At 41.9% G+C, this 71736-nt stretch overlaps 3 protein-coding genes across 10 annotated transcripts; 1 reads left to right on the forward strand and 2 right to left on the reverse strand.

Annotated features, from left to right (window-relative positions):
* The first annotated feature begins 6917 nt into the window (after nucleotides 1-6917).
* On the forward strand, nucleotides 6918-15927 carry LOC110496527 (selenide, water dikinase 1). 2 transcript variants are annotated; one of them, XM_021572486.2, is made up of 10 exons: nucleotides 6918-7070; nucleotides 11353-11481; nucleotides 11794-11890; nucleotides 11969-12072; nucleotides 12286-12393; nucleotides 12780-12934; nucleotides 13115-13205; nucleotides 13404-13503; nucleotides 13639-13851; nucleotides 13971-15927. In XM_021572486.2, the coding sequence occupies exons 2-10, from the start codon at nucleotides 11386-11388 to the stop codon at nucleotides 14183-14185; spliced, it is 1179 nt and encodes a 392-aa protein (XP_021428161.1). In that variant the 5' UTR covers nucleotides 6918-7070; nucleotides 11353-11385; the 3' UTR covers nucleotides 14186-15927. The 2 variants fall into 2 exon arrangements, with proteins under 2 accessions (XP_021428161.1, XP_021428167.1); XM_021572492.2 differs by having other exon boundaries at nucleotides 6941-7084.
* Nucleotides 15928-17608: 1681 nt separating this feature from the next.
* Nucleotides 17609-28104, reverse strand: LOC100329197 (carnitine palmitoyltransferase I-like). The gene is made up of 19 exons (NM_001171855.1): nucleotides 27963-28104; nucleotides 26933-27092; nucleotides 26550-26689; nucleotides 26223-26394; nucleotides 25955-26056; nucleotides 25658-25795; nucleotides 25450-25527; nucleotides 25242-25349; nucleotides 22774-22858; nucleotides 22385-22580; nucleotides 22106-22291; nucleotides 20929-21034; nucleotides 20130-20246; nucleotides 19811-19975; nucleotides 19580-19714; nucleotides 18827-18979; nucleotides 18534-18647; nucleotides 18274-18366; nucleotides 17609-18155 (listed from the first exon to the last, which is right to left on the reverse strand). Exons 2-19 carry the CDS (start codon nucleotides 27071-27073, stop codon nucleotides 18069-18071), a joined length of 2316 nt encoding a protein of 771 aa, NP_001165326.1. The 5' UTR covers nucleotides 27074-27092; nucleotides 27963-28104; the 3' UTR covers nucleotides 17609-18068.
* A 5486-nt stretch (nucleotides 28105-33590) lies between these two features.
* On the reverse strand, nucleotides 33591-52043 carry chkb (choline kinase beta). Of its 7 annotated transcripts, none has more exons than XM_021572542.2 (12): nucleotides 51881-52043; nucleotides 51196-51560; nucleotides 50866-50974; nucleotides 46736-46849; nucleotides 45478-45611; nucleotides 45201-45305; nucleotides 41713-41771; nucleotides 41247-41334; nucleotides 39089-39197; nucleotides 36450-36556; nucleotides 36006-36087; nucleotides 33591-35751 (listed from the first exon to the last, which is right to left on the reverse strand). In XM_021572542.2, exons 2-12 carry the CDS (start codon nucleotides 51543-51545, stop codon nucleotides 35695-35697), a joined length of 1314 nt encoding a protein of 437 aa, XP_021428217.2. In that variant the 5' UTR covers nucleotides 51546-51560; nucleotides 51881-52043; the 3' UTR covers nucleotides 33591-35694. The 7 variants fall into 7 exon arrangements, with proteins under 7 accessions (XP_021428217.2, XP_036811793.1, XP_021428208.2 ...); XM_036955898.1 differs by having other exon boundaries at nucleotides 51196-51596; XM_021572533.2 differs by having other exon boundaries at nucleotides 51821-52043.
* Between the last annotated feature and the right edge of the window lie 19693 nt (nucleotides 52044-71736).

A 71736-nucleotide genomic window follows, 5' to 3' on the forward strand; every position in this document is an offset into this window, starting at 1 on the left:
AACCACTATATGAAGAAGTTTAAGGAAAACATCAACTCAAATGGCTCCTTTTGTAATGACCACCCAGAAACAGTGTTGCATCTTTTTTGGCATTGTATTAATTTTGGGCATTGTAATAAGTGTATTTATGTCCCTTAAGGTCCTTGTGTAATGTGATATTGTACCCCCTAGCCCAATTGTCCATTGTATATTATTCATATATACTTGTGTTCCCACATGTACTTCCTGCATTGATTTGTTGTTAATAAAAATAAAATAGAAAAATAAATACATTTTAAAAAAGGACTACGGGTGGGAAATTAGAAGTAATGGCTGTCTTTGGAAGACATAGGCTACACTAGATTGTTATTCTTATATGTGAACGATGAAGTAGCTACATTGTAAAAAATAATAAAAACTATTTACAAAAGCATTCAGACTCTTTGCTATGAGACTTGAAATTGAGCTCAGGTGCATCCTGTTTCCATTGATCATCCTTGAGATGTTTCTAAAACTTAATTGGAGTCCACCTGTGGTAAATTCAATTGATTGTACATGATTTGTAAAGACACACACCTGTCTATATAAGGTCCCACAGTTGACAGTGCATGTCAGAGAACAAAATCAAGCCATGGGGCCGAAGGAATTTAATCAAATGTATTTTTTTTTTTATATACATCAGCCGATGTCACAAAGTGCTGTACAGAAACCCAGCCTAAAACCCCAAACAATGCAGATGTGGAAGCACAGTGGCTAGGAAAAAACTCAGTAGAAAGGCCAGAACCTAGGAATAAATCTAAAGAGGAACCAAGCCAGTCCTCTTCTGGCTTTTCCGGGTGGAGATTATAACAGAACATGGCCAAGATGTTCAAACATTCATAGATGACCAGCAGGATCAGATAATAATAATCACAGTGGTTGTAGAGGGTGCAACAGGTCAGCACCTCAGGAGAAAATGTCAGGTGGCTTTTCATAGCCAATTATTCAGAGTTAGAGACAGCAGGTGCGGTAGAGAGAGAGTCCAAAACAGCAGGTCCGGGACAAGGTAGTACGTCCAGTAAACAGGTCAGGGTTCCATAGCCGCTATCAGAACATTTGAAACTGGAGCAGCAGCATGCCCAGGTGGACTGGGGACAGCAAGGAGTCATTGGTCCATTATCCGTAGAGCTCCAAGACAGGATTGTATCGAGGCACAGATCTGGGGAAGGGTACCAAAACATTTCTGCAGCATTGAAGTTCCCTAAGAACACAGTGGCCTCCATCATTCTTAAATGGAAGAAGTTTGTAACCACCAAGACTCTTCCGAGAGCTGCCCACCCGGCCAAACTGAGCAATCGGGGGAGAAGGGCCTTGGTCAGGAAGGTGACCTAGAACCCAATGGTCACTCTGACAGAGCTCAAGAGTTCCTCTGTGGAGATGGGAGAACCTTCCAGAAGGACAACCATCTCTGCACCACTCCACCAATCAGAGTAGCTAGACGGAAGCCACTCCTCAGTAAAAGTCACATAACACTTAGAGTTTGCCAAAAGGCACCTAAAGAACTCTCAGACGCTTCACGTCTGGAGGAAACCTGGCACCATCCTTACGGTGAAGCATGGTGGTGGCAGCATCATGCTGTGGGGATATTTTTCAGCGGCAGGGACTGGGAGACTAGTCAGTATCAAGGGAAAGATGAACGGAGCAAAGTACAGAAAGATCCTTGATGAAAACCTGCTGCCGAGCGCTCAGGACCTCAAACTGGGGCAAAGGTTCACCTTCAAACAGGACAACGACCTTAAGCCCACAGCCAAGACTAGTGGCTAGTAAATATATCACTAGCCACTTTAAACAATGCTACCTTATATAATGTTACTTACCCTACATTATTAATCTCATATGCATACGTATAGACTGTACTCTATATCATCAACTGTATTCTTATGTAATACATGTATCACTAGCCACTTTAACTATGCCACTTTGTTTACATACTCATCTCATATGTATATACTGTACTCGATACCATCTACTGTATCTTGCCTATGCTGCTCTGTACCATCACTCATTCATATATCCTTATGTACATATTCTTTATCCCCTTACACTGTGTACAAGAGAGTAGTTTTGGAATTGTTAGTTAGATTACTTGTTATTACTGCATTGTCGGAACTAGAAGCACAAGCATTTCGCTACACTCGCATTAACATCTGCTAACCATGTGTATGTGACAAATAAAATTTGATTTGATTTGATTTGAAGACAATGCAGGAGAGACCTCGAAATAGCTGTGCAGTGACACTCCCCATACAATCTGTCAGAGCTTGAGAGGATCTGCAGAGAAGAATGGGAGAAACTCCACAAAAACTGGTGTGCCAAGGTTGTAGTGTCATACCCAAGAATACTTAAGGCTGTAATCACTGCAAAAGGTGCTTCAACAAAGTACTGAGTAAAGAGTCTGAATACTGTGATATTTCTGTTTTTTTTAATTTTTATAAATTAGCTAAAAAATGTAAAACCTGTTTTGGATTCGTCATTATGGGGTATTGTGTGTAGATTGATGAGGGGGACAAAACTATTTAATCCATTTTAGAATAAGGCTGCAACGTGACAAAATGTGGAAAAAGTCAAGGGGTCTTGAATGCACTTACATTTTAATTAGGTTTTAGAGTCATAAAGCAACAAATGCTATTTTTTGTCAACTCTGTAAAACATCAACTCTGTCAGATTTTTGTCTAACATCAGCTCCGTCAGAGTGTTCTATCTGATACCATGGTTATGGTTTTATTGGGGATTATCAAATTAATAATTTTCTGTATTTTACAAATGTTTGTATTGAACTTTTATTTTTAGAAGCAAAAATATGTCTGTTTTGAGTATTTGTTGTCAACTGATTGCTAACTCCCTTTTTTTTAAATAATAATGGTGGTTGTAGAGGGTGCAACAGGTCAGCACCTCAGGAGTAAATGTCAGTTGGCTTTTCATAACTGAGGATTCTGAGGTCGAGATAGCAGGTGCGGTAGAGAGAGAGACAGAGAGAGTCGAAAAAGCAGCACATATTCTTCCCATCACTCTCTTGATCTCTGCCTACTCACAGGAATCCTCTCAGGATCCCTCACCCCGTACCCATCTTCCTCTACCACTCTCTTCACTGCTTCGGCATACAACACTTTCTGTACTACTGTACTCTAACCCTGGCAACCTCAACCTGCCTTTCTTTCACCGGACACCTCCGATCTCCAGCCCCATGATCACCCCCACAACTAACACACACAACTTTCTCCACCGATACCACACTCTTGTAATCTGGAGCGCCCGCACCCTCTGGGTGGAGGAAACGCAACAAATAATCACGAGTCCAATTTACCTTCACCAACTCAACAGTCCCCAACCTTTCCTTTACCCAAACTGACACCACATATGGATCAACCAAAAAGCAAGGATCCATTCTCTCTGCAAATCTCACTCCCACTGTGGTAAAATCATCATTATCATTCTTGGGAAAAGTCCCGAATTTGGTGGTCCTCGCCGCAGGTGCTTCACCCTCACTCTCAACAAGTTCCATCTCCGAACTACTGGAGCAGGTATTGCTGTTTTTACACTTGACACCCACCTTCCTCACATGACTACTTCACTCTACACTCAACTTCTTCTCAGCAGTCACCACTGCACCTGCCACCACATTTAATTCATCTTCACTCTCATCAGGTTCCATTTCCTCCTCAAGCTCTTCCAAAAGTTCTGAGCGATCCAGCGTTCCATATTCACTCAAAGCATAATCCATGTCTCTCCTTTTTTCTTGTCCATCATATTCTTCACCAGATCTTTCAGAAGGCCTCTGTAATCCCCCACTCCGTGTTTATTCAGAATATCCTCCTCTTTCTTCCTTATTTCCTTTTCCGCCATCTCCCCACCCTTGACAGCAGTGTCACGACCGGTAATAAATATTACCATCATGAGATTTTTAAACCCAGCCCTTTGCCACTCTCAGCCCATCTCACCTACCTCCATAGATCACCCCCTTTTGATTTCCAAACGCCATATATTTCTTTACTGTGCTGTGATGTCTCACATGAATCATGAACTTCTCTAATCGCATAGTACCACAGATTGTACGTTAAAGATTAACATTTTTCCTAAGAGCATTATTATATTGTTGATTGATTGACTATGGCTTTCCAAATCACCCAACACTGCTATTTGTAGGGTTCATTTAAATTAATGTTTTGATTTTTTTGCCATTCCTGAACCTGTGACCAGAAACAAGCTACATGCGGACAATACCTGAATAAATTATCTAATGATTCTGTTTCTTCACAGCAAAATCTGCAGAGCTGAGATCTTTGCCAGGGGTCCAACACCTTTTTGGTTATGTTGGAACATGTCAAAAGCCTTCTCCCCTTTACTATTCACAGGGGAAAACATTTTGAAATTAGGAATTGTCTACTGTAAATTATGGTTTATGTTCTCGTGGTTTAACCCTCATATTCAATGTGGTCTCAGAGCATGTCGTATTATTCTGTACGTAAATCCAAGACACTCCATTTAGTATAATATTGTAGCGACCTTAACACAACACCTAGTGACTGCGTCAAGCAGTTCATACCTCTTGGCGTAACAGTTACGGTGTTGGCTTGACAGTCGCTGGACCGGGTTCGAATCCCGGTTGGAGCTACCCCAAACATTTGCTACAGTGGCGTCAAAAGTGGGATGGCGGCCGTGGGGCCATTGGAAAGGCGTGTCCATGTGAGGGACTTAGTATATAGAAGCATGGGGACACACTCTCCCAGAGGAAGGGGATTATGTAGTGACCTTACACAACACCTAGCGACTTCATCAAGAGGTTTGGGACTCTTGGCATAACGGATAAGGCGTTGGTTTGACAATCACTGGACCCGGGTTCGAGTTCCGGTTGGAGCTACCCACCCAAATTTGCTACAATATATGTTACATTTCGTATGGTATGTATTAATTTGTGGATGCCCATCATCCATTTCACATGATATGTTACGAATGTAAGTCGAACAATATTGTAACGACCCTGGGTTTCATTATATTGGTGTCAGAAGTGACCTTGCATCCACGAACGTGCTTGTGCTTGGCCATTGAGCATGTTCCTATGAGACGTTGAGTTGTAAGTGTGGGAGCAAGATGTACATATAGGGAGAAACATAATACTGTACCACAAGAGAAGGATACACTTAGAGTGCATTTGCCATTCTGGTAAAATGCATTGTCTATTGTATAGGACAGGAAACCAAAGTAAGGCCATGAGAGCATAGGACAGCTGGACATACCAAGGTCAGAGGGATACACAAAGGAGAGGGTCAGCCAAATGACCAACGGATGGACTATAGACATAGGGCATATATTTTTAGGACATGAAGAGAAGAGAAACATAGTCTACTAGTCCTAATAAGGACAGACAAACCAAAGAACGAACCAAGCTAAACTAAAGGGGCCCATAGGATAAGATGGGCATGTATTATTTTTGGGACATGAAGAGGTCCTGTCACCATTATAACTTGACTGAAAGCAGATATGGGCGCTATTGGGCGTGAACAAGCAGGATGCACAGATTGGGATATAATGGTGGCAGATGGACTGAGGGAAGTAACTTCATTTGCATGTGGGGTGGACTCATATGTTGTATGTGTATAAAAACAGAGCCAGTACTCTGGAAAAGTGTGTGTTCCGCGGACCATCTAGGCTTCTGATATGTTTGTATTAAAAGCCTATATTGAATTCACAAGTTCTTGTAAGTGTTATATTTTGTAACGATCCTCCACGACATAAGCTAACACGAAGACGCGCACTTTGAAAGGAGGGAGTTGTGTAACGACCCTGGGTTTATAAGCGCGGATATCGACTCTGCCACTCGAGCATGCTTTTGGGGCACAGACGATGGCGCACTGGATTTTGTGCCAGAAGGTTGAGGGTTCGAGACCTGCTCCCTGCCTGTTTCATTACAAAATGTTATGAATTACATTTGTACGCTATGTAACAAATTTGCAATTCGAATGACATGTTACGAATTTGCAAATGTAGGAAGTTACAAATTTGCTAAACGTACAATATGTTACGAATTCCAATTTGTTATGGCTAACGTTAGCTAGAGGTGGCTAACACTAAAGTTAGCTAGCTGGCTAATGTAAGCTAGGCTTAGGAGTTTAGTTAAAGGGTTAGGGTTAGCTAACATGGTAAGTAGTTGCAAAGTTGCTAATTAGCTCAAATACTAAAGTTTTCTGTGATGAGATTCGAACACAACCTTTGGGTTGGCTAGACGTTCACATTATATGCCTACCCATCCAACCCTGCCAACCACTGTCCTTTTGTTTGTACCTCATTAAGTAACATGCTTCCTTATATAACCACACCAAACGTAACATATACCAATTTGAACGTCCCAGATTTACGTTTACTATGTTACGTCTAGTCTATGAGACCAGTCTGTCATATCAGGTCTATCCAGTTATTATCAGATGCATCAATGCTATGGTACCCCCTCATTTTATCAGTGTCTTAGTCCTGACATATAAGGTGTATAATTGTATGAGCTGATTAGAATTACATTTAGCAAGTCGGCTAATGCAAACCTTTAATTCAGGCATTCATTTAAAAGGAAAATGATCAGTCTCTTTCCACATGGTTAAAACCACACATTCAGAGTTCAGAGTTAATTTCACAATGACTTGATTAGAACTTGATTAGAACATTTGTGATTGCATACTGATCTATATCATATTGGAGGGAAGACTAAATTAAAGGTACAATCCATTGTTGACTTTTTATTGCCAGACTCTGCGGTTCTTTAAAGGGGAGTTAAAGGCGCCAGTCTCCATGCGAAGGACCCTTTGTGATCTCGTGCTTTTACCTCAAGATTTCCCCCGTTGTGATGACGGTCCTCGCCTTGTGATATTATCTGATGCATGTACATCTATTTATTTTATGCATTTCCCAACGCGATAAAATGAAATACATTCTGTTGTAAAACAAAAAATAAAAGTTAATAGATTTTTCGTCAGGCTATCTTCAAGGACACCCGATTTACTCCAAATGCATTCTGGTACTGTCCCTTCCCTTGTTTCTGGAGACCCGCCGCTAAAGCAAAACCGGTAAGGATAAACTGGTGAGAGCAATTAAAGGGGAAATGTTATACGAATATAACTCTGGTTCAGCCCAATAAATGCAAAGGGGGGGTATTTTACATATATGTAATGCAGCATATGATTACAAACTGTGTGCAAATTGCATGTATGGCGTTATTTTATTGTTACAAAGTCTGTTGTAGCACGTCTCGCATGGCGCTGTACAGGAAGGGGTTAATTTTTTCCACCGCCGACATTTTTATGCACTGCTTTCCCGGTTACTTCGAAACATAAACTGCTATTTTTCGTTCTGTTTTCGCTAATTTAAATGATTAATAATACAGTTTTTTTGTTTTATCCGCATTTGAACTATTGTATAAAGCTCGATTAGTCACACAAACGATGTCCCACTTGATTCATAGTTAGCACATCAGCTAGCTAAACTCATTGATTAGCAAACAGGCTATTACTTAGCCAATGTTAGCTCCCTGGCTGGCTACAAGCATGCAGCTGCAAGACAGGAAAAACTCTCACAATTATTGATAACAGATTATTTTAATGTCTGTAGTTAGCTAATTGATTAATATTGGTAACTTTTGACTGCCGAAATTGATTTGGCTGAAAATATCTGGTGCATGATTTAATTTGAGCCGGCGCACACCAGCCCAACTTCATATCCTCCTCGCACTGTTTCAGAAGCCAAACTCTGACTAGGACCCCAAGCGCAACAATTTATCCGGAGCCATGATAAAATACAGGATCACACAGTGAAGCCTGGGATTGTGTTTAATATTTAATGTATTCTATTTTTGTTTTATTTAGCCATCAAATTGCCCGAGACCAGATCGACTAGTTAGGTCTGATTCTATGTCCAACGTCCACGCTTCTCATCAATGGTATATTCTAGATGACTGACAGGAGGCGCTGTTTTGAATCCACCATCTTGGCACTCCCCCAAAGTTAAAAAATAAATATATATTTTGGAAGCTATAGAAATGCATTTATGAATGTCTAGATTTGTTTATTCTATTTAGACACCTTCATGCATAGTTTAATGTGTGCTAAACATAAAATAAACAAATATATACAAAAACATTTGTCATTTACAGCTACCTTTTTTGAAAGTTTCAATGTTACTGTCTGCACTACAACAACAAAATACTTAAATACATGTAATTTTGTCCCTGAAACATTTCATTGAAATACTGTAGAATTCCATTCATTCCTATGGAGGGACTGCTTATTCTGGTGAGTGCCATTATGGCTAACTTGTGGCTTCAAAGCCTCTTATTGGCTAATACATAGAATCAGCAAATCAAGGTTTATATATAAATCATTGCTTTTAATATGTCACAGCAAAGTGAAACAGATATGTGAATAAATAAATGGAAACTGGTCTCTGGTTGTTATGTCAGTGAGTGGTCAACAAAAGCAGTTTTTATACTCTGCAGAACTAGAGGAAAACATAACTCAATGTGAAACCATGTTTAGTCTAGGTTTTTTCTCGGCTGTACTTGTCACTGTAAACAGGTGTTTATGTTAAAGGGTATAAATGGAAGACTTGTGAATTTGGCCAAAACTACAGGTAACTGCCAAAATAAAGAAAACACCAACATAGTGTCTTAAAGGGTGTTGGGCCACCTCGAGCCACTAGAACGGCTTCAATGTGCCTTGGCATAGATTCTACAAGTGTCTGAAACTGTTGGGATGCGACATCTTTCTGTTTAGAAAAATTCCATAATTTTGTGTCTTGTTGATGGTGGCGTAAAACGCTGTCTCTGGTACCACTCTAGAATCTCCCATAAGTGTTCAATTGTGTTTAGATAGATCTGGTGACTGAGACACACAACCTTTAAACCCCCTATGCTACTTTGAGACCTCTCTTTCAAAGTGACTGAGACCTTTTCTTGCTGTGGTAGCCAAAATAATGGGCAACTGGGCATTTTTACACATGGCCCAAAGCATGATGGGATATTAATTGATTATCTCAGAAAACCACACCTGTGCTCACTAGAACAATCAAATACTAGCTCTCGTTTCTTAGATGATCTTTGGAACAATCTGTGTGGATGGACTTATCCCGCATATAAAAAAATCTAATGCACACATTCTCACATATGTATACGCTTTCCCTGCTGCTAATTTCAATCTATCCGATGCCTATTCACTTTACCCCTGTCTACATGTACATATCTACCTTAATTGCCATGTATCCCTGCACATTGATATGGTATTGGTAATCCTTGTATATGGCTTCATTCTTGTTTTATTTCTTGTTATTTTTTCTTATTTAACTGCATCGTTGGTAAAGAGCTTGTAAGTAAGCATTTCACTGTAATGTCTACAACTTCTATTTGGCGCATTTGACAAATACAATTTAATTTGATCTAAGAAATTAACTTTTCTCTTTTTTTGAGTGATTCATTTATGATTTATTGGATTTTGCAACAAGTTCAAGCCATTGATCAACTGATTCAGCTTTAAAGATAGTGGCTTGCGAAAGTATTCATCCCCCATGGCATTTTTCCTATTTTGTTGCCATACAACCTGGAATTAAAATTGATTTTTGGGGGGGTTGTATCATTTGATTTACACAACATGTCTAACACTTTGAAGATGCAAAATATTTTTTTGTTAAACAAACAAGGAATAAGACAAAAAAAAAATGGAAAACTTGAGCATGCATAACTATTCACACCTCCAAAGTCAATACTTTGTAGAGCCACCTTTAGCAGCAAACTACATCTGCAAGTCTCTTGGGGTATGTCTCTATAAGCTTGGCACATCTAGCAACTGGGATTTTTGCCCATTCTTCAAGTTGGATGGGTTCTGCTGGTGTACAGCAATCTTTAAGTCACACCACAGATTCTCAATTGGATTGAAGTCTGGGCTTTGACTAGGCCATTCCAAGACATTTAAATGTTTCCCTTTAAACCACTTGAGTGTTGCTTTAGCAGTATGCTTAGGGTCATTGTCCTTCTGGAAGGTGAACCTCCGTCCCAGTCTAAAATCTCTGGAAGACAAACAGGTTTCCTTCAAGAATTTCCTTGTATTTAGTGCCATCCATCATTCTGGCCAGATTCCCAGTCCCTGCAGACGAAAAAAATTATGCTGCCACCACCATGCTTCACTGTGGGGATGATTTTCTCGGGGTGATGAGGTGTTGGGTTTGCGCCAGACATAGTGTTTTCCTTGATGGCCAAAAAGCTACATTTTAGTCTCATCTGACCAGAGGACCTTCTTCCATATGTTTGGGGAGTCTCCGCTGTGGAGCTTTGCAGCTCCGTCAGGGTTATCTTTGGTCTCTTTGTTGCCTCTCTGATTAATGTCCTCCTTGCCTGGTCTGTGAGTTTTGGTGGGTGGCCCTCTCTTGGCAGGTTTGTTGTGGTGCCATTTTCCTTCAATTTTTGAACAATGGATTTAATGCTGCTTATATTTTTTTTAGAACTCAACCCTGATCTGTACTTCTCCACAACTTTGTCCCTGACCTGTTTGGAGAGCTCCTTGGTCTTCATAGTGGTGCTTGCTTGGTGTTGCAGACTCTGGGGCCTTTCAGAACAGGTGTATATATATACTGAGATCATGTGAGACTTAGATTGCACACAGGTGGACTTTGTTTAACTAACGATGTGACTTCTGAAGGTAATTGGTTGCACCAGGTCTTATTTAGGGGCTTCATAACAAAGGGGGTGAATACAAATACACACACCACTTTTCTTTTTTCTTTTTTAAATGTTTTTTGAAACAAGTTATTTGTTTCATTTCACTTCACCAATTTGGACTATTTTGTGTATGTCCATTACATTAAACCCAAATAAAAAATCCATTAAAATGACAGGTTGTAATGCAACAAAATAGGAAAAAATGCCAAGGGGGGTGAATATTTTTGCAAGGCACTGTACATACATGCACAGGTAATTTTAGTTAGATTCGTTTTTTGTAAGTTTACTTACTTTGGACATTTTTGAGATATAACCTAATCTTCATTAATAGCACTTTGAGGTACAAAATTATTCTTCAACACTATTGATACCCGAGGGTAAATTGTTCTCATCAAATGTCTGCATAAGCATCCACTATGCCTTTACCTTTTCAGTTTACTAGTAGTTACACCAAAACAGAATATTTCAAGTTTCACAACCTCTTTCCTTTACTCATCCCTCGGTCCTTCTCTCCTTATTTGCTGTATCCTGATCCTGGATGCTAATTGGTTGAACAGAGAAGAGATGTAGTCAGGGGTGACTGTCCAGTGTTACTCCAGCCATGTTTCTCATCCCTGTCTCCCCTTCTCCCTATCTTCTGTCCTCAGGATATTGACTGAGGTCCCAAAGTGTCTCCAGCCATGTCTGTCAGAGAGTCGTTTAACCCAGAGAGCTATGAGCTAGACAAGAGCTTCAGACTCACACGCTTCACTGAGCTCAAAGGAACGGGCTGCAAGGTGGGTTTTTCTACACCCCTGGCACTGTGAACAGAGTTATTAGGGTACATCGAAGACCGGCTACTGGTATAATGGCAGTGAATAGAATGTTATTGGCCACTTAGTCTTTGCTGCTTTCAAAAGTTTCCTTGCTGTGTCTCTAGCGTTAACAGTAAGTCATGTTTGGGAGCAATGAGCAGACATGTACTTTATTTTCATAACTATACAATGTAAAGTTTGGTGAGTTTGAGAAAAGCACTACAAATGCAACACATTAGGATGATGATTAAGCTTGACTTGTAGTTCTGAGGTAATCTGCTTGTTATTCCTTAGGTACCCCAGGATGTGCTACAGAAGCTTCTAGAAGCCCTGCAGGAGAACCACTATCAGGAGGATGAACAATTCCTTGGAGCTGTCATGCCCAGACTTGGTATGAACACACACACACTTTATTCACATCCATTCTTCAGATAACTTTTACAGTTTTAATAATAACTGTTCTTTGCAGGCATTGGTATGGACACCTGTGTAATCCCCCTCAGGCACGGGGGCCTTTCTCTAGTCCAGACGACAGACTACATCTACCCCATAGTGGACGACCCCTATATGATGGTAGGTTCTCATTCTCTACCCCTCTTTGTGTTAATGTTTTCAGGCATACCTTACATGCTTTAGGTCCTGTGAGTATCGTATAGATTGAGTAGTTACTGAGAGCTTTGGACTGGAGTCGTTTCTTTCACCTTGAGCAGAGTATGTGTTATCTTCATTCATATCTACAGTAAATCATGTCAATAATGCCTTCTTTATTCCTGTCTGTGTCTATAGGGGCGAATTGCGTGTGCCAATGTTCTAAGTGACCTGTACGCAATGGGAGTGACGGAATGTGACAACATGTTGATGCTGCTGGGGATCAGTAACAAACTGTCAGAAAAGGTGCATGGCCACACACACATACACACGTGTGTATATACAGTGCCTTGCGAAAGTATTCGGCCCCCTTGAACTTTGCGACCTTTTGCCACATTTCAGGCTTCAAACATAAAGATATAAAACTGTATTTTTTTGTGAAGAATCAACAACAAGTGGGACACAATCATGAAGTGGAATGACATTTATTGGATATTTCAAACTTTTTTAACAAATCAAAAACTGAAAAATTGGGCGTGCAAAATTATTCAGCCTCTTTACTTTCAAGGCACTATATATATATATATATATATATATATATATATATATATATATATATATATATATATATATACCAATGTGTAGCACCCAGCCACTAAATAGTCCCTCCCCTGTCTCTGAGTCCCTGTCAGGAGCGGGACAAGGTGATGCCTCTGATCATCCAGGGGTTCAAAGATGCGTCGGAGGAAGCAGGCACGTCTGTTACGGGGGGACAGACGGTTCTTAACCCCTGGGTGGTCCTGGGTGGGGTGGCCACCACGGTCTGTCAACCCAATGAGTTCATCATGTAAGAACCCTCTCCTCACAGACAGATGCCCTCCTGTCTTTCACTCTTTTGGGGATTTCACTATCATTCAGATCTCTCTCTGAGCCTCTAAACTCTAATTGCTTTGATCATTTGAGCTGTGTTCTGTGTTGTGATAGTAATGATAGCTATGGTGATGATGTGATGTCTTCTGTCTTCCAGGCCAGACAACGCAGTGCCAGGAGATGTGTTGATTCTCACCAAACCTCTTGGGACTCAGGTGGCTGTGGCGGTACACCAGTGGCTGGACATTGTAAGTCTCAACACACGAACCTCTCCTTTGATTTACTGTATTGTAACTTAAACACTAAAATGTCAATGTAATGAACGAGACGTCTGTATCCCTCAAAAAATATCAATGGGAGGGACAGCTGGACCCAATCAGCGATTTATCAGTCATTGCCGTGCCTCAAAAGTGGTCTAAAATCGTGTGTATATGTCTGTCCCTCAGCCTGACAAGTGGAATAAGATCAAGCTGGTGGTGACTCAGGAGGATGTAGAGCTGGCCTATCAGGAAGCTATGATGAACATGGCCCGGCTCAACAGGACAGGTACACACCGCCCGACTCAACAGAACAAGTTCCTGTCCTCAAGTTGTTCTCCCCCTTCTCTCCTGTCTAACTTCTACCATTGTTTGGATGAATGTAATGTGAATATTGATGTAGTTGTTGTTTTTATCTCTCCAGCTGCAGGTCTGATGCACACCTTCAACGCTCACGCCGCCACTGACATCACTGGCTTCGGGATTCTGGGCCACGCCCAGACATTGGCACGGCAACAGCGTAGCGAGGTCTCATTCGTCATTCACAACCTCCCTGTGCTCGCCAAGATGGCCGCTGTGTCCAAGGCCTGCGGGAACATGTTCGGACTCATGCACGGCACCTGCCCCGAGACATCAGGTATGTGTGAATGTTTGTGTCTCTGGCCGTGCATGTGTTTTTGTCGGCCTGTTGTCTGTCTAGGTTCTCTCACCTCTTTCACACACATACTCATCAGCCATCTCTGTCTCTATCTATAGGGGGTCTGTTGATCTGTCTTCCCAGGGAGCAGGCAGCTCGTTTCTGTGCTGAGATCAAATCTCCTAAATACGGCGAGGGCCACCAGGCCTGGATCATCGGCATTGTGGAGAAGGGCAACCGCACCGCCCGCATCATCGACAAACCACGAATCATCGAGGTCGCTCCTCAGCTCTCCACACAGAATGTCAACCCCACACCCGGCGCAACCTCATAATACCTTTCCTCTCCCCTGCAATGCAGACCGGAACCACAGAGCTTGGCCGAGTTTTTTTTAGACTCATAGAAAACCATCCTAGAGTGTGTCAAATGTATACACGTATATATATATATACAATTAACTGGGTTGAGGTGTATGTACACCTGCCTCAGACCGACAGAAGCCTTAGGGGCAGGTCATCACACAATGGACGCACTATCAACAAAAAACAAAAAAATCTCTAAAAAGAAAACAAGTAAAAATCCATTTGCCTTTTGTCTGTTGTAATCTGTTATGTTTGACTGAAGAGGCAGGCAGCTTCTGGGTTTAAGAATAGATTATGATTATCCGATTCTGTTGATTCATTTAGAATCTTTAGGAGACTCGGGTGTCCGTTGCCTCCAGGGCTCTTTTTAAAGGGTGCTTGTTCTCGACAAGTATGTGTAAGAGTTTTTTTTTTAAAGCGATGGGTAGTGATATAGCGTTTTTGTTTGTCCATTCACTTTGTGTACAGTTGAAAAACTTAGTTGTAGTTTAAAGCTGTAACAGATGCCTGGAAAGATTGAAACATGACTTTCAAGAGAAAAGAGAAAAGAGTGAACATAAGGGTTGCTTTTTTACTTTCACTTTTTGTATCCCCCCCAAAAACAAATAAATCAAATAGATTTTTATTTTCTTGACAGTTTTACAAGAGCACTATCAAATTGATGGATCTAAAGGAATGCATTATCAAATAGGACTCCCTCTGTTCATATTGCTGTTTTGTACTTCTAATCAGTGATATAATCAGTTACAAGGACATTAAATCCATTCTGTCATCTTACAGGCAATAAACAGAACGTCCTGGTATAGTTTGGTATACTTGCCTATGGAGATGTGATCATACTGAGTAGGATTTGGGAAGAAGTCTGAGCATGGTGTCTCAACTCTGTTGCATTGCACACACCTACCTTTTTAAGGAAGCCGGTATCGTAAGAGGCAGATGAAATGGTGAGTGTTCAAGTCTTGGTTGACACTTTGCTCCATGAAAATAGTACCAGTGCATCCATCTGCAGCAGAGCTTACACTAGCTGGTTTTCTATAGAATCTTCCAGTACCTAGAGGTTCCATACAATTTGTATACTGGTAAAGTACTTTGCTCAGATTTGCCAACACTAGATTTGCCACACTATCCCAATAAATGTACAATCTGCGTCTAATCATCCTGGTTGGGATAAGTGTAGTCTTAGATTCAAATCAGATGGAGCATTAACCAGCATTGACCGACATCCGCACAGCAGATGTTTTAGAGTTGTAACTGCGGTATGAGATATTCTATCGGTGAGTGGCTGCTTCTGTATGCCACAAACCACTCCCTTAATCCTACCGGGTTAGAAGTTCAAAACGGCTCTAGAAAATGTAGGCTATCGGTGTTAAGAAATAATTAATCAAATGTCAAACCATTGATGTTAGGCTAAAGCATGTTTTCATGTTAATTTGAATGGGGAATTTATAGCGTATCAGTCTAATTCAAGTGTTTGAACTTCTAACGTGGCTGCATGGGATGTTGCATTATAGTCGGGTGTGGTTTCAGTGTATCCAACGGCAGTGTCCACAATAAGGTAACACAATGAGACGCTTGTGGATTTGACAGCTCTATGCAGTTCCAACATCTAGCCCTCAGTACTCTCCAGTTATCTGATGTAAGGCCTTTTCTCATGTCTGGTACCATAAAGGGTTGTCTGCTTACAAACTGAAATAACACTGGATCCTCTCTTACACTGAAGGACTGTGTTTGTTCTCTCCTATTGTTTCTTAAAGCAGGATGTTGTCATTATGCCATGTAGTAGCTAAGCACTTTGCACACCAGAATGTAATTCCTCTGCTATACATGGCAACTGGAAATGTATGTGGTGTAGTTGGCCAAACAGTTCAGGTTTGAGAGTATACATTTTTATGTGTCCAAGTCCAAAGAAGAGGTAAAACAAACAATCAACATATCCTTTATTATAATACTCTAAACACATACAGTTGAATTCTTAAGTTTACATACACCTTAGCCAAATACATTTAAACTCAGTTTTTCACAATTCCTGACATTTAATCCTAATAAAAATTCCCTGTCTTAGGTCAGTTAGGATCACCACTTTATTTTAAGAATGTGAAATGTCAGAATAATAGTAGAGAATTATTATTTCAGCTTTTATTTCTTTCATCACATTCCCAGTGGGTCAAAAGTTTACACTCAATTAGTATTTGGTAGCATTGCCTTTAAATTGTTTAACTTGGGTCAAAAGTTTCAGGTAGCCTTCCACAAGCTTCCCACAATAAGTTGGGTGGCTTAAGGACTTTGTTGTCCTTAAACCATTTTACCACAACTTTGGAAGTATGCTTGGGGTCATTGTCCATTTGGAAGACCCATTTGTGACTAAGCTTTAACTTCCTGACTGATGTCTTGAGATGTTGCATCAATATATACACATAATTTTCTACCTCATGATGCCATCTATTTTGTGAAGTGCACCAGTCCCTCCTGCAGCAAAGCACCCCCACAACATGATGCTGCCACCCCTGTGCTTCACGGTTGAGATGGTGTTCTTCGGCTTGCAAGCCTCCCCCTTTTTCCTCCAAGCATAACGATGGTCATTATGGCCTAACAGTTCTATTTTTGTTTCATCAGACCAGAGGACATTTCTGCAAAAAATACAATCTTTGTCCCCATGTGCAGTTGCAAACCATAGTCTGGCTCTTTATGGCGGTTTTGGAGCAGTAGCTTCTTCCTTGCTGAGCGGCCTTTCAGGTTATGTCGATATAGGACTAGTTTTACTGTGGATATAGATAATTTTGTACCTGTTTCCTCCAGAATTTTCACAAGGTCCTTTGCTGTTGTTTTGGGATTGATTTGCACTTTTCGCACCAACAAATGTTCATCTCTAGGAGACAGAATGCGTCTCCTTCCTGAGCGGGTATGATGGCTGGGTGGTCCCATGGTGTTTATACTTGCTTACTATTGTTTGTACAGATGAACGTGGTACCTTCAGGCGTTTGGACATTTTTTGTCTTGGCTGATTTCATTTGATTTTCCCATGATGTCAAGCAAAGAGGCACTGAGTTTGAAGGTAGGCCTTGAAATACATCCACAAGTACACCTCCAATTGACTCAAATGATGTCAATTATCCTATCACAAGCTTCTAAAGCCATGACATAATTTTCTGGAATTTTCCAAGCTGTTTAAAGGCCCATTCAACATAGTGTATGTAAACTTCTGACCCACTGGAATTGTGATACAGTGAGTTATAAGTGAAATAATCTGTAAACAATTGTTGGAAAAATTACTTGCCAAAACTATAGTTTGTTAACAAGAAATTTGTGGAGTGGGTAAAAAACGAGTTTTAATGACTCCAACAGAAGTGTATGTAAACTTTCGACTTCAACTGTACATACGATTCAGATAACAGATTCAGATATACTACCTTATATATTACAACACTTAAATACTCAAAACAGTGCTATTTACAAGTGTACACATATTACAATCAGATGCAAATTCAACTGCCTTTGAACTAAACAGATGCCTTGCCTATCCTTAACCTACATTACTATATCATATGAATCAATGTTCTTTAAGGCTACACTACACCAAGGCATTTTGTGCTTCATTGCTCTTGCCAAAATTGGTTCAATACTATGCTAAAAATTCACAGCCATTTTATAGAAGGGATAGTCATAATGCTTTATTAAATATTTATTTCTACAAAACAATTCCCTCCTGCTAACTTAGTAAATATCCAAAAGATCTATAACTTGACCCATTCTAAAGGCGTTACCCAGAAGAGACTAGCCGTTTTGGAAATAATGTAATGTCACAGAGCATGAAAATGTGGTATGAAGTCTATAAAGACCTTTCAGTCTGTCTACTCATCACATCTCTTTCTTGTCGTTTTGGTCGAATAGCGCACGAATGTCCAGCATGGCCTGTCGAATGTTCTGTCCAAAGCGATACGAGTCCTACAGAGAAAGAGACAGTTGTTTGACCTGATAAAGATCCAGCTAGATTGTCATTAAGGTAGTATGTAAGTGCTATATACTCTATGGTTCATCATGTAGTGTGACACAATGGTCTCACCGTCTCAGGGCTGGAGAACTTGCTGGAGATGTGGAATGTGATGAGGTTCTCTCCTACAATGATGTAAGAGACGCCATAGCCGTCATCAGCCACCTGGGGGCGCAGGAGAGACAGTACCAATCACCCCTAACACTGACTACTTCATAGAAGTAAGAAGCAGACATAGAAGAAGTAACAGAGGACACAATGGCAGTAGGACTTGAGAATCTGGTCCCAGCTAATTTCTTAATGTGTGTGTTGTGTGCGTGCGGTAGACTCACAGGGCCAAACCCCCCTCCTGCACCCACGTATCTTGGAAACTTGTTGATGTCGACCATGTTGAGCTGCTGTTGAGGAGTCTGACTAGTGGACAACCTCCAGGGCTCTGACAACACCTACACAGGGGGGGGGAGAAGGGGAAGGGAATGGGGGGGGGGGGGGGGGGGGGGGGGGGGGGGGGTCAATTGAGAAGATGGGTAAGTGTATATCTCTGATATCATATCACTTGGCTGCCAAAGTATAATTTAAGACATATAATGGTGTTGACTACACAAACACTCAGAAGCGAGCTGACCTGTTTGAGGAATGGTGAGTCGATGTTGAGGTACTTGGACATGATGTAAAGACAGAAGAGGTGTCTGTCGATACCAGAGCCTGTCATGGCCAGACGATACATATTCTGGTGTTTGTCTGCAGCCTTCCGGAAGAGGTCCAACCTCTGGGCACTCTGCTCATAGAGACAACAGATGATATTCAATCAAAACCTAAAAAACACAACAGAGCAGTGGTGCAGTGGTGGCCAGTCCTCCACCTGCAGAGCTACTGGGTTTGCAGGGTTTTGCTCCAGCCCTACTCAGACACACATGATTGTACTAATCAACTGTTTATCAGCACTTTGAATAGCTAAATCAGGTATGTTAGTGCAGGGCTGGAACAAAAGCAAAACGTGCATAGCCAGTAGCTCTCCAGAAGGAGGGTTGGTCATGCTTGCTCTAGAGGACACCCATCTCTGGCTAGATAGGTACAAGATACAGACATTTGGGTCCTGGTCACCTAGTTCTCAGTCAGAATGACCTGAGCCTCACTGGCAGAGTTACATCATGTCACTGTCTATCAGTAACTCCCACAGACAAGGCTACTCACCTGCAGTGCTGCACCCACACTGTGTTAAACCACAGATATAGTCAAACATCTGATGATCTATATCTAGCATGCATAGTATGTATGTGGAAGGGGACTGTTACTGCTCCTGTGCTGTCATTAGTGCATTCTATATTGCCTCAGGTATACAGTAAGAGAGGTGTGTGTTTAAGGTGTGTGTCCTCACCTTAGTGTTCTTGTCTTGCATGGCTCTGACGAAGGCTGTGGACTCTATGGTGCAGGAGCGAACCGTCTCTGTCCTACCCTCACGGAACATCCGGGTCATCGAGGCCTCATACGTCAGACAGAACTCCCCCTTATCCTACAATACATAGACAACAAATACATTCAGTTTATTCGAGACATGATATTGTTTGTCTGTTGTCTATTCATCACACACACACACACACACACACACCCTGAATTGAGCCAGCTGCAGTGCTAGCTGTATGAAGGCATCAGGACTGGTCCTACTCTTCTTTATCAGGCCTTTCCCAAACTCATCAAACAGACAGCCATGGAAGTCCACGTCATCAGCTATCTCCTTGGCAACCATGTAGGAATCCTCAATGACCTCCTGGCACTGAGGGATGAGGAGAGACCAGAGAACAGAAAGGCTCAGACAAGACACAAGACAGCCTGTAGAAACTACTGACTGGTCTACTGAAAACACTAAACTAGCTTTTCCTCTTTACTAAAGCTACAACTTTTGATCCCAAACACATTAGAAGCCATACCTCCAATGGAATGTCCCATTGTAGTTTGGCGGTGGGAGGCAGGCCCTTGTTGATGTCTCCTTTGCAGTGTCCCTCCTCTGTGTAACCCAGATGGAAGCAGTCTGTTGCTAGGACGTACTACACAGAGACAGCAGCACAGCAACCATTAGATTCACACAACACACTTCCCAATGAATCACACCATGTCATATATTGTGTTTTAGAATAACATGTTTGTAATACATCATTAATACACCATCAACAGGGGGCCCCCAGACATAAGCGGTCGCTAGGGGACCCCCGACCCCCAAAAAAGGAACTCAGTCAGGGTCTCAACTAACTGTTCAGAGTAAGAATAGTAGAAAACACCAGGTGCAATTAGCTGACAAAGCCATGCGCATTTTTTTATTTGTAGTTAGTCTAGCCATCTTGTAGTAATCATGGCCGAATACCGACCGGGCATGTGCCCAGGGGCCCTGACCTCCTGGGGGCCCACATAGATTATGTTAGTCATTCTCACTCAGATGTCATATTAATATGGGGCCGCGGCTTTTGTGGAGCGATGGGTAATGATGCTTCGTGGGTGACTGTTGTTGATGTGTGCAGAGGGTCCCTGGTTCGCGCCGGGTATGGGCGAGGGGACGGTCTAAAGTTATACTGTTACAATAAGTCATGGCAAATTATGTAGAATTTGTGGAAATTAGCTTTAAAATTGCAGAAATGTCTCTCCACCACATGCAAAATGGGTAGAATTGCAGGAAATTAGATATAAATTGTACATTTTTCACCTTTTTCTCCACTTTTACCACAATAACATTACCTCCCACATGTGTCCTACAATGGGAGCGTCTGCCCACGAGTGTTCTGCATTGACTCCTAGTTTACCATTCTTATAAGCGATCAGGGTAAAGGATTTGTCAAACCACCTGAGAGAGAGAGAAGGCATATCAGGTTAAACACTGAAACACACATCATAAAGGCAGTGCACAGAAAAGCAATATAGCACTAAACTATCCTCACTGAAATAGGCCTACTTTACAACGCATCTTTTTTTATTTTCTGTCCCGTCTCACCTGTCATAGAACTTCCCATTTGTCTCACCTGTCATAACACTTCCCATTTGTCTCACCTGTCATAGAACTTCCCATTTGTCTCACCTGTCATAACACTTCCCATTTGTCTCACCTGTCATAGAACTTCCCATTTGTCTCACCTGTCATAACACTTCCCATTTGTCTCACCTGTCATAGAACTTCCCATTTGTCTCACCTGTCATAGAACTTCCCATTTGTCTCACCTGTCATAGAACTTCCCATTTGTCTCACCTGTCATAGAACTTCCCATTTGTCTCACCTGTCATAGAACTTCCCATTTGTCTCACCTGTCATAGAACTTCCCATTTGTCTCACCTGTCATAGAACTTCCCATTTGTCTCACCTGTCATAGAACTTCCCATTTGTCTCACCTGTCATAGAACTTCCCATTTGTCTCACCTGTCATAGAACTTCCCATTTGTCTCACCTGTCATAGAACTTCCCATTTGTCTCACCTGTCATAACACTTCCCATTTGTCTCACCTGTCATAGAACTTCCCATTTGTCTCACCTGTCATAACACTTCCCATTTGTCTCACCTGTCATAGAACTTCCCATTTGTCTCACCTGTCATAACACTTCCCATTTGTCTCACCTGTCATAGAACTTCCCATTTGTTTCACCTGTCATAACACTTCCCATTTGTCTCACCTGTCATAGAACTTCCCATTTGTCTCACCTGTCATAGAACTTCCCATTTGTCTCACCTGTCATAACACTTCCCATTTGTCTCACCTGTCATAACACTTCCCATTTGTCTCACCTGTCATAACACTTCCCATTTGTCTCACCTGTCATAACACTTCCCATTTGTCTCACCTGTCATAACACTTCCCATTTGTCTCACCTGTCATAACACTTCCCATTTGTCTCACTTGTCATAGAACTTCCCATTTGTCTCACCTGTCATAACACTTCCCGTGCAGCAGGGACTTGGCGTACAGGTCCAATGATCTCAGCTTGTCAGGATCGTAACCGTGTGCCTCGTCGTCAAGGGTGAGGAAGAAGGCTGACGTCTCGATGGCCTCCAGAGAGGCTTTGTTAACACCCTGGCTGAAGTACTTCAGACGAGACCGCGCCCAAGGAACTCTGGGAGAGGATAAGAGGTGGACATTTTATTTCTGATGTGTGTGTGTGAGGAAGGAGGGGAGGTTGCGCTTTCGTGCCTATATGTGTGTATACCTGTTGCCGGCTGTGAGGGCAGCCAGTTTGAGTTCCCCAGGCTGTGGCTCCGTGGTGTCGTCAAGGATCCTCTGGAACTGAGTCTCCAGCTCAGAGGGCCAGAGGTGACGCCCCCCGTAGTACAGCCACACCTTAAAGAAGCGTCCCTTATGGTACACCACCAGGTGCTTCCGGTCACTCAGGTGCTGAACAAAGTCTGGACCAAGGAGTAGGAGAGGGGGTGAGGAGATAGAACATTATAAGGGGTTGGGGAATGCACACTTCTCTTGGATGAAAGTTTTTGTTTAAGATGGTCAGAAGATGTGTCTGACACAAACTCATGTTCATATTGATTCTACCCAGCGATAGTTTGATAGTGTTATGCCCCCAGAAGGCAGCAGTGTGCTCACCTGTCTCTATGCCAGGGATACGTGTGGTGTTGAACATCCTCTCCATCTGATAGGAACACATGGGCACCACCCCCAGAGCCCTCAACTAGAGAGAGAGTATGCCAAACAAAAAACATTGACTGCAAAGATAAACAAACCATACAACTCTATGCACAAGGACTACATTTAAAAGTCCAAAGCAGCCATTTTTATCACCACAACAAATAATTTCTGGGTAACAATTAAGTACCTTAATCTAACCACTAGGTGGGGGGTAGTCTAGTGGTTAGAGCATTGGGCCAGTAATTGAAAGGTTGCTGGATCGAATCCCCGAGCTGACAAGGTAAAAATCTGTTGTTCTGCCTGTGAACAAGGCAGTTAACCCACTGTTCCCCGGTAGGCTGTCATTGTAAACAAGAATTTGTTCTTAACTGACTTGACTAGTTAAATAAAAATAAAAAATGTACAAACCTTACTACTATGCAAGGTCAAAAATGCACAGAAAAAGCTTTTTAGCAAAGAGCAATTTCTCAAGCAGGAATTTCACTAGGACTGTCTGGGAGTGGTCTGAGTGGGGAGGGGAAAACTGAAAACTAGCTGTTAATGGAATCCCACCAAAATATGCTGACAAAAACTCTTAAATATCTACTCCGAATTATGATTCAAAGATCTTTGCAGAAAGAATTGGGTGACAGCTATGATATGACCACTTGATTTTGAAAAACATGTATTTTGGTTAGTGAAGTGGAATAACAGCCGGTGGTAACATAACATAATGGGTCCATTTCATGACACGTTTTAATCACGTAATATATCATCAACAAAATTGTTATCAGTAAAAACACTATAACTATTTGGTAGGTCTACCTTTACTTTTTACCTCTGTGAACTTTCATTATCCTCCCTCCTCATAAGAGATATATTTATTTTTATCTCAAAGATATGTGGGTATTTGGTCACAGAAATACAATATATATGAATTAACCTCTTGAAACTAGGGGGCACTATTTTCATTTTTGGAAAAATAAAGTTCCCAAAGTAAATCGCCTTTTTCTCAGGACCAGATGCTAGAATATGCATATAATTGACAGCTTAGGTTAGAAAACACTCTAAAGTTTCCAAAACTGTCAAAATATTGTCTGTGAGTATAAAATAACTGATATTGCAGGTGAAAGCCTAAGAAAAATCCAATCAGGAAGTGACTCATGTTTTGAAACCGTTGTCTTCCTATGCACCCCCATTGGCCACTGAAAGGGATATCAACCAGATTCCTTTTTCTACGTATTCCCTAAAGTGTCTACAGCATTGTGACGTAGTTTCAGGCCTTTATGTTGAAGAATGAGCGTAAACGACTACATTGCTTAAGTGGCCAGCTGAGGGCTCTCAGAGTGATTATTGCGTAAAAGACAGAGGTAGTCATTCTTCTTCTCACTCCTACTGAAAAGCCAATTGTCCCGGTTGATATATTATCGAATAGATGTTTGAAAAACACCTTGAGGATGGATTTGCCAACGTTTGCCATGTTTCTGTCGATATTATACGCTATTTCCGGTGGATTTCTCAACATAAAGTGACAAACAAACAAAGGAATTTTGGGTATAAAAATAATCTTTATGGAACAAAAGGAACATTTGCTGTCTAACTGGGAGTCTCGTCAGTGAAAACATCTGAAGATCATCAAAGGTAAACGGTTAATTTGATTGCTTTTCTGATTTTCGTGACCAAGCTTCCTGCTGCTAGCTGGACATAATGCTATGCTAGGCTATCGATAAACTTACACAAACGCTTGTCTTGCTTTGGCTGTAAAGCATCATTTCAAAATCTGAGATGACAGGGTGATTAACAAAAGGCTAAGCTGTGTTTCACTATATTTCACTTGTGATTTCATGAATATGAATATGTTCTGGTAATATTTTTTGACCGTTGCATATGCTAATTAGTGTAGTTGATGACAATTTTCCCGGATCCGGGAAGGGTAGTTCTAAGAGTTAAACTTACAGAAGGCAAATCATTTCCGCAAAACAAAATATAAGTGTTGATATTTGTTATTGTGTTTTTATGTATTTCTGTTACCTTAAATACTTTTTCTGCTAGATGTTTTCTAGGACCTCTTTTCCATGAGTTTGACCAAAGATCTAAGCCTTTGCTTATTCCTAATTTTTAGCAGGGAAAATGTATATATGTCTTAATTTTTCAAAAAATAGACTCTTAGCTTTCATTTGACACCAAATTTGATGTGCTCCTATGGACTTCATATGTTAGTGCTCATGGGGCATTTGAAATGGAAATGCCCTAGACCAGAAACAAGTCGAAGGCAGTGGGAGGAGGATTTAGGTTAACAGAGAAGGAGGGAGATGACCTGGGTTATTTAAGTGGTAGAGAGAGGGCTGAGGGCCAAAGGGGAAATGGGGGAGGGACCTGAATACTCTCAAGGGTACAAAGAGGGAGAGAGAGGGGGTGAGAGAGACAGAGAGAGGGGTACTCGTTACCGGTGCATGTTCTCCTCTCTCTAGTTTGCGTCGGTACTGCAGCATAGCGTGAACCACATTCCCTGCCCGAGCTGCCTGTCTGTGTGTGGGAATCACGTACAGCAGATCCTAAAGCAGATCATCAAATACATCATTAGGTAAAGGTTACTGGATACATCTCAAGCAATGCCATGTTCCCTGTATGAGTACCCATATAGACATGTCTTACCATGGCGTAGAAGTTACTGTTGACCATGATGGGACTCCTGCCTCTCAGGTAGATGTACTCCTCCCACCAATCACTCACCTGTAAAAACATAATCTATTACAATAATTTGTTCTAAAGAGCACTTTGAGCACTCACCAAAACAACTTAAGAAATAAAGTTACCACATTATCGTTTCATGTAACCTGACATCACACTTCAGAATACGTACGTAGTTAGTAGCCCACCAGGATTTGAGGATGAGGTATTTCTGGAGTTTGGGTGCCTCATCTCTCTTGAAGTCATTGGCCACCACCTCCATCTGGTTGTACTGCTCATCATCCAGTAGGGGGCGCACTGACTCCAGGTACTGCAAGGTCACAAAGCGATTATATGATATAATACTGATATGTAGTGTACATATATGGTTCTACACTGGTCCTGGTCCATCACTTTCCTGAAAAAATTTGATCAGTTTCATATTGTATTTAATCTAAGCATATGAGACACATAACCACCTCTCTCTCACCCTGGTTATGGTGTCGTCCACGCTAGGCACAGGTAGTCTGGGTAGGGAGGCCTGGAAGCTGTAGAGGAGAGGTCTGCGCCCAGAGAACATCTTGACCAGACTCTGAAGAGAAACAACACAACACAATGACTGGGTTAATTGTTAAAATAATCAAATACTCATAGATGACAATAAGAGCTCAGAAAATATATTGTCTTGATTCTGAACTATAAGTGAGCTGCTCTTTTGGTCATGTTTCTATTGAAATAGAGACATTTGACAGACGTACCAGCCAGAGTTTGGTGCAGAAGCTCATTTTGCCGTGGGACTCAAAGATCCAGGCGTGGTAGGAGAGAAGGGCCTTGAGAATGTACCTCAGCATGAGGATGAGAGAGAGCCACAGGCCTGTGGCAAACAGGATGGCACTCAGCACTGTCTGGGTCTGCACTGTCATGTAGTCACTGGAGAGAGGAGAGAACCTCACATCTAAATGATGTTTATTGTCCTTTAACAGAAAATTCTATCAACAGATACCCACAGTTACATACTTAATCTGAAAAAATATGCATCGCTCTTCCCCAATGCCTCTTCATCATTATGTTATTTGCTCACTGACCTGACAGGCAGGGTCCTCTTGATGGTATCTATCATTCCCAGTGATGGGTCTATCCTGGCATACATGGTGCTCATGATGGCTATCACAGCGATCAGCCAACTGGATGGGCTGGCAGGGTAGACCCCTGTCAATATCCCATTCTGAAATCAAATAATTTAATGTTAATTTAGATAGTTAGCCTACAAACAGACCAACAAGGCTATTCCTGGATGTACTAGCCTATGTCCCAGCCAAGCACTAGGCTACACACACCTGATTCAATCAAGGCCATAATAATAACTTGAATCAGTTTTTTTAGTGCTGGACTGCAACAAAAATCAAACTAGCTATCAGGTTCAGGTTTGGTAATGACTGTAGGGCTACTTAATCATTCGAAAACAAACCTTAAATCTTATGGCGCGCTTTATCCATGATGTCACTCCCGACAGGTAGATGTGTTTGAGTACCTCGCGGCTCAGGTGGAGGTCGATGCCATCTGGGGTGACGGTGAACTGGAAGCCAACCGCCTGATGTGCCTCCGCCATTCCGGTAACGTTGAAGACCCTGTTAAGAGAGATAGATAGACAGAGACGTTGAACTTCAATTGTTTACACACGTGAATTTATTTTAAAATGTTTGCTCTTGCACAATTATCAAACCAAAACAACTTTAGGCTAATGGATGGATGTGGGAATCAAAGTCAACCCTTAATACATTTCTGGTGAGAGAAACAGGGCTGCATTACCACATTTGCTACCTCCTTTTTTGTTGTTGTTGCAGTTTTAAAGCTAATTTCCTGGAATTCTACACATTTTGCCATTGCTTATGAGGTGTTCATATGCCTTCTCAGGGGCCCCGTGGCACATGCCCTGCGTGCGCGTTCGGTAATCTGGCCCTCTTGTAATTTCAGGGATTTAACTGTATGTGGAGGTCATAAGTCTGTTTATGTTGTGGCCCGGTTGACTGAAAAGTGGGCTTGAATTTCTTTTTCCATGTCATATGACGGGCCAGCAGCTAAGTGGGGCAAAGTTGAAATGCCAGATATAGCCTAGGCTACTGGCATGCGCTCAGATGTAGGACTGGTTTAAAAATATAAACACTAGACTAGGAAGAGCATGTGAGGTCTACTACACCACAAACCACATAATGAAACATTTTGCAAGGTGAATTCATCAAAAAATATTCCAATAAATAGGCTTTGTGCCACACAAATATTGTGTGGCACAAGGAGCCTACACAATTACTAACTTTTGGCTTGCTTTGTTTGTCAAACATCTGAAATGCACAATAGCCAGCACCAACAACAAATCCATATGGTATCTAACTATACTAGGCTACAGTATTACATACATGAGTGTGTCATGGACAGCTACAATAGCCTAAGAAATTACACATTATAGCAATCTAAAAACCAAACATTCAGTAATTCCATACCTTTTTGCTTAGGGATTCAATTCAAGCTTGCTGAAGTGAAACAGAAGAAGACCTTGACTGTGGTTTCTCTCAGTGGAATTCCTCTAGACCGGGGCTAAACCTCTGTGTTCTGTGTGTGATTCCTATGCCCTTGAAGTGGCTTTCCTCAGGTACTGAGAGCAATGCTATCCCCTATGCTTTCTCCCTCCCTCCCTCCATCTCTCTCTCTCTCTGTACTTCCCCTATGCCCCCCCCCCTCAGACTTTTCTATCTGTAACTGGACACTATCTAGAGCTAGACTGTAACCTCACGTGTCTGCTGACCACATAGTATTCAAACCCCTACAGAGTACACCTATAAATACATTATGTCGATTCATCAATCTATTTACATATATATTAAGTGTTATTCAGGGCAACCAGTGACAAATGGTTAAGGCATGTTTTGAGGCAAGTTTCATCTCGCTGTCTCTCGGTAAGCAGTGTGTCTATAGTGGCTATGTCATGTAATAACCCACCATGTTCCCTTTTAATGTCACTACACTTGTGGATATCTCACTCACTGTTTTTCTCATGGTCTGACAGGCTTTAAGCTTTAGTCTGACACCCAAGAGTCCTGGGATTAGTTAAGATCAATGGCTTTGTGTTTCAAATATGTTTAATTGCTCTTTAACCTCTATTTCACAAATAAATTTGTCACAAAGTGCTTATTAGTAAGTAAACCCCCCAAAAAGAGTAAACAAAGGCAACGGTGGGAAAGGCAAACTCCATAGGAATTCTTTAAAAGGACGGAAACGAGATTGGGAGCTCATCCTCCTCTGGATAGAGATTTAAGGCACGTACAGATCGGTAGTATTGTCGATTGTCTGCCAGCTGAGAGTACTTAGCACCTCTGAACAGAGTTCCGAACGTAATTTGCAAATCGAGCCAAACCGATTCGATATGTAGAAACGGGAGACATTTTTTTTTTTTTTTATATACGCATGATATTACAAAACGCGCCGTCACCAAGTGAACGATTGGCAAACAAATTACCCCCTATTGTACCGACAATTGTCTGGTGAGTTTTCTCCTTTAGACTACTTTAGTTCAAGTTGTCATTAAAGGCAGAGCGAAAGCATGGCAAGGCTTATTGTTGCTGACACAGAACGGATTCAGTCCTCATAGAGCAAAGACCCACGTTGCTTTTTTCCAGATACGCTCAAAAAATATCTGGGCCTGAACCCCAAACAGAGCAAACCAAGGCAAATCAGATTGATTGATGAACGTTTGTGTCAGAAGGAGAGTTGAAGTAGGGCTTCATAGCGGGTAGAGGAGGGAGGACAGTGAGGGAGTGACGATCCAGCATTACAGCAGTGCTGTGTTCTATACCTGGCATGTATACCTGGTCACCCAACACTGTCCCCTGTCCAGTTTGGAAGGACCACCAGAGGGCAGGCTGGGCTCACGGATAGTAGCCCAACAAGGCATGGGAGACAAGGTAGTCAGAGGCAATTAAGCACAGCTGACAGTACTAATGACATATTCTCCTTCCCCTATAAGAGAGAGTATGGAACCAGCAGAAAAGGGGTTGAAAACTATCTCTGGAAGATGGCCACCGAGACAGAGGAGCTATCCATGAAGAACCATTAAGACGGTGACAATCCCGTGACTTTTGTTGTAGTTTAAAGATAGTCGTATTGTGTTCCTGTTAAATCTGGAGAAGATGTATGTTTTGTCCTTGGGAGATTTTCATTGATCATGTTGGAGTGTTTGTGTTGCCCAAATGCCCTCAATAGAAAACTGTGTTCAATCAAGAAAACTGACTTGTTTATTCCACCTTTCTGCTGTAGAGTGACGCCCAATTACTTGGTCCGCTCACACCAGCTAACACCACCTTCTCAGCCCCTTTCACCTAGGACCAGATACGGGAGGATTAGATAGATAGGCCTATGGCATTTAAAACAACACTCAGGTGGTTGTCTCACCTGCCCCCACTGCCCAGACACCACACAGATTGATGCCACCACATTCTGAGTTATTTCCTCCAATCACAAACAGCCGGTCGGTGGTGCCCAGGAAGTAGAGACTGGGAAGGTCAACAGTGGCTTTGGTTAGGGTAGGGAGCAGTTCAGACCACAATTCTGGGAAAGAGAGAGAGAACAAGTGTGTGTGTTAGGTGGTTCAATGCTGTTATTCATTAGACTGCAGCTTGCAATTGACCAACATGTAAGGTTGAAATTAACAACTCCACTCACTACCTGAGACAAGACTGTTTGACCTTGCCTGGAGTCATGCTGTAGTAGCAGCTTTTCTCCAGGACATAGAGACAGGGGCCCAGGCTTGTGGCCAGAGGGAGGTCATGGGACAGGAACAGGGTGAACTGAAAGTCAGTCAGTCAGGCAGAAAGGAGACAACAAACCTGCAGCGGAGCACACACACACACACACACACCTATGGTTGGACAGAGTTAGTTCAACTCGAGTTCACCATTTGTAATTTTAGTGCACACATTTTTTTGTTATTGCTTTTAATCACGTCTGAAAGTGTTGAAAATAGACTGAAAACATCCTAAATACATCATGCATACAGCTAAAAACCACAATGTGATGTTCAAACAAGTTAACATTGAGGTTAATGAACGTGTGTTTTATCAATTTACCTGATTGCTGTTGCTTTGGACAAAATCAAGACATCAATATTCTTGTAATGCTTTTTGTATAAAAAATGTACTTGTGTGTAGGCAAAAGGTAGACATTTGTAGAGCCACAAGTTTGATGTGGCCATTGCATGCTATGAAGGGGTTGTACCTAAAGGAGGCCATTTTAAACTCCCAGACCCTCTTGGCCCATTGCCTGTAGCCCCCAATGAGGTAGAGGTAGTTGAATAGAATCACGCAGTGAAGCACCACTTATCAGCCATGAAGGGGAGCTCTGTTATTGGATGCTAGTCACCGGTGACCTCTGACCCATCCAGGGTGAAGAGGTGGCGGCCGGCTTCTGGGTCGTTCCAGGAGGTCAGGTTCTCCTTCCTCATGCTGCAGAGCCAGAGCTCACCCTGCTACCTCGGAGAGGTCAATTCAGCCCTGCCTTCAGCCGGCAGACACCTGGCAATGCATTCACAATATGAATAAACAGTTTTCAATTGAAAGGAGAGTTCACTCCTTGCAATTTAAGATTATTTGGTGTGGAACTTGAAACCCATCAAGTAGGCTGATTGAGGTCAGGTATGGGGGGAATGGGGGTACAGTATGTCATGCTGCACCTGGTGAGGTGAGGCAGCTCCAGCAGGTGCCTGCTGAGGTAGAAGAACAGTCGTCTCCAGCTCAGTACAGCAGATGTCCCGGGCTAGAGCCAGGTAGGACAGTGAGGTGTCTGGGGTTAGAACACCTGACAGGGCCAAAAGGCACTGCGACACCAAGGTCTCAGCCAGCAGGTAGCTGCCCACCTCCAGAGTCAGACAGAGAGCATTGCCACATTAGAAACATTACAACCTTACAAACAATACATTGCTGGTGCTGTGTGTGATGTGCCAGCCTGGGCCAGATGAATTTCCATGAATGGAAAATGAAGTATGATATATGAGGAATAATACCCACTTAGATGTGTTCTCCCATTTCCTCCTGAGGAACGCTGAAGTCATTCCAGAAGCTGAATTGTAGAAGGGAGTGGAAGACTGAGAAGGGAATGTGGTCCAGGAGAATCAGGCTCTCTGAGGTCTCTCTCATACTGGACTGGGACATGGCTCTGAAGTACTCGTTACAGTCAGACAGACGACCCAGGCTTACCTTATACACAGAGATGGAAGGTTAGCGTTGTCATTATGTCAAGCTATGGAAAAATGCTGCAAAGTCTGATGGGACACTCTACATAATGGAGAAGTGAGCGCTACCATTTCTAAAGGTAATGCAGGGATGATGTGATGACATACAGTAGCTGTTAACTTACGTGGAAGGTATGTGTGCTGGTCTGCACTGTAACCATGGTTCCGCTTCCATCTCCATGGTCATAGGTATGATATGCCTCATTGGTCTGCCACTCCTCTGACACCCTGTCCTTCACCTGAGTCACCTGATGATGTCAGCCAGGTGTGTGGCACCGAGAAGGGCGTTCGCCACACCCTCTCTAAAGCATACTTCAACCACCCGCTGATCCACAGCAGCACAACTGTTACATACTGTCTGAGAAGACTCATCATACTGAGGAGACGAGATTCCTTACTAAGGGTGCGGTCGTAAATTGCCTACAGTGTGTCAGAGTGCTCTCTGGGTCGTTGGTAAATTCAGAGGATTGTCTGTTTGTAAATTGAGCGTTTCGGAGCACAAACTGGGCGCTCTGGCGGAGGAATAGGGTTGATCCAAGCATTGACCTCACGACAGTCAAGTGCCCAAGGTAACTAGCTAAAGTTGGCTAGCTCGCTAGCTACTTCCAGACACTAATGAGAGAACACCGCACTCTATTTTATTCTCCTTAGTAGATCTGGTTAGGCTATTTTCATGTTATCTAGATTATTAGTGACGAACTGTGCTGCTGGGAACAATTGAATTGCATTTTTACTGACACCAGTCATATTCAACAGGTGTTGAGCGTTCATAAATTCATCAGATATTCTGCACTTTGGCACACAGACGAGAGTGCGCAGAAATCAGAGTAGCTAGCCAGAGTTGAATTTACAAATGCACCCTAATATTAAAAAGGGACCTACCTCATCAATCTCTTGTACAGAACTTTCTCTTAAAACAGTGTTGGGACTTGTCAAAAATCTGTATAATTTTTTAAAGAATGTAATAAATTTGAACAATTATGCTAATATTGTAGTCATATTTGTCACAGGAAGAGAAACGGCCTACACTAGACACCAACTGTGAGAAACAGATATTTAACCTTAGATCCTGGAAACATTGAACAACATCCTGCTAGAGAGAACAAGGAGAAGCAGTAACATTATACAGAAACAATCCAGAGCACGATGGAAAATGAACAGACACTCCAGGGTCCTAACAAACATTTATCTCCTTGATCCGTAGCAGCTCAGAGTAACTTGTCTGATAAGTTACAGACCAGCAGCTATAAGACTGGCCTGACCACCACACACCAGTGGATACGCAACAGAACAAATGGCAAGAAATACAATTAGCCTCCAGCAACTATGTTGCTTGGACCCCTAAAAATGACATCCCAAACTTGCATAAATCCAGCTTTGATCCCCATGTGAGAGCAGAGTGAGCAGACAGTCAGTTATATACCCGCATTGGAACTCGGTGCAGGAAAACAGCTCTACAGGACTGATTTTAGGCCTCATTGGGGACTTGTGCTTATTCTAAATTATGCCCTAGCTACTCCCCATATCCCCTACCTTCTATGCACTGGAAATGAGGAACAGATAAGTGATACAGTGAAACTCCCAGCTCGTAAGAGGTGCAGCTATTGGCATATTGAATATCTATCCAATTCTTGCAGACTGACATGAAGTGCCATGAAGCCAGGGATTGATTTGAAATGGACCAAGTCTGCAAGTTAGAAATAGGACTTCCCAAAATCTGCTATGAATTGTCCCATTAGGGGGAGCTCCCGTTCCTGAAAATGTATTTTCTACAGTATAGATTTGAGATTAAAATAACTGTTGCCATAATATTCAATTTAATTTCTAATCATCAATAAATGAAGACCTATTCAATCAGGTATCAAGCATGTTTATTTGCAGTTCAGTTATACTTACACAGCAGCTGCATTGCAGGGAGAATATCAATAACACCAAAGGGTTTTGGACAGGATTGATGTGCAATGAAAAGAAAGTTACTTAATTTAGCTAGTTGACGAGACACTGGCTTCTAGACTAGGCAGCTTCATATTCTCGGAAATCGAACATTGGCCTACATCCACAACATATATTCTAACATTATACAAAAGGGTAACCTCACAGGTCCACCTTTATTAGAACTCACATCAAAACAAAGAGCACTTCACTGGGCAAATAAATAACAAATTATACTGAAAAACATTTCCATGTGTTCAAATGATTGCCATTGGAGAAAAAAAAAAACAACCATGATCCCATTTTCAAAATCTTTGGATCTGAATTCCAAAAGCATGCAGATATTCCATTTGGTTTTAATAATGTTAGGCAGGCAGACACGCACAGGAGCCAAATGCACATTTAAATAAGATACAACATCTGTTGTTGAAAGTCATGGACAGCTTTCTTTAACCATTGTGGTTCTTGGTCAGAAATGGAAAAGGACAAAACATCCAAACCTTGGGCAGAGTCAAACCGTGACAGACAGTTCTATACCAGTTTACTAGTAATGGAACAGCTTTAGAATGAATGGTAAACCTAGTCAGAATGCAATGACATCAAAGCCAGACAAAAGCTATATATATATATATTTTCATAAACTGCTCTCTTCTGAGAGGTTGTGCAATAAGCTGTTATTGTCTATAACCAAAAAAATAATAATTTTTTAATCATTTAGTTTCAGGTCTACATTTGCTAATTTATCATTCAAAGTGTAAAATGACCCTCATTGTTGTGAAGAGGTAGAATGACACAAAACACTTGTGCCAGGAGGTGAAATGCGACACCTCCTGGCAGCCATGTTGGAAGACCACCGCATCAATTCTTCTGACAACTGAGTGGCAACCCCACGCTGAATGATAACAGTGCCTAAACCCACTTAGTTCATCACCATGGTCAATTTCTGTGCCGTAATTGGGAGCCAAGACATTGTAGCTGAGAAAACAAATTGCCTTGCTAAGAAACAATTGGCAGTGCAATGCAGTGTGCATGCTCACAAACAGCTAGCATGCTGCACTATTCTTCCACCACAGTGACTGGTCTTCCAACATGGCGCCTGGCATGATTGCTAAGTGATTTCTGACAACTGCAACCCCTCTATATATAGTTTGACTAGAGAAAATGCTAAAACAGACAGGTCATACATGGGTTTTAAGCCCAATTCAATCAGAACCAGTCATGGAGAAAGGTCAAAAACAACATCCTGTTTAAGAACATATTTGACTTACTATGCAATGGAGCATGTTCTTTTCTTACTAGTTCTGAATTAATAGGGCCAAGAGTCCAGATTTCCCTACTGCACTACAAAGAAACAGAACTACAGTATGAACAGAGTTGTGCTATGCAGCTTGATTCTCTGCCATGCTGTACTGTGTCCATGCATAGAACAGGCATTTAACAAACAAGTCAAGGAAAAAGAAAAAAGACGGCACAAAATGAGCATATTTCGACCCTGAAATCAAGGGTGTTCTGAAGTTCAACAATTACATTACGAGGTGGGGTAAAGAAAGAAGCAGAGTTGAATGACTAAAATAAAGCACATGACTACAGGGTTTGAAACATAAAATGTATGGAACCAGTAGATCATAACTAATGTAAACAAATAACATGCTTTTTTTTGCTGTGCATTTTCACAGAATTTCACATTTCATAGTAGGGGAAGATAAGTGCATTTTGTTGGAGTGCAGCTGAGTCCCTGCTTCACTGTTACTTGTCTCAGTCAGAGCAACGTATTGGATGCTACTAGATGGATGGGGTCCTGGTATATTAGAAACATCAAGTTCAAACAATAGATCATTTTGTAAAAATCCACCCAAGACTCTTCAGTGGGCGTTTACCCCTCATATTTGGTTTGGTTTCAACACTTAACAGATATGCCTAGCTAACTACGTTTCTGCATCAGGACAGTTGCGTACAGGAAGAATCAGCAGATATAAAAATGACAGTACATTCCATTGAAGTCAATCTGTTCTTTTAGCGATTTAGGAAAATAACTTTTTCTGCTTGAAGTAGGCATCAAATCGTGACTGGGCATAGTCCTGAAACGACAGAGATCAAATGAACAGGTGTAAACTTCGAGGGATCGTGTTTTAGAAGCACTATTTAGCCAGGTCATAGAACAAATCGCTCGGCAAATAAACAAGAGCGACAGGGAAGCGTGACCACTAAACACCTGCAATGTCACGTGAATGACAATCAATGTTCCAGTACGCTGAAGCTCTACTGGATCCTTTCATTCTAGTGAGGTGAAGTCTATCTCACCAGGTGAAGTAAAGTCTACTAATGTACTTACCATGTAGCCAAACTCGATCTTGGATATCCTGGCTTGAATGATAGACCACAGGCCCCAGAGGAAGTGAGATGCCATGGCGAATCTGTGGGAAAATCATTCATCCCTAGATGAACTGCCAACGGACTGGCTACTTACTGTACATGTGAATACAGTAGCATTGAATAGTTCATACCAAAATCAACACTGATTAGACATTTTCAAAGGTAAGTAGCACATTGGTAGTGGTAAAGGTGACTTTTCCCTCTTATTATGTAAAGCTCTAGGTGGAAAAGCAATATAAATCCAATCATTTATGATTATTGTTACAAAACAGAGCACATAGCAGACTCATTTTAGGATAAAAGTTTTAAAAAAAAAATATATATATATATATATTTTTTTTTTTTTGATTTATGAGTGAACTGTCCTTTTTGGATTCATCTGTGGTAGAAGTCTGTGTCCTACCGATTGGCTTCGACCAGCAAGTCTTGCTCTATACGAGCTTGGTCCTCGTGCATGGTGCTCTCTGAATAGCCTCCCGTCTCCACCAGGTAGTTACGGATGAAATGCAGCTGTAGAGAAACACATTCGCTCAGAGATGAGGGACACCACATAGACTTAATCTATAAATGGAATTCCCTGGCTTGTATCATTAACTTAAAAATAATGCATTTGCAATTGCGTCATTGTATTAGACCAGCTGACTTCATTGAGTTCTGGAAATGTGCATGCATAGTTTTGGTTCAACTAGACAATGTGGTCAGAAAACTAGTTATCTACAAGACTGGACAGACATACATTATGTCCCACACTGAGGTAAAATAGATACACACTGCACTGAGGCTACTGGTAGTGTGGTTGGTAAAGAAAGTTACATTAGCGATAATGTGTTTATTAGAATAATGATGTTGGGATACCAACAGTGAACGTGACATGTGCTCACTGGAAGGATTTCTGTGGTGGACTCATGAACATGTTATAGTGACTGATGACAGATATTGGGTGTGTTTGACTGTAGACAGTTAACGATTGAAGTCGGGCACTGTAGTGGTTTTCCAATAGCAAGGCTCATAACATGGCAGTGTTAATATAGCTGCTATTGTTTCAAGGTTTTTCTTTATTAATATTGTAATACATGTTTCTATATCACACTCACAAAGTGAAAACGTATGTGTACAATGAATTGGTTAGAGAGAGATCGTGAATATCACTTTCATTTGTATCCCCTGTAGCTTTAGAATCGCGGCAAAAGTTGGTTCCGGTTTTAGTCAGGTCATGGTTGCGTTGGTCAACCAAAAACAACCTAATTATCCATTGACAAATAGTGCCTCTCACTAGCCAGTCGATAGCTGCATGGTGAAGTTGGCGAGAAGCAACTGCAGCAACTTCATCAAAAACTACATGACCTTTGATCACGATTTTTTAAACAAAAAAAAACATGCAGTTGACATGTAGTTGCAAGTCAGACCATTTTTATCCCCATAATACAACACACTTTTAAAAGTGGTGACTAATGATGGTAACCGACTAGACAAAATGGATCCACTCGAACACGCCCATTGATCTAGAAATGATCACTTATTAACTGTATTCCCTTGTATGGATGCTAACCTTTGCATCACACTCCTACCAGAAGAAAAGTCAAGAGACAGAAACTTCATACTGATAGTTCATAGGGAGAAAAGGGAGTGTGATAATGGGGAGAAAGATGCATGAGAGAAAGTTTCTGAGTCCAAATACCCACACTTGCATCCTAAATAGTAGGCCGTTTTTTTAGTATGCAAAAAAATAACATTTAATAGTATTCCACATTTAGAAATCGAGCATACTTTAAATGCCCGGATGTCATAGTCATTTTGGCTTTGACAACAGCTGATCAGTTAGATGTGGGGAAATCAACAAATAGCGGGAAACAACGCAATTACACATGACGTATTCTCAGTATGCGAAAACAGAATTTTATAGTACATGAATTTTCTAAAATCGAGTATGGTTTAAATGCCAGGATGATATACTAATTTTGGCTCTTCATCTGGTAAAATTTGATGCAGACTTTTCCACAATGCATTGGAAGAGGTGGGCTGCGAGTGATGGACCTTAGTTATCTTTATTTAGCCAAACAAAACTATGCCACTTAATTGGGAAGATGACGAATAGCAAAGCTTCAGCGGTTGTGTTCAAATTAAGTTGTTTTTGTTCTCCTTAAAATGATCAGATTTTTCATCGTAGGCTACATCTTTGAAAAAACTTTCTTTTTTTTAACCCAAAGTGGATTTCTGTTTTCTCATTAAAAAAGTGTTTCTTGTTCTCTTTACCTTTGTCAGAGCTTTTAAACTAAATGCAAAACCATATTTTGATTTGTGAATGTGTTGGCACGGGGACTCAGGATTTGGCTGCGTTGTTGATGTCATGTTAAATCAGGCCTTTTGATTTGAACCCATTTCATTAATGGATCAAGCCCTGGCAATCATTCTGATCCAATAATCAGTGCTTTAGTTTATTATGTTGATGTCCAGTGGTTCTGAATTAGCGAATCACCTGACCGTCCACATTTTTCTGTGCAGTAGCCTTTTGATTTGAACATTTAAAAAGTGTGTGTGTGTACAAAGCAATTATATTTATATATGTTACAGCACTTTGGTTTCACTAATAAACCATGTTGAAATGGAACCAAATTATCGGTTTCTGTCTTCAGTTATTGGATAGATGGGCTATGGTAGAGGTTGACTGTGATGCCAATAACCAGCCTGGGTAGGAAGATAACTCTTCCTATTCTATTCAGAGAATAGAGAAATGTAGTGAATTTGGAAATGAGCTATTATCAGACTGGTTAATGTGATTGATGCATGTCTGTCAAATTTGGAAAAATCCACCCATTCCCTACCGCACCCACTCAACCAGTCACCAACCAATATTACGTTACGACCATGGCATACTGCATACTTTTTACTAAACAGTATGTGCTAAATAGTATGCAACGACGAGTACATAGTATGCAGTTTAAGTATGTAGTACGCCAGCATGGGTATTCGGACACAACCACTGTGTTTGCATAGATATGTTAGAGAGCATTTTGATATAGGTGTGGTAGAGGTTGTAGTCACCTGTTGTTCTCTGCTGGGGTAGTTGTCAGGTGTACACTTGTAGAAGGGCCACTGGCTGTATGTGTAGTCATAGCACCACTCACAGAAGTGGTTCCCAAAGTCAAAACCCCTAAACAAACAAACAAACAAACACATTGCAGCACAATCTAAGACGACAATCAAAGAAAGAGACAAATCACCACTACATATGGATAATATAATACTTAGATCTGTCCCTTTTACTTGTAGAGACATACAGTTGAATTCAGAAGTTTACATACACCTTAGCCAAATACATTGAAACTCAGTTTCACAATTCCTGACATTTAATCCAAGTAAAAATCCCCTGTCTTAGGTCAGTTAGGATCATCACTTTATTTTAAGAATGTGAAAAGTCAGAATAATAGGAGAGAGAATTACTTATTTCAGCTTTTATTTATTTCATCACATTCCCAGTGGGTCAGAAGTTTACATACAGTAAATTAGTATTTGGTATCATTGGCTTTTAAATTGTTTAACTTGGGTCAAACGTGTCGAGTAATCTTGCACAAGCTTCCCACAATAAGTTGGGTGAATTTTGGCCCATTCTTCCTGACAGAGCTGGTATAACTGAGTCAAGTTTGTAGGCCTCCTCGCTCGCTCACACATGCTTTTTCAGTTCGGCCCACAAATTTTCTATAGAATTGAGGTCAGGGCTTTGTGATGGCCACTCCAATACCTTGACTTTGTTGTCCTTAAGCCATTTTGCCACACCTTTGGAAGTATGCTTGGGGTTATTGTTCATTTGGAAGACCCATTTGTGACCAAGCTTTAACTGATGTCTTGAGATGTTGCTTCAATATATACACATAATTTCCCTCCCTCATGATGGCACCTATTTTGTGAATGCACCAGTCCCTCCTGCAACAAAGCACCCCCACAACATCATGCTGCCACCCCCGGGATTCACGGTCGGGATGGTGTACTTCGGCTTGCAAGCCTCCCCCTTTCTCCTCTAAACATAACAATGGTCATTATAGCCAAACAGTTCTATTTTTGTTTCATCAGACCAGAGGACATTTCTCCAAAAAGTACGATCTTTGTCCCCATGTGCAGTTGCAAACCGTAGTCTGGTTTTCTTATGGTGGTTTTGGAGCAGTAGCTTCTTCCTTGCTGAGCGGCCTTTCAGGTTGTCGATCTAGGACTTGTTTTACTGTTGATATAGATACTTTTGTACCTGTTTCCGCCAGTCCTTTGCTGTTGTTCTGGGATTGAGTGGCACTTTTCGCACCAAAGTACGTTCATCTCTAGGAGACAGAACGTGTCTCCTTCCTGAGCAGTATGACAGCTGCGTGGTCCCATGGTGTTTATACTTACGTACTTTTGTTTGTACAGATGAACGTGGTACCTTCAGGCGTTTGGAAATTGCTCCCAAGGATGAACCAGACTTGTGGAGGTTTACAATTTTTTTTCTGAGGTCTTGGCTGATTTCTTTTGATTTTCCCATGATGTCAAGCAAAGTGGTCCTGAGTTTGAAGGTAGGCCTTGAAATACATCCACAGGTACACCTCCAATTGACTCAAATGATGTCAATTAGCCTATCAGAAGCTTCTAAAGCAAATTTTCTGGAATTTTCCAAGCTGTTTAAAAGGCACAGTCAACTTAGTGTATGTAAACTTCTGACCCCCTAGAATTGTGATACAGTGAATTATAAGTGAAATAATCTGTCTGTAAACAATTGTTGGAAAAATTACTTGTGTCATGCACCCTAACCGACTTGCTAAAACGAGTTTGTTAACAAGAAATTTGTGGAGTGGTTGAAAAACGAGTTTAAATGACACCAACCTAAGTGTATGTCATCTTCCGACTTCAACTGTACCTTAATCAATGCTGTTACCGTTAAGCTGTGTGTGCCTTTGATTGATGGCAGGTAGCCTAGTGGTTAATAGCATTGGGCAAGTAACCGAAAGGTCGCTGGTTTGAATCCTAGAGCCGACTAGGTGAAAAATCTGTTGATGTGCCCTTGAGCAAGGCACTTAACCCAAATTGCTCCTGTAAGTTTCATTGGATAAGCGCGTTGGATAAGTACATTATATGGGACTATAAGCATTCCTGTGTAGTTGTAGCTGAGAGTGTGTGTGGTCACAACTAAAACTACAGGTGTAAGAGTTGAGTGTGTATGTACACAAAAGGCCTTTACCTGTAGTTGTAGCTGCTGTACTCAAAGTCTATGAGCATGAGTTTCCCAGTGGAGGTGTGGTCTCTGTCCTCCAACATCAAAATGTTACCTGAGGACAAGAGACAGGAGGTTACAACACTAAAATATGACTGTACATTCACAGTGGGTCCTGATGTGCACTTCAGGAGTCAACTGCATGTATACATAGGCAATCTACAGCCATAGTACACAGTACCATGTATTCTATTGGTTTGCACCTGCCTGAGGGTGTTGCATATGAATGTGTTCAGTCTCTAAAAATAGATACCCTCCACCCCTTCTTTCTCCAACTTCGTTAATATCCTGTCCTTTCAGGAAGTGACGGACATCCACTGTTGAGCCAGGGGGAGGGTCAAGCAGCCCAAATTAGAGGTAAATATGGTTAGAGGGGAGCGAGGGTGATGGGTAGAGAGAGTGAAGGGTAGAGAGCACAAAGATAGACCTTTACCTTCTTGCACATCATTATGACAGAACACCACTGGAGATGGGGTCGCTGACAACAATACTCTGTCAGAGAGGGAGAGAGAACATGACATTAATGTATTATGTACACACTTCAACTTTCAGTCAACTTTAAGTGGCAGAGGTTATGGTACATGTCAACAGCTCATAGGTTATCACTCTGTACAATATCAAAAAAATATATGTTTTATTGTAGACAAAGACAGATTACGGAATTACACACATTACCTTTACTATTTGGTAGACCCGATTACTCCCTTCACGATTTCAAGTGCATGATCATGACGGTAGAGTAGTTATGGGAAGCAATGAGTACTGGACACCATGGCATAGCAGAGGAGTAACTATTTAGTTGGATTGTGCAATAAATGGCATGTCATGCATGCCCGACTCTCCAAGGGTAGCTCAATAGGAAATGAACTGAGCAAAAGTGAAATACGCGATTGTGATAGATTGAGCAGCCATATTCAGAAGCAGGTTCTGTAAGATATGTTGATCTATGCTCCTGATAGTCACAGGTAGATGATATACAGAAGAGTCTCAACCACACTAACATTAGCCAACTGTGGCAGTGGCTGTAGGTGTAGATACAGTGCCAGCCAGTGACATATTTGTTGCCGTTTTGGCTCTGTTCTCCAGCACTTTCGTTTGAAATGATACAATGACTATGAGGTTATAGTACAGACAGATGTAATTTTAGAGAGTTTAATCCATTTAGATATTACAGCACTTTTTGTACATAGTCCCTCCCCCATTTTAGGGGACCAAAAGTATTAGAAGATTTTCACTTATGTAGGTATTAAAGTAGGCAAAAGTTCAGTATTTAGTCCCATATTCCTAGCACACAAAGACTTCATCAAGTTTGTGACACTAAACTTGTTGGATCCATTTGCTGTTTTTTTTGGTTGCTTTTGAGATTATTTTGTGCCCAATAGAAATTAATGGTAAATAATGTATTGTGCCATTTTGGAATCACTTTTATTGTAAATAACAATAGAATATGTTTCTAAACACTTCTACATTAATGTGGATGCTACCATGATTACAGATATGAATGACTGATGAGTGAGGATGCTGGAGGGGTATGATATCTGTAAATAATGTATCATTTCAAATCAAGTGCTGGAGTACAGAGCCAAAACAACAAATTGTCACTGACTCAATAATTACTGAGGGCACTGTATGTGGTAACACTTTCAGTAACTCTACAACTATTACAAAGCAATTCGTAGCTAGACATTGACATGTAGATACACCACTAATGATATAACAAAGCTGTACAGACGCGTATAATATTGGTCCAGGTTGCTGTTAAGCATGTGATAAAATGTGACTGATCGCTTGAATGCACCTTGACGTAGTAGAAAACTATATGAATGTGAGCTATCATTATCATTAGAGCAGGCGACCTTGAGGTGTGTAGGGGACTGGCTGCCAGACAGTAAGGGCACACCATAGACTTAGCTAGACATCCCTAGTGCCCAAAAGCACATTTGAGCATGGGCAGCGCCGAAGCACCATTGAGTTTCAACATTTTGAAGTAGTTAACTCAGTGGGACTTCCTATGGGTTACAGAAGGTTCAAATAATTCCATCTAAGTCATTGGGAAGGATCAGCCATTGAATTACACTTGAGAGCAAACATTCCATAAACAGCAAGTGCCAATAATCTCCAATTTGCCTTATACCTGTTCAAACAACACACTCTGGAGAGGTATACTACAGAGAAATCTACTCAGAATTTTATAAAGCTATCCAGCTTCAGTTAGCTTCACATTCCAGGTCAAGCTTTATCCGTACTACAACGGTGAATATTGCTCGTCCAGTTGCCGCTAACTCTAGCAGGCTTGTAACTGCGCGTGCATCTCGCACATGGCCTGTGAAAGGCCCAACTCTTCATTGAGACAATGCTGAAACGTGAATCCTTGGGCGCTCAGTGCCACATTTTCATTTGTGCCGATATCAAAATGAAAGAGACATTATCTTGTAAAATCAGCAGGCTATGGTGTGAAATAGGCCTTTATGTGCCGTCTTTATTTATTGTTAATGCCGTCTTTGGTGTGCTTATTAATGCACAAGCACCATTTTCCCACTCCTATTGCTCCATCTATCTGTGGAACAGCTTGACGTGTTGTGGTCATAGACATCATCCATAGAAGGGTTTTGGAACCTTAATTTGACTGTTAAGCTCATGGGTACACTAGCAAAGGCTACAATCACGAGAAAAACATAGTTTGTAATGCAAAGGCTATCATACTAAATGTGTGATGTGATTTTTAAAATTATATTAGTAAAATATTTGATCAGTTGTCTTCCTCAAATGAAGGGGATGATGACAATCTTTGCCAGAGGGAGGGCATCTGATTTCATTAGTCCTCAACTTGTGGCTCATTCAGGATAAAAATGGAGTTAGCCTGCCCATAGCAGGTTAGTTCTGAAGGATTCGTTGCCATAGAAATGTACCTGGCTAAAAGGTGAGCCATTTCGTATGACCGGTCTTGAGTTGAACTCAGAGTTGACCAATCTTACCTCACTAACTCCTCAAACCTGGTACATGGTATACCCCTCAGGTGGCAGTATGCACCCTTTCAGTTTGTTACCAACTCATAGAAGTAGTAGAAGAAAATGTACTACTTCAAAATGGAGATGGCCTCAATGGTACTGCCCATGCTCTCACAGACGCATAATAGGCCAAATACAAAGTTGCGTCCTTCTCTAACTATCTCTATGGGGCACACACTGCTGGTCTGGGTGTGTGTGGTGTCACAGGAAGCTAAAGTCCAACAGTCTCCTGATAGGGCAGTGTCAGAGAAAGGCACTGGGGGAGAGGTCAACTTTCTAACGGCTGCAGAGAGAGAACTACATATTTATTAGAGAGTAACATGTTTGTGGATGTGAGAGATTGCTCGTGTGTGTGTGTGTCTTTGTGTGCAGTTGAGTGAGGTCTATTGTGACATGGACCTACCAACGCTCCCGCCTTCCCTAAACATTCCTGTTTTTCCCCTTTTAGCTCCCCCGCCATAGCATTACTTTCCCCTTTTAGCTCCCTCGCCATAGCATTACTTTCCCCTTTTAGCTCCCTCGCCATAGCATTACTTTCCCCTTTTAGCTCCCTCGCCATAGCATTACTTCCCCTTTTAGCTCCCTCGCCATAGCATTACTTTCCCCTTTTAGCTCCCTCGCCATAGCATTACTTTCCCCTTTTAGCTCCCTCGCCATAGCATTACTTTCCCCTTTTAGCTCCCCTGCCATAGCATTACTTTCCCCTTTTAGCTCCCTCGCCATAGCATTACTTTCCCCTTTTAGCTCCCTCGCCATAGCATTACTTTCCCCTTTTAGCTCCCTCGCCATAGCATTACTTTCCCCGGCCACTCCCACCTCCTCCCATAGCCTCGCCATTCCCAGACATCAACATCTCCCTTGCCAGATCATTGTCCTTTCCAGCCATTCCCTTCCCCAGCATCTCCTGACTCACCGGAGACTCTCCAGCTCTGCCGGGAGGTCGTACTTAATCAGCTTGTTGTATTTCTTGACGTGAGCCTCCCGGGCAAACTTTAAGTTTATCACCTGATCCATGTACCTGAGACAACACCAGACAGAGCATTATTGAGTATTGTGGAAAACAGCTGATGAAAAGTACTACCTGCAAACAGTTACCTCAAATTCAAATCAATACATCATTTTACAGTACTCCTCAGGCAATACTTGGTGTAGGCTTTGACTTGGAGAGAGCAGTTCCATCCTATCCTCACCTGCCAATGGTCCCGAACAGCCACTTGGGTTCCTTGTTAAAGGGCATGACCATCCTATGGAAGCGGGCCATCTTTGAGGCAATCTCAGCGGACAGTTCCGGAACAAAGAGCTGCTCTGTACGCAGGCGGTTGCTCTGGGAGATAAGCACAAAGATACAGGACTTTACACTCTTACTCACTTAATGTATGGGACATTTCTGCAACATCTGCCCAAAAGTCTGGACCTTTATGGAAAAGAAGGTGCACTCGTCAGTCATAAATCCCAGCGCCGGTTGTCCCCCCTCAATCAGTACAAAGATGCTAACTTAAAACTATTAATTGAGATATCTGTTATTGTCGACCTGTATATTGAGTTCGATATGAGTTTGAGAGACATTTTTATGAACACACATGACAAGTGCGTATGTCTGTTTGTAAGCGCGCATGGCAAAAATAAACACAGGACAAAAAAATATATGCAGACATTTCTCTACACACATGGAATGTGAATCTGTATACATTTAGCTCACAGTGAAAAACACAAAGGGAGAGAGATACTTTCAAACACATGGTTGAAACGGACAGTTTGCGAATGTCAAATCTATTCGAGGCTTTGTCAGAAAGTGTAAATAAGAAATGACAAGTAATGTGATGGTCAGAGAGAAGACCCGTCAACATCATGCATTCTGGAAGCACTTGTGAATGGATTCCATTTCAAACTGATTGATCAATATAGCGATGCATAGGTATTGCACATTGTTAAACTGATACTGTTTTTAAAGGGGCAGTCTGCTGTTCAAACAATAACAAAAGGGATATTCCCACCACTAATCTGGTAAACAGCAAAGAGATGGGGCTGAAGCAAGAACTGACCATTCATGAGATTATAGTTAACCATGTTGAGGGTATACGTCTGTTTACAATGATGTAAAAAAAAAAAAAAAGCTTTTATTTGGGATTCTGATCGGGTACTACAGTTAAACTAAGCTCATGAGGCATTCATAAGTTATATTAAAGTAATTATAAATAAAATAAAGATATATTATTATGGTGGGAGATCAGCTTTAATATTGCAGATAGATTGCAGCTTCCAATGTATGCATCATTTCCAACCCCCATATATATATATATACATACATACATACATACACACACACACGAGAATAATAAAATCTATAAATATTGTAATATCCAGACCTTGCAACTTTTGCTGTGTGTTAGGTAGGCACACATTCATAACTGACTATATATACACACACACACACACACACATACATACCGGCAGGTACTGTTCCAGGCGTCCCTCAGGGAAGATTCCATAGAGCCGTGGCCCCAGGGCTCTCTCCGCCAGGATGGCAAACATCACACTCTCCAAGACCAGAGAATCCACTCCCTGTTCACACACACGAGATGAGTCAGAGACCATTCTGCTCAGGGACTGCTCAGGGACTGTGTAATATTGAGTACATAACAGTAATCTGTATGTTTGATGTAAGGTCTAGCCTATGCCATGTCTTTCTGTCATGAATCCTTCTCTATCGCAGTGCATTTTTTGTACATAAAGCAAATATGCGAAAAACAGACAATAGGCTTATCTATCCATCTGTCAGTTCTACATGACTAATCTCAACACAGGAATTCTCATCCGGTGTAGATCTACAATGTACATATTGTATATGGAATGTGGCAATGCTTAGCTCATGTGGTGTAGCAATGCTTAGCCCATGTAGCTCAATTAGTAGAGCATTGCACTTGCAACGCCAGAATAGTCCGTTTGATTCCCAGGATTACTCAAAGGTCAAATGTAAGCACACATCATGACTAAGTTGCTTTGAATAAACAAAGGCATTGTTTAATTATAATACGCTGTGCAAGCGACACGTCATTTTATTTCTGTATTACTTATTTTGTAGGTTAAGAATGAGCCTCAAAGTTGCACCGTCAAAGTCATGAAAATGCGACGAATTAAGATATATATATTTTTAAACGCGTTTCCAAGTGAATTAACTTGCCGTATTTTACGGCCAAGAAGTAGCACAACCCAAAAAGTTTTATCCGTTTCATTAAATCTAAAGACATGAACTACAAATCTTGACAGCTTGCTGGTCTACAATTAAACATTTGAAAAAAGGTATTGGCTGGCAAAGATTCTTTAAAAAAAAAAACTGCTTAATCTAATATAATACACAAATGGCCTGTAACTAATGGGTTCTTACCATCCTCTAAATCCTCAGCTTGAGCAGGAACACTGACTATCAAAGCAGCAGGAGACGTGGTCCTAATAAGACTATTGGCAATGGGTCTTACTTCTTGAGCGTCAAATATTTTGATGAAAGGAAATCAGGTATGGCTAAATCAATAAACAATGGTATATACAGTGCCTTGCGAAAGTATTCGGCCCCCCTCGAGCTGTTTTGCAAGGAGGAATGGGAAAAAAAATTCAGTCTCTCGATGTGCAAAACTGATAGAGACATACCCCAAGCGACTTACAGCTGTAATCACAGCAAAAGGTGGCGCTACAAAGTATTAACTTAATGGGGCTGAATAATTTTGCACGCCAAATTTTTCAGTTTTTGATTTGTTAAAAAAGTTTGAAATATCCAATAAATGTCGTTCCACTTCATGATTGTGTCCCACTTGTTGTTGATTCTTCACAAAAAAATACAGTTTTATATCTTTATGTTTGAAGCCTGAAATGTGGCAAAAGGTCGCAAAGTTCAAGGGGGCCGAATACTTTCGCAAGGCACTGTATACATACATACATACACACACACACTTAAATGACCACATTTTCATGAATATGATGACAATATTGAAGCACATTCAAAAGAGCCAGGACATGACCCCAGAAGTATGACTTAGGATAATGTCACTTGCACATCGTATATTCTTCTCATCTATATATTCTAGGGTAAATGCCAGGGACCTCACGATACTATTGTATTGCGATTCTATATGTATTGCGATGCAATACTATTGAAAATTGATGTTCCAATACAGTGAACTCCAAAAGTATTGGGACAGTGACACATTTCATTGTTTTGGCTCTGTAAGTGCAGACTGTCAGCTTGCTTTGAGGATTTTTTTGACACATATCAGGTGAATCATTTAGAAATTGCAGCACTTTCTGTACATAGTCCCCCCCCCCCCCATTGTAGGGGACCAAAATAAATGGTACAAATTCACGTGTGTATTAAAGTAGTACAAAGTTCAGTATTTGGTCCCATATTCATAGCACGCAATGACTACATCAAGCTTGTGACGTTACAATTTGATTGGATGCATTTGCTTTTTGTTTTGGTTGGTTATCAGATCATTTGGTCATTTTTATTGTAATTAATAAGGTATTGTGAATAAAAATGAGTGAGAAAGTTTGATGCACAAATATGTCACAAGGACATGCTAACCGCTCAACATTACAATAACACAGGAGGTTAGCATTTTGCCCATTCAAAGGCACTTAAATATTTTGTCTTGCCCATTCACCCTATCAATGGCAAACATACACAATCCATGTCTCAGGCTTAACATTCCTTCTTTAACCCATCTCCTTTACACTGATTGAAGTCGATTTAACAGGTGACATCAATAAGGGATCATAGACTGAACATGTGAAAGCTATATCGTAATGTTTTGTATAATCAGTGTGTATGTACAGTAGAAGTTGGAAGTTTACATACACTTAGGTTGGAGTCATTAAAACTCATTTTTCAACCACTCCACAAATGTCTTGTTAACAAACTATAGTTTTGGCAAGTTGGTTAGGACATCTACTTTGTGCATGACAAGTAATTTTCCCACCAATTGTTTACAGACTGATTATTTCACTGTATTCCAGTGGGTCAGAAGTTTACAAACACTAAGTTGACTGTGCCTTTAAACAGCTTGAAAATTCCAGAAAATTATGTTATGGCTTTAGAATCTTCTAATAGGATAATTGACAACATTTGAGTCAATTGGAGGTGTACCTGTGGATGTATTTCAAGGCCTACCTTCAAACTCAGTGCCTCTTTGCTTGACATCATGAGAAAATCAAAAGAAATCAGCCAAGACCTCGGGAAAAAATTGTGGACCTCCACAAGTCAGTACAAACAATAGTACACAAGTATAAACACCATAGGACCATGCAGCCGTCATACCGCTCAGGAAGGAGATGCGTTCTGTCTCCTAGAGATGAACGTACGTTGGTGCGAAAAGGGCCAATCAATCCCAGAACAACAGCAAAAGACCCTGTGAAGATGCTGGAGGAAACGGGCACAAATGTATCTGTATCCACAGTAAAACGAGTCCTATATCGACATAACCTGAAAGGCCGCTCAGCAAGGAAGAAGCTACTGCTCCAAAACTGACATAAAAAAGACAGACTACGGTTTGCAACTGCACATGGGGACAAAGATCGTACTTTTTTGGAGAAATGTCCTCTGGTCTGATGAAACAAAAATAGAACTGTTTAGCCAATATGACCATCGTTATGTTTGGAGGAAAAAGGGGGAGGCTTGCAAGCCAAAGAACACCATCCCAACCGTGAAGTACAGGGTTGCAGCATCATGTTGTGGGGTGCTTTGCTGCAGGAGGGACTGGTGCACTTCACAAAATAGATGGCATCGTGAATAAGGAAAATTATGTGGCTAGATTGAAGCAACATCTCAAGACATCAGTCAAGAAGTTAAAGCTTGGTCACAAATGGGACAATGACCCCAAGCATACTTCCAAAGTTGTGGCAAAATGGCTTAAGGACAACAAAGTCAAGGTATTAGAGTGGCCATCACAAAGCCCTGACCTCAATCCTATAGAAATGTGTGGGCCGAACTGAAAAAGCATGTGTGAGCAAGGAGGCCTACAAACCTGACTCAGTTACACCAGCTCTGTCAGGAGGAATGGGACAAAATTCACCCAGATTATTTTGGGAAGCTTGTGGAAGGCTATGTAAACTGTATGTAAACTTCTGACCCGGGAAAGTGATGAAAGAAATAAAAGCTTGAATTAAATCATTTTTTCGACTATTATTCTGACATTTCAAATTCTTAAAATAAAAGTGGTGATCCTAACTGACCGAAGACAGGGAATTTTTACTAGGATTAAATGTCAGGAATTGTGAAAAACTGAGTTTCAATGTATTTGGCTAAGGTGTATGTAAACTTCCGACTTCAATTGTAATTGTATTCAACATTCTGGCTTGTACAGAAACTTGCCAAGTTTTTGCAAAGCTTTAATTCAGACTGTGTTCCAGAAAGCCAGTATCAGCAAGATGTATTTATTTACTTGATGAATCAAGGCGATTCTAATTCTGATTATAAATTCCCAGTCACTTCAATGTGAACAGGAAGAGTTAAACTAAATCTAGGCTGTAGCTAGACAAACTCCATTAGCCATCTGGGACAATTATCGGCTTGATTTAAGGTGGCTGACCTGTAGGATGGCCCCATAAACTCGCAACAAGACCCTGCGAGGTTCATCTCCAATAGTGTGGGCATGGTCTGGCAGACTGCACATGAACAGCAGGTTGCTGAGTCCACCACTGTAGACAAACAAAGAGAGAAAGAGAAATTGGACATTGGATTGTCACGTTCATGTGTGCTAACGTGGACGGTGTGGAGCACAGTACAATACCATATAGGACACTCAAAGTTATGTCAGATAGTGTGGCATTATTTTAAGTGTGTGTTTCAGAGAGAGAGAGATTATGATTTGCCTGTGTGAGAAAAAGTCCCAGATCTTTCAATCCTCATCCCAGATTACCTGACAATGCTGATCTGAAAATCTGCCTCGGGAATGCTTTTCCATGACCCGGAAAGGAAGTCTCGGCACCAGGCGAACGCTCTGCCTTTCATATCCATGTCCACCACCTCTGTCCGCCCATCCCGGTACGACTCTGCTTCAGAGTCGTCATCACCATTTGCTCCACGGGGACTCGGCGCCCTGAGGTTGCTCTCATTGATGACCAGGGTGTCCCCAACATGTTTATTATCCACGGTTGGACCAGTGTCCCCCGTCTTCAGAGTGGGAATGTATCTCAAAGTCGCCGTCTTGTCAGATTTGCCAAGCGCCCCTTCGCTGTGACACTCCATCACATTTTGGCCCGACTGCATCGCTGTTTGACTTGGCTGGTTATAGTTCAGAATGAATTGAGTCCCAACTCGCTGTCAGATTCAGTTAGTTGGCTAAATTAACTTGAATGATCAGACATAGCTAGCTAGTTAACTTGCTACCAATAGCATTGCATAAAAACTGTAAATTAGGCAGTAACAGTTAGCTAACCTAACTAGCTAGTTAGTTAGTTTTCTAACTTCAACAAAAATAACAAACGTTACAGTAGCTAGCTACAAAAATTAAACGGGGATGAAAGGATACTGTATTACGTTACCAGTGGTGAGATGTCCACCTTGAAGGCTGGAGAGTAATGTCAAAGATATTTGTAACTAACCTTGTTAGTTTCTAGCTCTTTCTTATAATTGTGGTAATGTCGCCTCGGTAGATTACTGTATGCCACCCGTTAGATACTTTCTCCAGAGATACCGTACTTCATATCTCCGCTTCCTCGTTTTCTGCTGAATTTGACCAGCGTTAGTGTGTCGTCAGCAACACTCAAAAAGTACTTCCGGGTCACGGAATTTCGGAAACGTTCATAATAAAAGTCTCTCATGTAATAGTAGAAGAGTTCCATTATTAATCTGTATTTATTCATGATATATGAAAAATGGTCTAAATGTTAAACATTAAAAAATATTAAATATTGTTGAGTGATATTTTCATTACATTTGGGGTTTAAAACATGTTCCAAGGTCAAATAAATGCCCCCAATGCATACACTGTATTATACATTGGTTTTTAGAGAGAAAACTTGTTTAGGTGTTGGGATTATTCACTAGGGTCTGTAGAATCTATATATAATGTTATTTCATGGGGCACTTTCTACCCCTCTCTATGACATATGACCAGGTGAAAGCTATAATCCCTTCTTGATGTCACCTGTTAAATTCACTTCAATCAGTGTAGATGAAGGAAGGGGAGGAGACAGGTTAAAGAAGGATTTCGAAGCCTTTCGACATGGGTTGTTTATGTGTGCCATTCAGAGGGTGAATGGGCAAGACTAAAAATTGAAGTGCCTTTGAACAGGGTATGGTAGTAGGTGTCCCGTGCACTAGATTGCAACGCTAATGGGTTTTTCACGCTCAACATTTTCCGGTGTGTAGTAATGGTCCACCACCCAAAGTACATCTGGCCAACCCGCAGGCCGGTGGTTGAACACGGGTGATTGATGAAAGAGGACAAAGGAGGCAAATTGTGCAGAGCAACAGACGGGCTACAATTAGTCAACTGACAGCCCAGTACAACATTTGTGTGGGCTAAAGAACGAAACAACTGGACATTTGGAAAAACATTGCCTGGTCTGATGAATCCCGGTTCCCGCTGTTTTTCTCCGATCAGAGGACTAGGTTATGGAAAAAGCATGAGTAAATGCATCCATCATGCCACTTAACATCAAATATACTGATTAATTAAAACATTTTCTGGATGAAAAAAAAAATGGTATTATATTATGAATAGAAGCGGTGGAATTATCAAACAACATTTTATTGGTCACATACATGGTTAGCAGATGTTATTGCGAGTGTAGCGAAATGCTTATGCTTCTATATCCAACAGTAATATCTAACAAATTCCACAACATAACGTTGTATGTGTAATGTGTAATGCAAGATATGTAAACATTCTTAAAGTGGAATTATTAAAGTGACTAGTGTTCCATTTATTAAAGTGGCCAATGCTGTTTCCTGAAGTCCACGATCATCTCTTTTTTGTTTTGCTGACATTGAGTGAGAGGCTATTTACCTGACACCACACTCCGAGGGCCCTCACCTCCTACCTGTAGGCTGTCTCATTGTTGGTAATCATGCCTACTAAGCCATATGGAATTGTTTTAAGGTCATATCAAGGATACTTTTGCTGTTTTAAGACAGCTTGAAGTATCCCCCAACAATATTTAATAAGTATTTGATGAACATTGTATTTGGACATACTGCTATTAGCCCATACAAACACATTGAATAACATATTCACTACATGGAACAGATAAATCAAAATAAAGTTTTTCTGAAGTGTATGTCCTATATCTGAGCGATATAAGAAGGATCAGAACTTTATTTGTTTTATGTATTTCACCCTTTATTTTTGGCACTATAAATAATTGGTGTTCACATTACTCTTACAGAATTTACGAGAGGGCAAGTATATTGAAAATATAATCAAATGCCTATGACAACTTGTTTTTTAACCAAGACAGAATAATTTATAACTGACTTTTTCCTACATAACATACAGTGCCAGTCAAGTTTGGACACACCTTTTCCTTTTCCTTTTTTTCTTGTTTTTTAAACTATTTTCTACATTGTAGAATAATAGTGAAGACATCAAAACTATGAAATAACACATATGGAATCATGTAGTAACCAATAAAGTGCTAAACAAAAATATATTTTATATTCTTCAAAGTAGCCACCCTTTGCCTTGACAGCTTTGCACACTCTTGGCCTTCTCTCAACCAGCACCAAGAAGGCATTTCATTTAACAGGTGTGCCTTGTTAAAAGTTACTTTATTTCCTTCTTAATGCATTTCAGCCGATCAGTTGTGTTACAAGGTAGGGGTGGTATACAGAAGATATCCCTATTTGGTCAAATATAAAGTCCATATTATGGCAAGAACAGCTCAAATAAGCAAAGAGAAACAATGGTCCATCATTACCTAAAGACATGAAGGTCAGTCTATTCCGGAACTTTTAAAGTTTCTTCAAGTGCAGTCGCAAAAAACATCAAGCGCTATGATGAAACTGGCTCTCCTGAGGACCGCCACAGGAAAGGAAGACCCAGAGTTACCTCTTCTGCAGAAGAGTTAACTGCACCTCAGAATGCAGCCCAAATAAATGCTTCAGACTTCAAGTAACAGACACATCTCAACGTCAGCTGTTCAGAGGAGACTGTGCGAATCAGGCCATCATGGTTGAATTGCTGCAAAGAAACCACTACTAAAGGACACCGATAAGAAGAGACTTGATTGGGCCAAGAAACACAAGCAATGGACATTAGACTGGTGGAAATCTGTCCTTTGGTGTGATGAGTCCAAATTTTAGATTTTTGGATCCAATCACCGTGTCTTTGTGAGACTCAGAGGATGTGAACAGATGATCTCCGCATGTGTGATTTCCAGCGTGAACCATGGAGGAGGTGTTATGGTTTCTGGTGATTTATTTAGAATTCAAGGCACACTTTTATTTTTTTATTTATTTTTTATTTCACCTTTATTTAACCAGGTAGGCTAGTTGAGAACAAGTTCTCATTTGCAACTGCGACCTGGCCAAGCTAAAGCATAGCAGTGTGAACAGACAACACATGGAGTAAACAATTAACAAGTCAGTAATACAGAAGAAAAAAAAGGGGAGTCTATATACATTGTGTGCAAAAGGCATAAGGAGGTAGGCGAATAATTACAATTTTGCAGATTAACAACACTGGAGTGATAAATGATCAGATGGTCATGTACATGTACATATTGGTGTGCAAAAGAGCAGAAAAGTAAATAAATAAAAACAGTATGGGGATGAGGTAGGTAAAAATGGGTGGGCTGTTTACCGATAGACTATGTACAGCTGCAGCGCTCGGTTAGCTGCTCAGATAGCAGATGTTTGAAGTTGGTGAGGGAGATAAAAGTCTCCAACTTCAGCGATTTTTGCAATTCGTTCCAGTCATAGGCAGCAGAGAACTGGAACGAAAGGCGGCCAAATGAGGTGTTGGCTTTAGGGATGATCAGTGGGATACACCTGCTGGAGCGCGTGCTACGGATGGGTGTTGCCTTCGTGACCAGTGAACTGAGATAAGGCGGAGCTTTACCTAGCATGGACTTGTAGATGACCTGGAGCCAGTGGGTCTGGCGACGAATATGTAGCGAGGGCCAGCCGACTAGAGCATACAAGTCGCAGTGGTGGGTGGTATAAGGTGCTTTAGTGACAAAACGGATGGCACTGTGATAAACTGCATCCAGTTTGCTGAGTAGAGTGTTGGAAGCAATTTTGTAGATGACATCGCCGAAGTCGAGGATCGGTAGGATAGTCAGTTTTACTAGGGTAAGTTTGGCGGCGTGAGTGAAGGAGGCTTTGTTGCGGAATAGAAAGCCGACTCTTGATTTGATTTTCGATTGGAGATGTTTGATATGAGTCTGGAAGGAGAGTTTGCAGTCTAGCCAGACACCTAGGTACTTATAGATGTCCACATATTCAAGGTCGGAACCATCCAGGGTGGTGATGCTGGTCAGGCGTGCGGGTGCAGGCAGCGAACGGTTGAAAAGCATGCATTTGGTTTTACTAGCGTTTAAGAGCAGTTGGAGGCCACGGAAGGAGTGTTGTATGGCATTGAAGCTCGTTTGGAGGATAGATAGCACAGTGTCCAAGGACGGGCCGGAAGTATATAGAATGGTGTCGTCTGCGTAGAGGTGGATCAGGGAATCGCCCGCAGCAAGAGCAACATCATTGATATATACAGAGAAAAGAGTCGGCCCGAGGTTGAACCCTGTGGCACCCCCATAGAGACTGCCAGAGGACCGGACAGCATGCCCTCCGATTTGACACACTAAACTCTGTCTGCAAAGTAATTGGTGAACCAGGCAAGGCAGTCATCCGAAAAAGCGAGGCTACTGAGTCTGCCGATAAGAATATGGTGATTGACAGAGTCGAAAGCCTTGGCAAGGTCGATGAAGACGGCTGCACAGTACTGTCTTTTATCGATGGCGGTTATGATATCGTTTAGTACCTTGAGCGTGGCTGAGGTGCACCCGTGACCGGCTCGGAAACCAGATTGCACAGCGGAGAAGGTACGGTGGGATTCGAGATGGTCAGTGACCTGTTTGTTGACTTGGCTTTCGAAGACCTTAGATAGGCAGGGCAGGATGGATATAGGTCTGTAACAGTTTGGGTCCAGGGTGTCTCCCCCTTTGAAGAGGGGGATGACTGCGGCAGCTTTCCAATCCTTGGGGATCTCAGACGATATGAAAGAGAGGTTGAACAGGCTGGTAATAGGGGTTGCGACAATGGCGGCGGATAGTTTCAGAAATAGAGGGTCCAGATTGTCAAGCCCAGCTGATTTGTACGGGTCCAGGTTTTGCAGCTCTCTCAGAACATCTGCTATCTGGATTTGGGTAAAGGAGAACCTGGAGAGGCTTGAGCGAGTAGCTGCGGGGGGGGGGGGGGGGGGGGGGGGAGCTGTTGGCCGAGGTTGGAGTAGCCAGGCGGAAGGCATGGCCAGCCGTTGAGAAATGCTTGTTGAAGTTTTCGATAATCATGGATTTATCGGTGGTGACGTGTTACCTAGCCTCAGTGCAGTGGGCAGCTGGGAGGAGGTGCTCTTGTTCTCCATGGACTTCACAGTATCCCAGAACTTTTTGGAGTTGGAGCTACAGGATGCAAACTTCTGTCTGAAGAAGCTGGCCTTAGCTTTCCTGACTGACTGCGTGTATTGGTTCCTGACTTCCCTGAACAGTTGCATATCGCGGGGACTATTCGATGCTATTGCAGTCCGCCACAGGATGTTTTTGTGCTGGTCGAGGGCAGTCAGGTCTGGAGTGAACCAAGGGCTATATCTGTTCTTAGTTCTGCATTTTTTGAACGGAGCATGCTTATCTAAAATGGTGAGGAAGTTACTTTTAAAGAATGACCAGGCATCCTCAACTGACGGGATGAGGTCAATGTCCTTCCAGGATACCCGGGCCAGGTCGATTAGAAAGGCCTGCTCACAGAAGTGTTTTAGGGAGCGTTTGACAGTGATGAGGGGTGGTCGTTTGACTATGGCTCCGTAGCGGATACAGGCAATGAGGCAGTGATCGCTGAGATCCTGGTTGAAGACAGCGGAGGTGTATTTGGAGGGCCAGTTGGTCAGGATGACGTCTATGAGGGTGCCCTTGTTTACAGATTTAGGGTTGTACCTGGTGGGTTCCTTGATGATTTGTGTGAGATTGAGGGCATCTAGCTTAGATTGTAGGACTGCCGGGATGTTAAGCATATCCCAGTTTAGGTCACCTAACAGAACAAACTCTGAAGCTAGATGGGGGGCGATCAATTCACAAATGGTGTCCAGGGCACAGCTGGGAGCTGAGGGGGTCGGTAGCAGGCGGCAACAGTGAGAGACTTATTTCTTGAGAGAGTAATTTTCAAAATTAGTAGTTCGAACTGTTTGGGTATGGACCTGGAAAGTATGACATTACTTTGCAGGCTATCTCTGCAGTAGACTGCAACTCCTCCCCCTTTGGCGGTTCTATCTTGACGGAAAATGTTATAGTTGGGTATGGAAATCTCAGAATTTTTGGTGGCCTTCCTGAGCCAAGATTCAGACACGGCAAGGACATCAGGGTTAGCAGAGTGTGCTAAAGCAGTGAGTAAAACAAACTTAGGGAGGAGGCTTCTGATGTTGACATGCATGAAACCAAGGCTTTTTCGATCACAGAAGTCAACAAATGAGGGTGCCTGGGGACATGCAGGGCCTGGGTTTACTGTCGTGGGATAATCAGAATTTGTTGGTAACATATGTAAGATGTTTTATATTCATCAAATATGTGTAAGTTAATTCTCATCAGAATGGTATTTTTGTGTAATTCTGTGGTGAGGTTGCATTTCTCTGTTCTATGTCAAAACTATGTTGCCTGGGCCGCTGAGAGGGGAGAGGTCAAAGTGTCATCATGTGTAAACATATCTTTTACTCCCTACCTTTTCTAGTGGGGAAAGAAGGGTTGCAGTGTTGTTTCTATCTTAAACTATAGCCTCACCCTCCTCTCCGTGAGTTTGTCCAGGAGTTTGTATTTAGAGTGGGTTGTATATAAATGACAATTTGATATATGCCTGTTGATATGGAGGATTTGGTTTATGGTTTCACGGGTTTGGGAAAGGAGACAAAGCTGAACGATGAGTTATGTCTATGCTGTCTGACTTGTGTGTGTGGTTTGCTCCCATGATTTGGTAAATAGAGGAAGTTTCCACGACATTACCTCCACATCACCCGCGGAACAGAGGAGGAGTAGAATGAGGGTGCGGCTAAAGGCTATCAAAACTGATCGCCTAGAGCGTTGGGGACAGAGAATAAAAGGAGCAGATTTCTGGGCATGGTAGAATATATTCAGGGCATAATGCGCAGACAGGGGTATGGTGGGGTGCGGGTACAGCGGAGGTAAGCCCAGGCACTGGGTGATGATGAGAGAGGTTGTGTCACTGGACATGCTGGTTGTAATGGGTGAGGTCACCGCATGTGTGGGAGGTGGGACAAAGGAGGTTTCAGGGGTATGAAGAGTGGAACTAGGGGCTCTATTGTAAACTAAAACAATGATAACTAACCTGAACAACAGTATACAAGGCATATTGACATTTGAGAGAGACATACAGCGAGGCATACAGTAATCACAGGTGTTGAATTGGGAGAGCTAGCTAAAACAGTAGCTAAAACAGTAGGTGAGACAACAACAGCTAATCAGCTAGTACAACAACAGCAGGTAAAATGGCGTTGACTAGGCAGGGAGGGTCGGATTAACTACACACTTAACCAACATGGCTACCACAGCATTCTGCAGCGATACGCCATCCCATCTGGTTTGCACTTAGTGGAACTATCCTTTTTTTCTCAACATGACAATGACCCAAAACACACCTCCAGGCTGTGTACGGGCTATTTGACCAAGGAGTGTGATGGAGTGCTGCATCAGATGACCTGGCCTCCACAATCAACTGACCGCAACCCAATTGAGATGGGTTGGGATTAGTTGGACCGCAGAGTGAAGGAAAAGCAGCCAACAAGTTCTCTTGGCATACAGTGGGGAAAAAAAGTATTTAGTCAGCCACCAATTGTGCAAGTTCTCCCACTTAAAAAGATGAGAGAGGCCTGTAATGTTCATCATAGGTACACTTCAACTATGACAGACAAAATGAGAGAAAAAAATCCAGAAAATCGCATTGTAGGATTTTTAATGAATTTATTTGCAAATTATGGTGGAAAATAAGTATTTGGTCAATAACAAAAGTTTCTCAATACTTTGTTATATACCCTTTGTTGGCAATGACAGAGGTCAAACGTTTTCTGTAAGTCTTCACAAGGTTTTCACACACTCTTGCTGGTATTTTGGCCCATTCCTCCATGCAGATCTCCTCTAGAGCAGTGATGTTTTGGGGCTGTTGCGGGGCAACACGGACTTTCAACCTCCTCTAAAGATTTTCTATGGGGTTGAGATCTGGAGACTGGCTAGGCCACTCCAGGACATTGAAATGCTTCTTACGAAGCCACTCCTTCGTTGCCCGGGCGGTGTGTTAGGGATCATTGTCATGCTGAAAGACCCAGCCACGTTTCATCTTCAATGCCCTTGCTGATGGAAGGAGGTTTTCACTCAAAATCTCACGATACATGGCCCCATTCATTCTTTCCTTTACACGGATCAGTCGTCCTCGTCCCTTTGCAGAAAAACAGTCCCAAAGCATGATGTTTCCACCCCCATGCTTCACAGTAGGTATGGTGTTCTTTGGATGCAACTCAGCATTCTTTGTCCTCCAAACACGACGAGTTGAGTTTTTACCAAAAAGTTATATTTTTGTTTCATCTGACCATATGACATTCTCCCAATCTTCTTCTGGATCATCCAAATGCTCTCTAGCAAACTTCAGACGGGCCTGGACATGTACTGGCTTAAGCAGGGGGACACGTCTGGCACTGCAGGATTCCCTGGCGGCGTAGTGTGTTACTGATGGTAGGCTTTGTTACTTTGGTCCCAGCTCTCTGCAGGTCATTCACTAGGTCCCCCCGTGTGGTTCTGGGATTTTTGCTCACCGTTCTTGTGATCATTTTGACCCCACAGGGTGAGATCTTGCCCCAGATCGAGGGAGATTATCAGTGGTCTTGTATGTCTTCCATTTCCTAATAATTGCTCCCACAGTTGATTTCTTCAAACCAAGCTGCTTACCTATTGCAGATTCAGTCTTCCCAGCCTGGTGCAGGTCTACAATTTTGTTTCTGGTGTCCTTTGACAGCTCTTTGGTCTTGGCCATAGTGGAGTTTGGAGTGTGACTGTTTGAGGTTGTGGACAGGTGTGTTTTATACTGATAACAAGTTCAAACAGGTGCCATTAATACAGGTAACGAGTGGAGGACAGAGGAGCCTCTTAAATAATTAGTTACAGGTCTGTGAGAGCCAGACATCTTGCTTGTTTGTAGGTGGCCAAATACTTATTTTCCACCATCATTTGCAAATAAATTCATTAAAAATCCTACAATGCGATTTTCTGGATTTTTTTTTCTCATTTTGTCTGTCATAGTTGAAGTGTACCTATGATGAAAATTACAGGCCCCTCTCATCTTTTTAAGTGGGATAACTTGCACAATTGGTGGCTGACTAAATACTTTTTTGCCGCACTGTATGTGGGAACTCCTTCAAGACTGTTTTGAAAAGCATTCCTCGTGAAGCTGGTTGAGAGAATGCCAAGAGTGTGTTCAGCTGTCAAGGTAAAGGGTGGCTACTTTGAAGAATTTCAAATATATTTTGATTTGTTTAACACTTTTTTTCCGGTTATTACATGATTACACATGTGTTATTTCGTAGTTTTGATGTCACTATTCTACAATGTAGAAAATGTGAAAAACCCTTGAATGAGTAGGTGTCCCAACTTTTGACTGGTACTGCTGTTTTCACAGATTGTAAATTAAAGCTAAAACATTTTGCATAGTCTCCTCTGAACAGTTGATGTGTCTGTTACTTGAACTCTGAAGCATTTATCTGGGCTGCAATTTCTGAGGCTGGTAACTCTAATGAACTGAGTTGTTGACAAGCTGAAGGTATACCCATGCATACCCCACAAGACGTCTCTTCACAGTCCAAGTCCAGAACAGACTATGGGAGGTGCACAGTACTACATAGTCATGACTACATGGAACTCTATCACATATCAGGTAACTGATGCAAGCAGTAGAATCAGATTTAAAAAGCAGGTAAAAATACATCTTATGGAACAGCGAGGACTGTGAAGTAACACAAACAGGCACAGAACATGCATACGCACTATACACACACATACACATGGATTTTGTGTTGTTGATATGTGGTAGTGGAGTATGGGCCTGAGAGCACACACTTAGTGTGTTGTGAATTCTGTAATGTATTGTAATGTTTTTAAAATTGTATAACTGCCTACATTTTGCTGGACCCCAGGAAGAATAGTTGCTGCCTTGGCTCCATAATAAATACAAAACTTTTCCTCTGCAGCAGAGGTAACTCTGGGTCTTCCTTTCCTGTGGCAATCCTCATGAGAGCGACTTTCATCATAGCGCTTGATGGTTTTTGCAACTGCACTTGAAGAAACTGACCAATCAACATTGTAGTTACTCTACAATACTATTCTAAATGAAAGGAAGCCTGCACATAATAAAACACATTCCAAAACATACATCCTGTTTTCAATAAGGCACTAAAGTAAAGTGGCAAAGAAATATAAACTCAGCAAAAAAAGAAATGTCCCTTTTTAAGGACCCTGTCTTTCATAGATGATTCGTAAAAATCCAAATATCTTCATTGTAAAAGGGTTTAAGCACTGTTTCCCATGCTTGTTTAATGAACCATAAACGATTAATGAACATACACCTGTGGAACGGTCGTTAAGACACTAACAGCTTACAGACGGCAGGCAATTAAGGTCACAGTGATAAACTTAGGACACCAAAGAGGCCTTTACTGACACCGGAAAACACCAAAAGAAAAATGACCAGGGTCCCTGCTCATCTCTGCGTGAACGTGCCTTAGGCATGTTGCAAGGAGGCATGAGGACTGCAGATGTGGCAAGGGCAAGAAATTGCAATGTCTGTTAGGGCTGGGCAATAAATCAATATCAATAATTATTGAGGTAATTATTCCCTCTAATGATATAAAAATGTTGAGATTCATTTTTGATAATGTCGATATAGAAGAATTAGGTACAGCAGTCCATTTCACCTCTGACGCAGCAAGAACGTGCAGAGAAGTGACAATATGCACGTGGAGAGGTATACGCCCACTAAAAACCACTTAGCACCTCGAGTGATGAAGTAGCCACTATTTAACCACAAAAAATTAGTGATATAGGCGAAAACAGTGGCAGTGATAGCCATGGAGAAGGAGCAGCTTCCAACAAATAAATTATTGATAAAAAGGGTTAAACTGTTTCAGTGGTTTGTCTTTTGAAGTCCGACAAAGAGCAGACCAATGTTCGGTGCAAATTGTGCCGTAGAAAGGTGGCTACGAAGTCTGATAATATGACAAATCTCTTTCAACATCTGAAGCAAAATTCCTCTTTGGAACATGCAGGAAGTATGAGTTTGCGCCACGGTATTGATAAACGCCCCTCAAGCACCAGCCAACCTAGGGATGTTTGCCCGAAGCAGTCAACACTGACAGTGTTTATGCCCTACAAGAAAACATCAAAGACAGACATCACAAATGCTATTATGCATTGCATTGCTAAGGACATACTACCAATTAGCACAGTCGAAAAGGAAGGTTTCAAGAGGCTCATCAATTTAATTGACCCCAGGTACGTGTTCCATGTTCGCAGCCAGGGAGCAATTTTCCTTAAAGTATAATTTTATGTGTAGCTCAAAAAATAAAAAATGTAACCTTTCTTTAACTAGGCAAGTCAGTTAAGAACAACTTCTTATTTACAATGATGGCCTATCGGGGAACAGTGGGTTAACTGCCTTGTTCAGGGGTAGAACGACAGATTTTTACATTGAATCCCCGAGCTGACAATCTAGCAACCTTTCGGTTACTGGCCCAACGCTACCTGCCTAGTGGTTTGTTCAGGCATGAGGCATTCTTGAGTCTGAAGCAGATATGCACCTTTTTAAATATTATTTGATTCATATCGTGATAAATATCGTTATCGAATGAAAAAAAAAAACATATATCGTGATAATTGATTTGCCATATCGCCTAGCCCTAATGTCTGTAATGTGAGACGTCTAAGACAGCGCAACAGGGAGACAGGACAGACAGCTTATCGTCCTCGCAGTGGCAGGCCACGTGTATCAACACCTGCACAGGATCGGTACATCCAAACATCACACCTGCGGAACAGGTACAGGATGGCAACAACAACTGCACGAGTTACACCAGGAACACACAATCCCTCCATCAGTGCTCCGACTGTCCGCAATAGGCTGAGAGAGGCTGGACTGAGAGCTTGCAGGTCCTCACCAGACATCACCGGCAACAATGTCGCCTATAGGCACAAATCCACTGTCACTGTACCAGACAGGACTGGCAAAAAGTACTCTTCACTGACGAGTCTCGGTTTTGTCTCACCAAGGGGGATGGTCGGATTCACGTTTATCGTCAAAGGAATGAACGTTACACCGACGTCTGTACTCTGGAGGGGGATCGGAGGTGGAGGGTCCGTCATGGTCTGGGGCGGTGTCACAGCATCATCGGACTGAGCTTGTTGTCATTGCCGGCAATCTCAACACTGTGATTTACAGGGAAGACATCCTCCTCCCTCATGTGGTACCCTTCTTGCAGGCTCATCTTGACAAGACCCTCCAGCATGACAATGCCACCAGCATACTGCTTGTTCTGTGCATGATTTCCTGCAAGACAGGAATGTCAGTGTTCTGCCATGGCCAGCGAAGAGCCCGGATCTCAATCTCATTGATCACGTCTGGGACCCGTTGGATCAGAGGGTGAGGGCTATGGCCATTCCCCAAAGAAATGTCCGGGAACATGCAGGTGCCTTGGCAAATATGGTGCAGTCCATGAGGAGGAGATGCACAGCAGTACTTCATGCAGCTGGTGGCCACACCAGATACTGACTGTTACTTTTGATTTTGAACCCCCCCTTTGTTCAGGGACACATTATTCCATTTCTGTTAGTCACATATCTGTGGAACTTGTTCAGTTTTTCTGTTGAATCTTGTTATGTTCATATAAATATTTAAACACGTTAAGTTTGCTGAAAATAAACGCAGTTGATAGTGAGAGGACTTTTCTTTTTTTACTGAGTTTACTTTGTCCTGAGTACAAAATGTTTGGGGCAAATCCAGCACATCACGGAGTACCACTCTCCATATTTTCAAGAATGGTTGGGGCTGCATCATGTTGTGGGTGTGCTTGTCATGGACTATAGAGTTTTGTAGGATAAAAGGAATGGAGCTAAGCACAGGCAAATGCCTGTAGGGGTGCGAAAGGAATAGACCAGAGGTGGCTTAATGGGGTACTCGGGTTGGAGTGTAGGGTTTGAGCATTATCTAAAGGTAAGGAGGGCCAGTTCCTCTTGCTGCTCCGTAGGCAAGCACCGTGGTCTTGTAGTCGACGCAAGCTTCGACTGGAAGCCAGTGGAGTGTGTGGAGGAGCAGGGTGACATGGGAGAACTTGAGAAAGTTAAAAGTCAGGCGTGCTGCATCATTCTGAATAAATTGCAGGGGTTTGATGGCACAAGCGGGGAGCCCAGACAACAGCGAGTTGCAGTAGGCCAGAAAGGAGATGACAAGTGCCTGGATTAGGACATGCTCCATTTCCTGTGTGAGGTAGGGTCATACTCTACAGATGTTGTAGAGCATGAACCTGCAGGAGCGAGTCACTGCTTTGATGTTTGCAGAGTACGACGGTGTTGTCCAGGGTCATGCCAAGGTTCTTTGCACACAGAGAGGGTGACACTGTTGATGTCAACTGTGATGGAGAGGTTTTTGAGAGGGCAGGCCTTCCCTGGGAGGATGAGAAGCTCCGTCTTGGTTGAGATGGTGGGCCGACATCCAAGCAGAGTTATCTGCCAGGCATACAGAGAAATCCCACAAAGTCAATGGCCAGGACAGAGAATAAACACTTTTCTCCATTGAGAGTGACATTGTGTTTTGGCAGTGCAGTCAACACGCTGTGTAGGTGCTCATCGTGGACCATGGTGGTGGGCCAATGAACAATTCCTGGGATTCCCTCCCATGCATTTGGATTAAGCTCTGCCCCCAGCTGCTGCCAAAAGAACATGACACCTGTAGCGGAAAACCCCTAAGTTGGTTGCGGCTGCTGGGGTGTAGCGGCACCTGTAGGTTTCACTGATGTAGTCCAGCTTGGTGAACACAGTGAAGTCGTAGAACAGGTCAGCGGGCTCTTTTGCAGGGGGTATTTGTCTGGGTTAATGGCCTTGTTTGTCTACACAGGTACAGTACGCAGGCTCACTGATGGTATATATATTTTTTTTACCACATCCAGGTTTGAGATCCAGGGGGATGCATCGATATGCTCGATGATGTCTTCCTCTATCTGGCGCCAGAGCTCGGCATCAACGTCTGCGCGAAGGGCCAGTGGGATGTGGCGTACAGGTTGTATGACGGGGGTCTAGTGTGCAAAGGAGGTGAGGCAGTCCAAGCCATCGAACAGTTTAGGGTGCTGCCATGGGGTGGTGACAGTGAGGATCTCTGAACCACTGGTGTCCAAGAGGGAGAAGCCTAGGCTGCTTAACAGGTTGAGGCCCAGGAAGTTGGCACCATGGCAAGACATGTGGAAATGAACAGCAGGCAAAACTTTATTACTGTATTTAACAGGAAGCTGGTGGGACCCCACAATGTCAATGTTGGAGTTGCCCTAACCACATAGGGAAGTTGAGCGGGTGCCCAGTGGTTGATGGGAGAATACATTTGAGGAGGAGGGGCAGGATGACCTCATAAATCATCAGAGTGCATGTTTTAAATGCATCTTGTCCAGAGCTGACATTGTGAATGATGGTGGTTGGAACATACCATTGTTGAGTGTCAGCTGGTGCAGACCTGCAGACTTTAGCAAACTGGTTGAATTTGCCACAATTCCAGCATGATTGGTCGCGTGTGGGACAGTTTTGATCTCTGGAATTGTGGGCAGAGGAGCTGCAGTTTCCACAGGGATGACGTGGTTTTGAAGCGAGTAACACGCTCTCATAGCTTTTGAATCACTTTCTCTCTCGTTGGGGTGAAGCGCCTGTGTGTATTAGTGTCTGAGCTGAGCTGTCCGTGTCAGTGAAAGCAAGTGACTGGAGAGAGGGCATTCTATTGCTGACTCCACTTGAAAAGTCAGCTGGAGTGCCTTTGCCAATGACAAATAATCAGGTTTAAGTAACGGTCTTTCACACACTTTCTTGTTGTTTGTATGCTCTAAGTTGGTCAGGCAGCATTTCATCCTGCATTGCCCCAAATTTGCATGCGATAGCTAAGCTCCGTAGATTTGCCACATACTGGTTTGTAGACTCACAAGGCAGCTGGTGGCTCCGTCAGAACAGAAACCGAGGGAGGAGGGCACTTTGGGGGGTGTAGAAAAGAGTGTCTCTAAGATAGTCACAGTATTGACATATTTTTCAGCATAACAGAGTGTCCCGAACATGCGCTGTCCCTATGCGCCTAGGCAGTGTAGCAGCAATGCATTTAGCCTAGCTTCACTCATGTATTGTAAGCCCAGGGCAGCAATGTACATTTCAAAAGATTTAATCCATCCAATCTGTGGAACCGGGGGCTCACCAGGCAGAACGACAAAGGGAGAGGGTGGTGGTAGGGAAAATTCAGCCATCCTAGTCGCCAAATGTTAAGTTTAAAGGATAGAAGCAACCATAATGTCAACTGAACAATACAGAATGTGGGGTGTAACATAACACCAGGGTCAACAACTGTAACAATAACCTGTTGAGTGACTATCCTACTGTACAGACATAACAGGAGCAACTCAGGCCATTTTGAAATCAGAGGGGACACAGCCAGTGGTCAGGGATGAGTTGAGGGAAGTGAGGAATGGGAGACGGTAGGAGGGGAGGGGTTGAGTGGGCAGATTGTCGGGTGCCCAGACATCACTAGTCACAGGATTCTGTCTGGAGAGAGAGGTGAGAAAGAGGTCAAGGAGTAAGGTAGTTCCGTATGAGTGGGACCAGTGGACTCAATGGGCTGACTGAATGAGGAGAAAATGTCATCAACCTTCTTTTCAAAGTGGTTGACAAAGTTGTCGGCGGAGTGGGAGTGGGTGGAGGATTAAGGAGGGAGAAGGTGGAGGAAAATAATTTCCTAGGGTGAAAGGCAGAAGCTTGACATTTAGAGTGATAGAAAGTGGCTTAAGCAGCAGATGCAGAGAAAAGGTAGAGAGGAGGTAGTGAAAGGATGATAGGTCCCCTGGAAGTTTATATTTTCAAAAAAATTCTAAGCTTATTAAGGTGTCAAGCTCATTGAGGAACTCTCCAAGGGCGCATGGTGGGCAATAGATGACGACAATGTTAAGCTTGAGTGGACATTTGACAGAATGGAATTCAAATGAGCAGATGGACAGGTGAGAGAGGTAGAGGCTGAGATGAACTTAACGTTCTTGACCGAGGATCGGCAATTTCAAACACTGCCAGAGACCCGACATTCCACATGGGTTGAACACGCAGGGTACACTAAATTGGAAGGGTTGTAGCCAAGAAGTGGAGAGTGTCTGTAAAGCCTTCAAGGAGAGGAGTGAACAGGTATACATGGTGAAGCCCCAAAATTGCCCTCGCTAGAAGCCTGTGTTTCAGACACAAGGAAGTGGATGGCTGCAAACCTTCTACTTTTAAACTCGGACAAAACAGAGGTGCTTGTTCTAGGTCCCAAGAAACAAAGAGATCTTCTTTTGAATCTGACAATTCATCTTGATGGTTGTACAGTCGTCTCAAATATAACTGTGAAGGACCTCGGCGTTACTCTGGACCCTGATCTCTCTTTTGACAAACATATCAAGACTGTTTCAAGGACAGTTTTTTTCCATCTACGTAACATTGCAAAAATCAGAAACTTTATGTCCAAAAATGATGCAGAAAAATTAATCCATGCTTTTGTTACTTCTAGGTTAGACTACTGCAATGCTCTACTTTCCGGCTACCCGGATAAGCACTAAATACACTTCAGTTAGTGCTAAATACGGCTGCTAGAATCCTGACTAGTACCCAAAAATGTGATCATATTACTCCAGTGCTAGCCTCCCTACACTGGCTTCCTGTTAAGGCATGGGCTGATTTCAAGGTTTTACTGCTAACCTACAAAGCATTACATGGGCTTGCTCCTACCTATCTTTCCAATTTGGTCCTGCCGAACATACCTACACGTACGCTATGGTCCCAAGACGCAGGCCTCCTAAGTGTCCCTAGAATTTCTAAGCAAACAGCTGGAGGCAGGGCTTTCTCCTATAGAGCTCCATTTTTATGGAATGGTCTGCCTACCCATGTGAGAGACGCAAACTCGGTCTTCAGTAGGTCATATGATTGAGTGTAGTCTGGCCCAGGAGTGTGAAGGTGAACGGAAAGGCTCTGGAGCAATGAACCGCCCATGCTGTCTCTGCCTGGCCGGTTCCCCACTCTCCACTGGGATTCTCTGCCTCTAACCCTATTACAGAGGCAGAGTCACTGGCTTAATGACTCAGGGGTGTGAATACCTATGTAAATGGGATCTGTATTTAATTTTGAATACATTCTATAAATACCTGTTTTCACTTTGTCATCATGGGATATTGTGTGTAGATGGATGAGGAACAAAATTGAATTTAATATTTGGAATTCAGGCTGTAACACAAAATTTGGAATAGGTCAAGGGGTATGAATACTTTGAAGGCACAGTGAGTAAACAACAGTATATAAACAGAATATGAGGTGACCAGCGTTCATGGGACAGTAGTCTCAAGGTGTGGGGCTGATGGCCAGGCGATAGAAGCTGTTTCTCAGTCTCTCAGTCCCGGCTCTGATGCTTCATAGCTAGAGGAGTCCAGGAGTGATAAGTACAGTATAATTTCTGTCTATATCTGTTGTTGTCTGGTATTGTCTTTTTGCTAGAGTCAATACTTTGTAGAAGCACCTTTGGCGGTGATTACAGCTGTGAGTCTTTCTGGATAAGTCTAAGTGCTTTCCACGCCTGAATTGTGCAACATTTCCCCATTATTCTTTTTAAATTCTTCAAGTTCTGTCAAATTGGTTGTTGATCATTGCTTGAAAACCATTTTCAGGTCTTAGATTTTCAAGTAGATTTACGTCAAAACTATAACTCGGCCACTCAGGAACATTCACTGTATTATTGGTAAGCAACTCCAGTATAGATTTGGCCTTGTGTTTTAGGTTATTGTCCTGCTGAAAGGTGAATGACTCTCCCAGTGTCTTATGGAATGCAGACTGAACCAGGTTTTTATCTAGGATTTTGCCTGTGCTTAGCTACATTCTGTTTATTTTTTATCCTGAAAAACTCCCCAGTCCTTAAAACCTCTTAAGGATCGGCCCCTTTTTTCAATTTTCGCCTAAAATGACATACCAAAATCTAACTGCCTGTAGCTCAGGCCCTGAAGCAAGGACATGCATATTCCTGGTATCATTTGAAAGGAAACATCCAATGTCCAACATCCAATGAACCATTGTATTTCTGTTGAAAATGTTGTATCAAGACTGCCGAAATGTGCCTAATTTGTTTATTAATAACTTTTCATGTTCAAAACTGTGCACTCTCTTCAAACAATAGAATGCCATTATTTCAATGTAATAGCTACTGTAAATTGGACAGTGCAGTTAGATTAACAAGAATTTAAGCTTTCTGCCAATATCCGATAGGGAAATGTTCTTGTTACTTACAACCTCATGCTAATTGCATTAGCCTAGTTAACGATTACAAGCATACCCATAACATGATGCAGCCACCACTATGCTTTAAAATATGGAGATCGGTACTCAGTAATGTGTTGTATTGGATTTGCCGCAAACATACAGTATCACTTTGTATTCAGGAAAAAAATGGAATTGCTATGTCACATTTTTTGCATTATTACTTTAGTGCCTTGTTGCAAACATGTTTAGGAATATGTTTTATTCTGTACAGGTTTCCTTCTTTTCAGTCTCTTTATTCGGTTTGTATTGTAGACTAACTACAATGTTGTTGATCTATCCTCAGTTTTTTCCCATCACAGCCATTAAACTAAGTAGTCATTTAAAAAACATGTTAAACACTGTGGCACACATAGTGAGTCCATGCAACTTATTACATGACTTAAGCACATTTTTACTCCTGAACTTATTTAGGCTTGCTATAACAAAGTGGTTGAATTCTTATTGACACAAGCCATTTCAGCTTTACATTTTTTAGCTTTGAACATTTCAGCTTTTAAAGGGTTAAATAAAGATGGCGCATCAGTTGAACAGTGACTAGAATAGGTGAAAGGAGCCTGCTGCTAGAAAGTTGCCTTGTGATAGTTTTCAACCATATTCTATTGTTTCATTTGAGCATTTATACTTTTGGATTTACCTTTTTGATTTCAAGCTATTCATCTACTTTACCTTACATTTTTTTTTTGTTTGTTTTTGCCATCAATATCAATTACAATCTGTCTACCAGAATACGTAGCTGGCAATCATGTTTGCTTTACCATTCATCATCAAATGGAACTATGTGACCACTCTGGACATTTTTGTGAGTAATACATGTGATTTTTGTTGTGACAAAAAACATTATCTCTCTTGAAACGCATTGGAACCGTCTTAGTAAACATGTCTGAAAGGAAGTGCCTGAATGTTGGGACATTATTTGAAGCCACTACAGGTATTAAAAGCTTTGAATTGTTACCTTATTTATTATTTTACTTCAAATATGGAGCGCCTGATGCCGTTTTACAGTTGAAATCACAGATGGATCTTTGTGGTTTGTTCTGATTATAATGATGTAAAATAAAATGCCATATTTAAGCAATAAGCCCCGAGGAGGTGTGGTATATGGCCAAAATACCATGGCTAATGGCTGTTCTTACGCACGGTGCAACGCGGAGTGTCTGGATACAGCCCTTAATTGTGGTATATTGGCCATATACCACAAACTCCCGAAGTGCCTTATTGCTATTATAAACTGTTTACAAATGTAATTAGAATATTACAAATAAATGTTGTCATACCTGTGGTATATGTTCTCATATACTACGGCTTTCAGCACCTCAGCATTCAGAGCCCGAATGACCTAGTTTAGAGTGTTAAAGTCTTGAATCCTTTCATATACACTACATTGCAACATCACACTCTAAAGCCTAGTTCACACTACAGACCTTAATGCTCAGTTTTGTTTTTCAAATCCGTTTTGGAATACTGACTGTCCAAACATCAAGTTACAAGTGACCAAATTGGATTTGTGTGTGTTCAGACAGCAGTCATTTGCAGACATGGCTAGTTTTCATAGTAACGACAGGTGTGTTCACAGTGGTGTAGGCTGATTGGTGGTGCTCGTGCTTCCAATCACACAGAAGTTATGTAGCAAGCTAAGATGACAA

The sequence above is a fragment of the Oncorhynchus mykiss genome, chromosome 2, assembly GCF_013265735.2.
Source record: "Oncorhynchus mykiss isolate Arlee chromosome 2, USDA_OmykA_1.1, whole genome shotgun sequence".
Classification (NCBI taxonomy): Eukaryota; Metazoa; Chordata; class Actinopteri; order Salmoniformes; family Salmonidae; genus Oncorhynchus; species Oncorhynchus mykiss.

Excerpts from the sequence above, each read along its gene's own strand:
- LOC110496527 (XM_021572486.2), top strand. The coding sequence starts at position 11,386 with ATGTCTGTCAGAGAGTCGTTTAACCCAGAGAGCTATGAGCTAGACAAG. Across the intron at positions 11,891-11,968 it reads AGCTGTCATGCCCAGACTTG|GCATTGGTATGGACACCTGT; the intron begins GTATGAACACAC and ends TGTTCTTTGCAG. Across the intron at positions 13,852-13,970 it reads CACCTGCCCCGAGACATCAG|GGGGTCTGTTGATCTGTCTT; the intron begins GTATGTGTGAAT and ends CTCTATCTATAG.
- LOC100329197 (NM_001171855.1), bottom strand. The coding sequence starts at position 27,073 with ATGGCGGAGGCACATCAGGCGGTTGGCTTCCAGTTCACCGTCACCCCA. Across the intron at positions 26,057-26,222 it reads TCTGCACCAAACTCTGGCTG|AGTCTGGTCAAGATGTTCTC; the intron begins GTACGTCTGTCA and ends GTTTCTCTTCAG. Across the intron at positions 18,648-18,826 it reads ACTCACCATTCCTCAAACAG|GTGTTGTCAGAGCCCTGGAG; the intron begins GTCAGCTCGCTT and ends CCCCCTGTGTAG.
- chkb (XM_021572542.2), bottom strand. The coding sequence starts at position 51,545 with ATGCAGTCGGGCCAAAATGTGATGGAGTGTCACAGCGAAGGGGCGCTT. Across the intron at positions 41,772-45,200 it reads GCAGAGCTGGAGAGTCTCCG|AGTATTGTTGTCAGCGACCC; the intron begins GTGAGTCAGGAG and ends CCTCTCTGACAG. Across the intron at positions 41,335-41,712 it reads TCATAATGATGTGCAAGAAG|GTAACATTTTGATGTTGGAG; the intron begins GTAAAGGTCTAT and ends TCTTGTCCTCAG.